The sequence below is a fragment of the Papilio machaon genome, chromosome 1, assembly GCF_912999745.1.
Source record: "Papilio machaon chromosome 1, ilPapMach1.1, whole genome shotgun sequence".
NCBI classification, from domain to species: Eukaryota; Metazoa; Arthropoda; class Insecta; order Lepidoptera; family Papilionidae; genus Papilio; species Papilio machaon.
In genome coordinates, this window is record NC_059986.1 from 5,602,778 (window position 1) to 5,674,866 (window position 72,089).

Below are 72,089 nucleotides of genomic sequence, written 5' to 3' on the forward strand. Positions count from 1 at the left end.
CGGTTTAAAATACCTTCATTATTGTGCCGGTTTAGTAATGTAACGCAACAGTCGATGCGCGTTTGCCGGTTTGCTTCAGTCAATTCGTGAGGTACCCACCTTTCAAGCTTTTTAATCTTCCCAATTTGCTTCAAGTGAATTAAAACAGTTTTATCACTAACATCGCAGCCTGCAGCTAACTCGGACGTGGTTTGCGATGGATCCGTTTCCACAATAGCCTTCAACTCTTCATTATCAACTTGAGTCTCAGGCCGTCCACGGGGCTTGTTCTGCAGATCGAAATTTCCAGAACGAAAACGTTGGAACCAAAAACGAACTGTGTTTTCTTTTGCAACACGACCGCCATACACATCATTCACCCTTCGAGTCGTTTCCGCAGCACTAGTGACACGGCGGAACTCGTACTCGTAAATAATGCGATATTTTAAGTTTTCCATTTTGTAAAATGAGTGACGCAAACAGAAAAAAACAGAAGAAAAAAAACAAATGAATGACGGTCATCGAACCACAAATACATGAGTCTATAGCTGTACAAATTTGAATTTGGAATTCCTTACCAAAGAGGAGAAATTCGTGATTAAAGTGGCCAGTACGAAAAACACCAATTTCATATGTAAGGACCTATTATTTTCACACGATCCTTACTCCACCTGAGTTAAACTTTTTCGTAGGGGACTCGACTAAATTCTAACGTAAATTATTATTTGAAAAGTCATAAACAATATCAGGTATTCGAATTTTCGATTAAACTGTCTTCGATTAAATACGCTTAAAGTTTGTTTGCCGCAACGATAACGTAATTGAAGTTACTAATCTTTAAAATATTCATAAACTTTGTTATGTTTTAATTAACTCGATATTATCCTAATGCTCTAATAGCAGCAATTAATATTTGTTTAGTTGTTATCTTTTCTTTCCAAAACATTATAATGATTAATTGTTATGTATTAAATAATTAATGTATACAATGTACTTACCTATTTATTTCTATTTAATTTATTCCGTTTGATATATTTTTGAAATTAATTTTAAGAAATACTTAGACTCTTATCTTTTTAAGATGATTTTAGAGCAACGTTACGAAGTTGACTAAATCATTTTTATGTTATTTGCTACTTTCGTCCAAAGATAACGCGCATTAAGTCATTTGTCGTCATTGTTATCAATGTGTGTGCATTGATTTGTGTATAAAAAGGTCTCGGCTCAAAATGTTTACTGCCACTTTAATATGATGGTGATAATATTATATATTTAATTTTCTAATTGTTTTTATCGTCTTCTTTATGTATCTTCTATTTTCTTTATAGCTCTGTTTGAAATAGAATACAACATTGTACATTTTATAATTAATTAATTAGATATTCATCGAGCGTCCGTTCAACGAATAAGTAATTGAACCACTAATTGTGTATCAGTTTTGAAATCATTGAAATTCTCTATTCGCTCCGAACAAAACAACGTTCAACTATGATCATTTAACATTGAACACCGTTTAAAGGGCAGCAGTTAGTTACAAGCTTAAAATGGGTAATAGATGCACGTCTTGTCGGGCATTGTCTTAGCGGGGTAATCGCTTCCGTGAGAGTATCGCAGGCCGGCTGTTGGCATCGCCCGATCTGACAGTATCAATTTGTATGCCAACCACCGGCGGCCACCCCATACGTTCTCACGCCACTTTTGACTTTTACTTAATTATTATTTCTTATTTCAAGAAACATATGTTCGGCACTTTTGTTTCGTGAATAATTTTATTGTATCGTGAGTGCGTGCTCTGATGTTTATTAGGTTTTTTGTTTGGGATCGATCCAGCAGAAATTCTTTTGATTGAAGGTGGTCTATAGACGGTCTATGATATTTATTACGTGCTACGTTTGATGTCACGAATCCGTACGAGCGCTGTCTTCAAACAATTGAATAAAAAGGTTTGTTACTGAATCACAGAATTGGTAAATTTCGTATCTCTTATCTAAAACTTTGGCAGCTTATTATTATTGGTGTACTGAGATGATTTTTTTTTTGTATTATGTATATGTAATGTGTCGAATGGTACTCAGCGTCACCGTTAGCCGGACTAGTTAACTTAAATTTAAATTAGATGAAATAATAAGGTGTAGTTTAATTCTATCCATATCAGTAAGTCATTAGCGTGACAGTACGGCGCGGTTAATCATTGCGTACATTAAATTACCGATCTACTTGAAGAAGTAGATTACCACTATTAATTCCCGTCTAAAGACTGGTTGTGTGTCGAACTGATATTTATGCGATATGTAAATGGTTTACTCGTGCGAAGTGCTACAAAATGTGCTATAATTTACTTCTAGATAAATATGCTCCGAATAACTTATCGCATAACATATACTTAATTAAGATTCATTGAAATTTTCACGTGAACCACATCGTACTAATAAGATAGTATCGATTATTTCAATGTAATGTTCACGTATTTTCGTCTGCTCGTTGTTTCAATTGAATTTTTCAAATGATTCAGTTTTAAAATATATATAGTTGATATAAAATTATGAATGTTGTCAATAGCTTTAGATAGTGTTACTTATGACAGTCAGATTTCATGTTTATATGTATAATCTTTCAATGTAATTCACTAGTTAGCTTTCTCTAGGCAAGCAAAAATTATCGAATCGTGTCTCCACTTCTTGTTAACAAAAAAAAAAAAAATTGCCAAATTCTCAGCGTTCGCTGTAATCTGTGAATAAGTCCTCGAAGTTTTAGAGGATGAATGGACAAATGTTCTCGATTGAGAGAGGAAGAGACTCGTATCGAGCACGCTTCGCCACCTACCTATTCAGGATGTGTCGGTTATGGCGCGGCTCTAATGATCGCATCCCCGTTTGGACGTACTTTGAATTGCGACTTTTTGCTGTTTTTCTTGTTTCTGCTGCCGCTGGCTGACCGAGAACGGGATGGTGGATAACGGCGTACACAGGAAACATATCGTTCATACATTGAAAGGAAGCGGAGATGCGAATATGTCATTCATATATAAAACACACAAATTTTAAAGCGTTGTTTTGGGATTACGGACTATGAATTTATATATTATTTTAATTTGTTCTTGTTAACTATGCCCGTTAGAGATACAATACAGATTCCTGCCATTTTAATATGGTTATATTAATGTGAACGTTTATTTAATGTATGTTACTTATATTATAAATTCCTTAAAACTTTGTTTGCGACTTTAATTAAATGGAACTAGAAATCCAAAATAGATATATACGAGACCATTAATATGCGTTCCGTTTTAGGAGCAGTTAAAAAAATGAATATCTCAGCGCGTTAGATTGATGAAATGCAAATATAATTAAAAACTAAGTCCGCATTAGCTATTAAAGCGTTCTGTCCGCTTACTTATGCAAGTATTAACGCAATACATAAATGTATGTATTGCGAGAATCACATTAGTGACATTAAAATCGTCCGTGCATTCGTTAGCCGCGACTCAGTATGGCAAAATATGTGCCCCGACTCGATCTCGCCGCCCGCTCCGTATGATTTTCAGAAATGGCGACGGCATATAGGCAGTAAGGATACAATATTTTTATACGCTACGTTTTTCCTTAGTTGCTGTTTTTACGGCCATTACCGTATCTAAAGTAGGAAAATCGCTCGAGATGCTACATTCTAATGACGGCTCGCAAGCGCGCGCGTGCGCCGCTACTCTGCGCGCGCAGGGCTGTCGCGCATTCGCATCTAAGCTGAGGTATTTTAATTAAATTATAAAAATATAGGGCCGTGCTAATTATCAATATTCAATTTACAACACTGGTAGTTTCCGCAGCAGCATTAGCTGCTACGCAAATGGACTGCTCGAACCGAGCGATACTACGGCCACACAGAAAAGTTAATGGAAATACTTCCACTTCAGGCCTGGTGCTGAAGGCACAATTTTAATCCCCTCCAACCTTCTGTAGTTAGTAAAGAAAAGATATAAATTAAAACGGAATACTGACATCCGGTTGTCGCTTCTTAGTTTTACAGCTTTTACTATAAAATTACACTTAATAATTAAAATAATTGTAATTAATTAAATTCGGTAATAAGACACTAGTTTAAATTAAGGGACAGGGACAACACCATGTGTAAATACAAGAGTCCCAACAGTCGAAACTCATAGTTTACTGTAAAATGACACAGCTGGTGCCAGCCCTAACAAGTTGTGCGACAAGTTATAAGTCATACAAGTTTAAAAGGACTAAAAACGATCTCTATGAAAACTAGTAATTATTATACTTTGTTTATTTTATAAAATTTACTTGTTTTTATTGTTTACTAAATAATTAAATACTAGTCTTAATAAGTCTAGTAAAGGACTATGTCTCATGTGGAAATTAGTTATATTCAGAAAGATAAGAGTAGATCAGATTATTAGCGATGACAAATACAAAAACACGCCACTTGAATTTCTAAAGAATATTTATTTAAGCTGTGCTAAACTAGATAACTATCTAAGTGAATTGAATAGTCTCAGGTGTTGAAGTAACCAATGAGAATTGTCTTAAAATTTCCTGTCTTATAAATAGGTGGTCGTAAGTAAAAGAGAACCAGGCGAAGCGTTTAGCTCGCTAATTTGAAGGAGTCGGTGTCGGAGTACGATTGCATCTTCACGGCTTACAACAGTAAACAAATGTGTTGGGCGACGCAATTACAGCGCGCGGCGGCCGCGGCGCCGTCTCGCGCACATCGCGCTGCGCCGTCTCGCGCACATCGCGCTGCGCCGCCTCGCCCGCTCTTAGCCGGCGACCATCGCGCGCATCACGCTCGCTGCCGGCCACCGGCCCCGGACTTATGCTAATGGTCACTGTACCGCGTAAATTGGAGCTCGCTGCTAAACGAAATGCGTCCGCATCTTTATCTTATTGCTTCGCCTCGTAGTTCGACGCTTATGTACCTCATCTTCATTTCTCAACACGCAAACAACAACCCTACTGCACTCCTTTAAGGTCTATTTCCTGACTAACCATCCCGTCACGGACTCCAGTAAGCGCAGATCGGAAGACCGAATGAAATTCGAATACAAAAACTGGCGCGGGAACGAACGTGAAACCGATTAAAAGGCCACATCACGATTTTGTATGCACTTTGCACTCATTTGATCTTGTGCGAGAAGCACCGGCTACTCTGCCGAGATACTTTGCTATTCTGTTTTCAAAGATTATTTAAAGAGTGCCTTGTAATTAAAGCGAATTCATTCCTTTGTTTATTTTAAAAGTCTTTTCTGTGACTGGATTAGAAAACCGTCGGAGAAACAAAGGCTTGCTGTGTTGTAAATAATTATGTTTAAATAAGACTCTTCAGGATTATTTAGAAATTTTCAAGTGTAATATATTATTATCTTTAATCGTAATTAATGCATTAATAAAACTTTAATTAATAAACTTAATATTACTTACTTCTAGAAAAGATACACAAAACCATTCTACGAATTAAGAAATTTCTTTGGGAAATTCGATGAATTAAATAATAAATTAGAAGGTATTTTTCAGTAACAGTTTAGTCTAAATTTATATTTTGTGACTATAATAAGGTTTTTAAACACACCGACAAACAAATTAAGTCCCTCGTAATGCACGTAATTATTACCATACCTTTACAAAGCTCTATTTAAATGTAAATTATATAAAAAGTCCATTCACACGACTATACAAAGCAGGGATACTTGATATATACAAATGAAACAATTAATACAACTTTATATTAAGCAATTTGTTCCGTGTAACCGTAAATCTATAGATTTAAACATCTAGCAGCGCTGCAAGCGGAGTACTATTGCCAATTTATATTAATTAAAGCGTGTCTCGTGTAGCGAAGATTTGGGAACCGTATTTCTATTTGTCGGATTATTAAACACATTATCCGTGTACATCTATCGATCTGGTGGGCTAACGGTCTCCTAATGGACGAAATTTAATCACGACAAATCGAATGCTACCCGTTTATGAAGGCGAATGACTAAACATCTTTTTTAATACGATTCACACGTTAGCAGTTATAGTTAGTTAAGTTTTTGTGTAGACACATTTCACGGTGCGATGTATTGAAACTCTTATTATATGAAATGTGATGCCACATACCGCCTCTGATGGGATCTATTATTGTTGATCCACGGATGAATATTCAATCATCTCGCTGCTTCTAACTGATGGATTCTGTTTATAAAAAACATATCATTCGTTCCTTTTTTACAGTTCATTTATTTCATCTTATATAGCAAACAGTCGCAACGTGTCGAGACTTGTTATAATTACAATATGTATACGATTGTGTGAGACAGAAAGTTACGCAGAAACCGTTGATACTATTTTAATAAAATGGCCGCCATGAAAAAAGCAATGAATATTTACAAGCCTTGTGTATGTCAAAGTAATAAATTATACAAAAAAATAATAATAACTAAAAATGTCAAATTAAGTGTGTAAATATAAAAAAATCAGTTACGTTAAAGTAAAATGTACAAAACACAAAGTTGCAGTTGTTTTAAAGAAATTTTCCAGCAAATTACAAGTCCGTCACGTCAGTTAATTATGCAAAGAAAAGAGAATAGGTTAGTACGTCGTATCGAAACAACACGTAGTACCGTTAAAGTACGTAATTTTGTTCAATTGTCTTGCGAAGCGGACCGGCCAATAAACAATCGCTCATATTGAATGAAAGGAAATGTCCGTCTGGAAATTAGCTCGGAAACAAGAGAAAACCTTTAAAGGCGAGCCGTTTATTATATTAAAACGTTTTAAATTGTAAAAGGGGGAACGACGAAGCGACAGCTAATGTATTTGACTTGTTAGCAACTTAAAAGTATACCGTTTACGTGGACATGACTGTACGTGATGTTTGTGAAATGCGAAAATGGACTCGTCGTTTTTACTCAACTTTTTGTAACTATTTTTGCTATCTATACTTATATTTTAAAGAAGAGATATGTGCATTTTTGTTTGTAACGAATCAACTCAAAAATTACTGAACCAATTTCACAATGTCTTTTGCCATTATAAAGCTACATTATCACTAAGCAACATTACGCTATTTTTATTACTACATTTTTTTTAATTCCGCGACGAACGAAGGACGAAATCTTGGGCAAAGACTTATTCATATTTTTCCGACTTTTTAACTGGTATTTTTCCGTTGTTTAGATTTCTACGTTAAATCATTTCCAAAGGAAAATTCCAGGTGACGTTGTAATTTGGCCGCGGTGTTCGCGGCAGATGACGGCGTTTTGGATGGATAGATAGCAGATAGCTGATGGCTGCACGCGACCAGAAACCCAATGAGTTCTGAAACGGGCGTAACATTCAAATTGCAAAACGCCCGCGCCTGTTCGTATCAAATGTTGTTTTATAGCTAATTCCCAAATTCGGTTATGGCCTATAAACGATCCGCTGGAATAATTTAAATGCGAACCCGCCTGTATAATGTTCGTACTTTACCCCGAAATTAGGTATTTGTATGTGAAATGCGTTTTGAAATAGGGATTCCCTTTCGACTTTTATTTCTTGCACGGGAGGGATTCCGCGGGACTTGGAAATACGCTTCATTAAGTAGACGTTGCCGGACGATTTTACCTGGAATCATTTCCACTTATCGATCTTTATTTAATGTTTTAATTCGAACCGTAATTAAATGTTTAAAATTTATTACCTAATCGGAGCATGTTTTGTTTGTACCAATACATAGCTAATAGCTAATACCTGTAATTACAACATAAATCTTTTACTCGTATTAATTGGTTAAACAATGTAATGTAATGAAGAATGAAGTAATGAAATTATGCTGTTGTTATTTTCATCTTTACAATCTTTATTTATAAAAGTTATTGTTCATATTAATAAAAACATCATATACATATGTAGTATAACTTAATAGCAAGTACACTTGTCCGTAATGTTGGCTGATAGCCACGAATTTTGTATAAATATAATTAAAAGTCGTGACTTGAGAAGAGTTTAGTATAAAATAGTCAGGAACTGCAAAAGGAAAACTTGCCTTTAAGACAATTTAAATACCTTAACGTATTGAATAAAAGCTAATTTTACATTATTACATCTTTGCTTTGGTTAGAATTTAATAGTATTATCATCTCAATTAGGTATGGATAATGTTGTGTTTTATTAATTTATTTAAATTAAATTTTTCTTGAAATTAAGTAAGAATATTTTTTAGAATAATTTGACTTACTATGAGCGATTTAAAAATCTATTCTAAGCCAAGCTATATCTATATCTAATTCATCAGATTAATGCTGTAATATTGTGTAATCGTTCTTTGCTATAAACAACTAAAGTGTATTGCTGTCAATCAGGCGGAGTAAACAATTACGTGCATTAGACGGTGCGCTCGTCATTCGGAGGAGCGTCGTTAAATACACGCCAATAGCAGGCCGTGTGAATAGTGGACCCAGGCATTAGCGCAAAGCAATTTCGCAAATAAAACAATAATGATAGTGGCCGGTATAACGTTTCCTTTAATTTTATCTATCGGAGTCGTGAAGCGCGCGTCCGACGCCTCATGTTCTCCGATTCTAAAGCTGCGTTAATCTAAAACACGCCACGGTACGTTGTTTATTGTTTTTAGTTGCATTGAAAAATTGCATTGTTATTTAACTGATACTTTATAACCAATTTATACTTTTATCACAAGTCATGTTTTTATCGAGCATCGGTGGCTCAGGGGTTAATCACTTGACCTTTAATTTACATGTCCTGGGTTCAAATCCCGCCATGTACTAATGTGTTTTTAGATTTTCGATTTATATTTAAACGATGTTCTTACGATTTAGGAAAACATTGCGATGCAACCTGCACATATCTGCGAAGAAATTCAAAGATATGTCTGCTCGAGTCCCTCAGTGGGGACGTATAGTGAGCTAATGATGATATTTTTAAAATAATTGAAGAACAAATTACAATTGCATATGATGATATTGCTCTAAAGCGCTTTATTTGCTTTAATTTAATGACGATTCCATATTCTCTATTGTTTGCTGTATCCTGGTGTCTCTGACTATGTTTTCCAACAAAATAAATGTCAGTATCATTAAACTGGGACAATATTATTTTTCTGAGAAATGAAAGAACTACACAGTTTATAGATACAATAGAATTATAGATAAAGTTAAGGCAATATACCACGTATAAAGCATTGTCTAATGGCAATCGAAGGCCGGCGGCGACCATGTCAACCGGACAAGCCGCGTCAAACGTCGCCGTCCCTCACCCATCAGTTCTGCTCATTGCACTCTTGCACAATTCACAATCATTGTGTTTCTTCAATGTAGACGTGCACTGATAGACCCAATCTTCTTGATAGGTAAATTAATGTAAATACACAGTTGGTTTTTACTATTTTACTGCTAAACTGCTTATGCGAGTGGAGGCACCATTTGATTCAACGCATGCTTAGTACAATTTACAAATTCAAATTATTGCAATTAATAACCAAGTTAAAATCAGTAGTTAAGTCGGTTATTAAAGTCATAACTTTTTTTTTAATATTCATATTTTAAATATTTGATACAATAGTATGTTATATGGATTATGGTCAAACGTGTTTCGTATATAGCGAACGCTCCTTGTGACCCACATCGGTATTTCGTTATTTTAAATATGTGATATAAAAGTTGTTGTCAACTACGGAATATATTTGTACTTATAAGGATCTAATCATTATAACGACATGACTTAATGCAGTACTTGCTGTAGAGAATTTATGGAAAACTAGACATTGAAGAAATAATATAGAAAAAGGAAGAAACGAATGAATAGCCTAACCATCATTTTGTTACATCATTTTTTAATGTAGGGAAAGAAAATAGTTCCATATATTTCCGAAATATGGACAGGTTTTTGTATTTCCGGTCAGGCAATGTAATATGTTTATATACTCGTCTCAACCGATAACTTGCTTAAAATCTCATTTATCAAAGCTTCCGGTTTCATATTAAATAATCCAATGCCACAGCGCTATTATACAGTTTATTAAGATTTTATCAAGATTAGATAATGAAAATAACATTTCAAATAACAGAAACGCTTATAGGAACTCAAAATATTGAAACAGAAGTATGTTTCAAATTGAGTGGGTTCGTTTATTTAATTGGAATCGAATTCAGTGAATATTTCTAACAGATTAAGCAAAAAACCATCAATTCTGTACTAAAATAATAATATAACTAAACTGTGATTCACTTAATATTTTATTCTCTTGAAATATATTGGAACTGTTTTTGAATAATTATTTAAAGAAAACTTGTTCACTATTCAAAGACAGTCGTTCTATGATAAGCTTTTAACGATGAATAAGAAGTTATACAGCTTAATAAAGAAAAAGAAAATACTTTTTGAAAAGAAAAAAAAACATACATATTATTGTTCAGTAAGTAAATTATTTATGAGTTATGGCAAATTGTTGATTTAAGATATCAGAATGTAATAATCGAAAACAATAATAAAAACAAATTAATTTGTAGCACGCAATGTAACCACTCCACTTAGGCTTACCGATTACTCTATATTAAATCGGATAACATCAAGTTATTTTCGATGGTATTGTTATCAAAATAATTAATTGCTTTTTTAAAGATTATAATCTAATAGATCCTTTATTGGTTGTTATGTTTCCTCAATAGACATGATATAAAATGATATAAGGCAATATTGACAGAAGAGGGTAATTTTAACGTACCCCGCTGGGATAAGTGAAGGCAGCGGGCGCGGAAGTGGGCACGTCCGGCGCCATGCGTCGCTTCCTCTCGCCGACTGTCGTCACTTCCGTTTCCGTACGATCATGTCGGTGTACATGACGTAGTGTAACGGTCCGCCCCTTTCCTTGCGATGTTTTCCTAAGTATCGAGCTTTGATCTTGCAATTTATTTGCTTGTCAAATTCAGGAAAAGGCCACGCGACGCACCGTGCCACGTCTCAATAGGCGTAATAAATCTTAATCGAACAATGCATCTCTGCTTACTTATTAACTGACTTGCAATAAATATTTAGTTTTATAGTTAATGTTAAGAAAAGTATTATTGTTATTTTGTACTGAAAAACACATAAATTTGTTGTCTTTTTTTACAAGTTTATAAGTACTAACTACATTACATTTCTAAGATAAAAGTGCAAATAGATCGTCAAAATATCGGAATTGAAAACAACATTTAAGTATATTGAGGTTTCAATAAGTTAATTTGTTGATGAGAAGATTCGTAGATTAGTGATAAAATTAAGACGCGTGAAATAGACTGACGTATGAGACGAAATAGTGGAAAGGACAAGTGAGGATTATTAATCTGATGCATCATGTGATAAGGCGATGGCCAGTGCAGCTCTCCCGGCCCGGCGGCGGCGGTACAACATGTGGACAATCTTTCACGCTCATCTGTGAGCTCACCCTTTTATTGATCGAGGGTAAATTGATATATTAATATAGACATACCCACGTTATTATTTCAATAACCATTTAAATAAGTTTTTGTCTTAAAATTGTATACTCGTATATGGTAGATAACAATATTTTAAGTTTCCCAATCTTTATTAAGTTCAATTTAGTGTTTGCAAGATTTTATTTATAACAATTATCATAATAAAATACAATAAAATCTTGACCATAATGAGGTCAAGAGTAAGCTATTGCGGTACTGTCGGTATTTTACCAGTGAAAGTATTTTTAAGATAATAAAAATTTTAATTTGTTTTTTGTCAACTTTAATTGTTAACTTATGAAGTTTGTCGTTTGTATTTTCACGTGTTTACTAAAAAAAGGAATGTAATTTGTTAACCATAAAAGTTAATTCGATGAGAATGATATTTTTATATTTACCTATAATGAATTTAAAAGATGTCCAATATACTAAAAATAGCTTTTTGGGAACGACTTATATGCAAGGAAATAAAGATGCATGTCCTTGTTATGTCTTTCTACCGCTGATTAGAGTCCAGGGCGCGAGGGTGCAGGGAAGAGAGCGTGAAATTGTCTGCTCACTTCTGTAAATATAATTTCGGCGACAAAAGGACTATAAATGATATAGTCAGGGTCGGCAGTGCAAGTGCGTGTCGCACTTCTCGTTACACGAGTTTAAAAAATTATCTCATTCCCTGGCGAGGGGCGATCACGTTTGAATTTGTCAATTCTCTTTAATTTATTCAACGTTTTTATTAAAACAATATTGTTTATGTTTTGGTGTTTCATATCTACTACAAGGTTACACATTTTATAAAAATTAAGAGTACAGTTTTGATAAAAAAAAACATAAGTTGCAAAATGACATACAAGCTTGATTGCAAAAAAGATGTAAAATATTATTCGGGAATAAATATGTCTTGAATTAATGTTATTTCAAAATTAAAAGTATTTTAAAGTTTTAGTTCTATAATTTCTATTACCTTTTTTATTATTAATTAGTTAACCATTGTTACACAAATACACATTGAACTGTTAACTTTTTGTCCGGAGTTGATTAATTAAAGTTTTACATTAACTAAGTACAATTATTAATGGTAATAACAAAATACTTTACGGCTGACTTTATTGTACAAATGCTTCACTTTGTGACTAATGGATTCGCGTAACAAATAAAATTAAAATGTAAATAGAAGATCTGCACAATGCTAATAATAAATTTCTCCATTTTAATAACTGTAACAGTGCGCGAGGGGAACTTCTGGCCTGTTAAGTCAATACAACACTTCCATTACTCCTAATTAAATTCCTTGGGGAGCGAGATGAAGTTTTTGTGCTCCGCAGACAAAGATCTCCAAGTCACTGCTCATGAAACATATTTTTAAGTAAAAGTATTTATTTCTTTTTACCTAAAGTGTTAAAATATAATTTAAGTAGTTGTTTATTATTGTGTTTGTTATATACCAATAAAATTTGGAATCTTATATAAGTAATATACCATAGTCGTCAATCACTTTGATTCATAATAATAAGCTTTTATTGTAATTAATTAACACGTGTATTAAAGCACAAGCAGGGGATGATGTGCACAAATAATTTAAAATTCCAATAAGCTATGTGACAGATTGCAAGTGCACAGCGCGAGCGCGGGCGCGGGCGTGACGCGGTAGCTGTTAATATTTTACGGAATTAATCATTATAATCCTTGCAGCAAACAAGTCGCCCCCGAGACCCGGCGGCGAGAACAATATAATGAAGTTGTCATTTTTTAGCCTGCACAGGGGAGGCTGGAGGAAATCCAAATTGAATCATGCGGCGAGGGAATTGTGCTATTATGTTATTAAACAGAGGAGGGCAGGACCCCGCGTGAGTTATTTTTTGTCCGGAGGGCGAAGAGACAGTTAACAGTTTTCACAATAAAATTATGATATAATTTGACAGGACAAAAGCGTTTCGCTGCATTGGAATTATCAACAGCTGCGTCAATACGATTATAAAGTAAAGAAAGAAGGGTAAAGTATAAAAAGTAGTTCAATCTGTAGTTTTACTTAATACCACTTATCCATTTGACTTCTTATTTAATATGCTAAAGAGACATAGGTCAGAAATTACTCGGCAAATCATATAATGAGACTTGGGTAAAATATATGTTCATAATGTTTTAGATCAAATGTGAATAAAGTTATTCTTTATTCGCAATATTAATTGAAATAAAATTTTATAATTAAATATTATATTCCAAAAAAGTAATTACAAACTTTCTTACATAATTTTAATTAATATAATGTTGATAGACTGTAGTGCATACTCTATATTTACATTTACAATAGTATAATTCTATATAACACTCAAAGAGCTAAGAGTGAAATGAAGGCTTTTATCCATATGTCAGAGAGAGTACTTACAGCGGCTTATTGTCACCCCCGCTGGAGAATTTGATAAAGCGTGTGCGAATATTAACAAAAGGAATATCTTGTTAAATTGATATTGTGACGTTGTACACGCAAATTTCAGTCTAAACAGTATGAGGGAAGAGATCATAAGGCGTATAATTGATTACATTCTTAAGGAAGGTTACGTCATTTCTATAAAATGGGCGTGAAATTGTCTCCGTTGGAAAATGTGTAATTCAAAGGGGAAGATTAAAATATTATCCATGTTAAGTAAATATTCAAATGAATATTTTCCGTGTTAGACAACAATGAGCGTGCAGAGGGAGAGGTGTCGTAATTTGATAGATACCTATATACAAAACGGTCGCTTCGTTAAGGGAGATCATATAAATTATGAGAGCGATTTTTATATCTGATGTAATATTTTTTTGTAGGTTCTTATCGATAATTTATCTACAGATGTATTTTGGTTTAAGACATATGAGTAACAATGGTGTGATGTTTGAATTGATAGTATAAGAAAGGAATTGAACTTTCAATTTAGACCTAAACAGCTGAAAACATGTTTAAGTCGCTTCTAAAGTTCTTTTCTCACTAGACGTTTTTTAATACTGAAGCTTCTTTATCGTACGTGAAAAATAAAAATATTATGGATCTGTCTTACACGTGAAAATAGTTATTGAAGTACGAACAAAAAATTCTAAGTTACGAATATACGTTTCCCTACAATTGCAATCGATTGGCAGATTTTATATCTCGTATTTATCAATCGCTTTATTGTTTGACGACATGAATATTATCTTAGCAAGTGAGAGTAAGTGCATTTGGCAACAATGTGTCATGTAAATTATACACTTGCACCCCCGGTCTGTGCGCTCGCGCTGCCTCCCGGGACCTGCGCCTATTGTTATAATAAAATGCCATCTAAGAGTGCGTAGTGTACACCCACACGAAATGCTTACACTACAGGAAATTATTTTTAGTTTTACCATCTTATGATAAAATATTTATATGAAGAAATGTAGATAACGTTTAAAGCTAAATATAATAGTTGAAAACGAGAATGATTAAGTATACCAATAACATTAGCGGACTTCGACAATCATACCGGTGTAATATAGTGTGAAATATTCTTTGACCTATTTTGCTGCTACTTTTATCCTATTTGATTATTACTTTAGTATATATTTTATCGTATGCAACTACATACCTCTATATTAAATTTAATTAAAAAGGCGACTTAAATTATGATTTTACATGCATTGAAAATTCGACCGTAGAAGTGCAAAGATTGCCTCCGGGTGTACACGTGAGGGCGTTACATGTTTATATGTTTATTTTAATACGCGTGTCGCGCGTATAATACGGAATTTATTACGGCACGACCCTCGTCCGGATTAATGCGATACGGAAGATTTGAATTCAGAGCATTAACTTGGATTGGTACGTTCAGTGAGGAGGGGGACCTGAAGAAACTGATGGATAAATACACCCAGTTAATGTCTAAATGATTAATGTTACATATTATATTTCAGTAGATCATATTAATATAGTAAAGAGGTCTTCACACCTCCATAATACAACTAATGCTGTAATATAACATGAATTAATCAAAGATGGAAGATACCAAAACAAATTTATATTTTTATTTTTTTACTATGTACTTATTAGACGAAACTTTTAAGAAAATGATCTTGAGGTGTATTTCCAATTGGTTCAAAATTTAGTATTTTTACGTAATATCTCGGTCTCATTTTAAACATATTTTTGGAATTAATTAATCTGTTAGGAGTTAGCTAGCTATTTGTTCTGTATAGCTGTGTAATTGTTTTTTACATCAGTGAGCAGCTCTCGTGATCGGTATTTATCGTATTGGTTTCTTTCACTTCTGATCTTGTTTTAAGGATCGAGCACTACGGATGCGCAATGATTTACGACTACTAATAACGGGAAAAACTGGCTATAATCTATTTTCATTCGTATACAAATCGGTTGAACAGAAAACCATAAAACACCCCACACAAAGAATCTTTATGTAAACATAACAAACATAAAAATCGTTATATCTGTTGTTTTAAGTCATTTCGAAAGTCATTAATTACAAAGCATTGCTTGCATTGTGTCCAGCTTGCCTGGATCTATAATATACTATCATATAGCCTACGGATGGAAATAGACATTTCCTGTACATATGTAACTCAGCGCTGGACAGCTGGACACGATACCCGATATGCACTAATTGTTGCATTAACTGATTCGATTTAATAGCATCACATATTCCCCAAATGTAGAGTTCCAACAACAGATATTCAAATGCTTTATTTTATCACTTTAAGAGGTACTAGAGCCAACAAAATGTTATAAGACATTATGAACGTCTAATTTTAATTAAAAAAGGAGAAGGTTCCTAATTCATCTACACGTATTTTAAGCCAAGTAGCTTTGTATCTAGAATCTATATATGTATGTTGTGGATGTTTCTTTAACCAAATTTTAACATATTGCATTGTTACTTTCATAATTTACTATACTACTGAAATGTTAAATAAAATTTTCACGGTTTATTCAACGTATACATAAATTAATATATACATAACGTTCCTCAATATACATAAATTGCCAAAATCGATTAGTCTTCGTAAATATGTACGAAGCCCTGAACAATAAAAAGACAATTAAAAGAAAGTTGGTGACTTCGCTCGGTACAAACAAATTTAATTAACATGGCTTGATCCAAGAGAGACAAATAGTCTAAGTAAAATTTATGTATCGGAATCAAATTCAATTTCGTCTTTGCATTTTTTACTCGATTTTTTACGGGCATGTTATTTTAACGTTTATAGGGTAAGGAAAATGTGGATATGCCGGAATATCATTGCATGGAATTACAGTTCTGTCAGTTTACTTCATAATTATGTTTTTGTATACGAGTACATCTATCTATATATATATATATAAAAGAAAGTCGTGTTACTTACACTATTTATAACTCAAGATCGGTCGAACTGATTTATCTGAAAATTTATGGGGAGGTAGCTTAGAACTAGGAGACGGACATAGGAACTTTTTTTATCTTGTGTGCATTTTTTTTATTCCGCGCGGACGGAGTCGCGGGTAAAAGCTAGTATATCAATATAATTTACCTCTAAGACTGCCATGTAACATAATCGGAAAAGCGTTCTGTTGTAACGATATAAAGGAAAAATAACAATATGTATTTGTGTTCAATACTTTAAGCAAATATCATTATATTTTTGGAATGCTTAATTTAATACACAAATAACAGGTAGGTTACGGTGAAATTTAAATTTATCAATAGCCACGAGCCACACATTATTGGTGTAAGAAACAAATAATGGTCGACCGTACTTCGTCACTTTTATTTCTTTCGATCTGTGAAATTTGTTTTCTTACAGGATTTTTCTAATCTTCTTTAGCATCGTTTATATTGATTATAGCGTTCCTCCCACCTAATTTATATTCAGCTAGTGTTTTTTCATCACGCTTTGTGCTTAATATCGCAATTTGTACCGTAGTTGGCGTAAGCCGAGGGGACCTGTCACCTTACTCGCGGACATTCCGTCTTTCTCTCGTGGACCCGTTTTATTGCTCGCTTACGCATACATAAGTAACGTTAACTTTTATATAAACACATAGATTATGCTAGTCTCTGCTAGTGTATATGAACAAAATGAGTGTACCGTATCTAACGGTGTCACAATAAATGTACGTTCTATTTACATAATTATGTGTTGTGTTTTACATGTTTCATGCGTGGATGTGTTTTGCATTTTTTTTATCATTCATTAGTAATCTAAAAAAAATTAAATAAAAACTAGATAAATAAGTTTCTATGTGATTGTGATTTCCCCTTATTTCATGTAGTATCACTATTATTTTTTGACGTTTACTATAAATTTCACTAATATTTAGATGGACTAATTTTTAGATAGATGGATGTTTGTTAGAAGGTATCTCCAGAACCGTTGCATGGAACTCGATGAAATTTAGTGTAGATGTAGAACACAGTCTGGAAGAACACAGAGGCTACTAATTATTTTTTTATTCCTCATTATAATGATTAAAACTTTTGATTAATTTATTGTCTTTTGTTTAGTTATAAACAAAGAAATCGATTGTTCAGTAAAAGTAATTATGGATCCACGTTTGTTCGATGTTCTGAGTTGGTCATCGTTTGAATAAAATTATGTCGATGTCATAACGTTCTTCATAAGAATGTCAACCATAAAGGTTGCGGTTTTTGCAGACGCCGCCGCTCATGTCTGCCGTTCGGTACGAGCTGCAGACAAACGCGAGACGAATTCATTACGCTTACGGCGGTCCTACTTTTGTATATCATTCAAATATTGTTTATATTCAGAAAAAAACTAGAAGTTTTATTTTCCCGACTTCTCTAATTCTATTTGAATTTGTAGATACGATGAAAGTGGAAAACTAACTACGTCATTGAATGTGTGTCATCTAAAATCAATACATTTTTCTCTAAGTTGTAAAAACATAGGTGGTTAATATCTTGTAAAATAAAGATAATTCTTTTTTTGAAATTGAAAATGAAAACCGCATCAAAAAGATGTTGATGTAAAAGTTTCAAAACTTGTAATCATAAATTGTTAAATAATTATGTTTTTAAAAATAAACAGTTTAACTAATAAAATTATGATTAAATAACAGGCCGAGAGCCCTTGCGAGACTTGCAAGATAGGGCCAGAGATCTCGACGCGATCTGCAAAAATCCCTATTCAGGATTTTGATCGGCTTAAAAACTATGGCGCCGCGGATCAATTAGTTCCAAGTAATAAACAAAGAAAATATTCGAGTTATGAAAAGAATTCGGTCCGCAGAAACTTCTTTCGCTACATCAATCAAAATCATACTGATAATGAAATCATCATTTGGGTGGCCATAGAGAAGTTCGTTCGGAGAATTGTGGGCCGGCTCCGATCTGCACCGTCGTCATTATCACATTCCTGATTTATTAATTAGACGTTAGATGCCGGAGCCCTCGAGACAGACGATGCAAATGTTTTGAATAGAATTAACGTAATGCCATCAGGTAAAGCTCTTATGATGTCCGGCTTTCAAAATGACATGGACTTTTTACGAACCTTTCATTTAAGCCACTGACTCAATAATTAGAAAACAGTTTGTTATAGTATGTATATTATTACCATAGCTTTTATTATTACGATAGTTTACTTCTTTTTCGTAGTTTGTCACACAAGTTCGTGTACATCTAGTCAGTATGAACTAACCATCATATCAAATAGAATCAGTTTGTAAAATAGCTTACAGCTTTCGGTTTGTAAAATACGTATTTTTCTATAATTATATTAATTGTAATCTGTTATTTGCAATTAATATCTCTTTAAAATGTAATTGCGAATGGTCTCAATTGCACTATCACTTGATAAGCGTAAATTTAATTATTATTTCATGAACTGTTAATTAAAAATGTTAATTGGCGTGCATATCGCAGGTAATTATTAATATTTTGTATTGCAATTCGAAATGGACAGGGTTCAGAGTTTAAATTTAAAATGATTTATTTCATGTTGTTCTTCACATGTGCAATTGCGTACTCCAGTGATGGTATGTTTGTATATAACGTTTTTCATTCATAATAGTTGATATTATTTACTTTATTTAATGTTAAATTTTTAATCTTTGTAGATGAATCAATTCGAAAACATTACGGATTGAGTTTCCACAATCATTGCTCGGACTACATAAAGAGTTTCAAATGTATGACGACGTGCAAAATGATGGGCTTCCAGATATTCCGAATGAATTTCAAATGTAAATGCTCGTGTCATGATATGAAGACTACTACTATAGTGCCTTATTTCAAATGGAGGACTAATGGAACTACTAAAACTGTACCAAAGACACAAAGCCCCCGTCTTTATGATATTATAGGCATAGAAACAGTAACGACACAAGGGTACACGGGTAACGTGACGTGCCCGACGTTCTATTACCCAACAACGTCACCTACTGACACAAAAAGTCAAAATTCCACTTCAGATTCAAATAATTCAACGAGTGCTAGTGGAACAGGAGCGGGCACTGGAGGCGAGGGTACAACAATAAATGCCCCCACCACATAGGCCTATCAAAAACTACGAATGTAAAATAATTTGTAAATCATATCTAATCGCATATAATATAGGTATAATATAAAATATTTTAGTTTATTTTTTACATTAGTTCCTTCTTTGGTATTATTAAATATCTTATAATGCCGATTAAAAGAAGATTATTATAACTCTCATTAGAACTTTTTAATATCAATACAGGATTATTCTGAAGTGAAAAAAGTGGCTAGGATTGCACGAAATAGAAATCCACAATGATCAAGGTTACCATCTTTCATCATAACGCCGCAATATTTGTAAACGTTCTTAACCTTAGTGGCCGACAACGCTCTGATGTTGCGGATTTCATTGGGCGTCGATGATCACCTCGGTGTTCCTGCCGCTTGTTTGTCCCCTTATCTTATGAAAAAAACAATGGTCCATAATACCCCTCAGCTAATTAATCTGATGTTGTTTTTGCTAGAATGGTTCTGCTCAACGTACTGTCACTTTTCAGAAGACGGGCTTATATATCGTCCCGTCTAAAAGTATACTTCTATTAACTCCTTTTAAGTATCTGAAATCTATACAAATCATTTTCCCCTTTTCATTCTTTCCTTTTTAAATGTATACCTTCCCTAACCAACATAAATGTAGATAAATCATTTTTATGTTCATAATGCCTAATTGGAGCGGTATTTTAACGGTTGACGAGACACTAATTATATTGTCGTAATAATATTTTCAACCAGACACTCGTGTTCATATAGATATATTCGATGTATACACTGATTACACCCTGTAAAGTGTCGTAGTGCAAACGTACCTTTATGTCCACTGAAATTATCGTAAACTTTTATGCGTTATAGTTTGATAATTAAAGATACTAAATATTACTTGATTAATTACATTCTAGGTTTATAACATCGGTTAATTAAGTGTTAAATGAAAAGATTTATTGCACGTGCATTTTACGTTAAAACTCGGAAATGGGGACATTGTTGATGTTATTTATTTGGACATCAATTAATTGTGTAGCATGTAGTGAACTCAGATCTACAGTAGGTAAGGAATTATTTACTTCTTACTGTTATTATCCGTATAAAGAAACCGTATGAACAAAGCGTATTTAGTAGTTCCGGAGTTGATGTACTAGATACTATAATGGGTCTTTGCCTTGATCTTTCGATATTGATAAAATATTTAATTTAATATATAAACCTGTGATTGGATAAAAGTTTTTGTGTGACCAAAGTTTTATTAGTTTCACAATTTTATTTTCAGTTTTCATACCTACTGAAGCAAATAATTTTTCAATATTTGCAACTGGTAAGTTTTATAATATAAAGCTAGTGAACATAAAAAAAGTATAAAGTGTCGTATAAGTGTACTATTTATTTTAGGAAGAAAGCACGATTTGCGCTATGGCTTTCATAAGGTTGCAGATTGCGAGAGCTTTGAACAATCTTTTTTATGTATACAGAAATGTGTCGACTTAAATTACGATGTCGCTCATGCGGACAAACATTGTAAATGTACATGTTTCATAAAAAAGGATAAGGAAAAATATAAATCCGTTTCTGCTGCGACGAGAACTCGCTGGCGATCAGGTGCTCCGAAGACTTCGATCCCGCCATGGGCTGGAGGACAACCTGTAGTTGAGAAAGACACCGTCCTCGAAATTAATACCCTGAATAGTAGCGATGAAGAAGAACCAAAAAGTAATAGCACTAACAGTTCTAATGGTGAAGAAATCTTGAAAGATCAAGTTACCGGAGGCGATGGTAGTAATTCTACGGTTGCAACAGACAGTAGCACAAGTATAGCAAATGGGGATGTTACTAATGGTGCTAATGAGGTTACAACTGATACTTCATCGTCTACGACAGTGGTAGAAGAAGATGCTACAGAAGCGCCTTAAGAATAATTTCATACTTACCTACTGTAATATTTAAAGTAAAATAATATGTTAATTATAAGAATTCTAAGTAATATAAATAATAATATTTAATAAACAATAGACTCCAACTTCAATGATGGACTCAATGAAAAGACAAATGTTCACACAAATTGTGGACAGATCTTCCACAATTCGTATAGACAAGATACTTTACACAACATTCATTAGTGAAATTGTCACGGGCTTGGGATACATTAAAGATATATTCTGTATGTCTAACTACAAAGTTTTTTCATCTACTTCATAACAGTAAATCAGCAAGATAGCCCTGCTTCGAATATTTACGTAGAATAAGCGAAATAATTATCAATATATTATGCTTAACGGCCATAGTAGGGAAATAACTCCCTCAACCTCATAAAATATTAATCTAAAGCCACGTTAGTAGCATACTGACATCTTCATTTATTTATATTTATATTTATATTACAAAAAAAATTTTTTTCAAATACAAATCACTTAAAATTAAAAATTGTTTAGTTTAGTACTCGTGGCATTATTATTGCGTGATTTAACCTCTTACATGTGTAATAATATTCATAGAATGGGTTCAGATGTTGCAGATTTAGAAATTATCACAGTTCAGTCTTATTAATTAACTTTTTAAGTGTTACCAATTCAAAGACCACAGAGAAATAAAATATTTAAAAATCGTAAATAAACCTATCGTTTACTAGTCCATCGCTTATATTTCACGTGTCCCTTCAAAGTGAATGTTGGGAAAACTTTTTATGCAATCCCCGAGAGGCAGGATGCGAGACTGACGGCTATGACGTATCACTTAGATTTTTTACCAATACTCCAAGAACATATTTTTGCTTTTATATCAATATATCAGTTTCTTTTGTCCCATTCGACAGGTTTGCGCTAAACAGTTTTGCAATTGACGATCTCATGACGTGGAAAGTTATAACATTATTGATTGTTCATTCAGAACTGGACTCGAAAACATTAAAGAATAAATAAGTCGTAATTTCAGTGTTAATACGTTGTTTTGTTTTTAAATATAAGGTATCACATACGCCGTAACACGCTAAGTGTGTTTTTTTGCTCTAAATTAGTCGTGTAGTGATCCTGGCCATCAATTTGTGCAGGTCATGAATTAGTTAAATATTCAAACATAATCTTCGAAGTACCGACTGATCAACTGCCAATTTTTCGTCAATCCTTACACAAAACGGCAACTAAAACTTTGTGTTTCTCTCGAGTCGTATCTGCCATTGGATATGATGATAAATTTGTGTACGCGAGGGCAATTTTAGTAGAAAATAAAAAAGATATCAAAAGAGGAATATTCGGGATTGATCCATCTGTCGCTATCCATAGTTTCGGCTCTTTGTCACCAGGGGGCCAACTTATAAATCTTACGATGACTCTCCCCTGTCCGCTATAGATAATATTGGGTCAACTGATTTAGTGATGGACAACGGTTTATATATCGATTCCTATAACGCAAGAGCTAAGCAAAATTGCATTCCAATTTATTTCAGATACTTTAAATTGATATTTTGCATTGCATTTGCATTTTTATTTTGTTTTTTTTTTTTTATAATTATATTAATCTGCGGTTAAACCTAACTAATGTTTCTTTATATCAGATTATTTTTAACTAGATTTTGACGCCGACTTCTTCCGCAAAGAACTGAAATATACTAGGAAATGTAGCCTTTGTTATTCCGTGATAATGTAGCTTTCTAATGGCAAAATAATTTTTGAAATCGGTTTCTGAGTTTTTTTACATTACATACAAAAATACGAACAATTCCTCTCTATAACGTTAGTATAGAAGATGAGTTAAATAAAAATAAGAATTCAATAAAATGCATTACATTTGTAAGGATATAACGCTTACTTATTTATTTAGACATATCAATAAATATTATATTTAACTATCTCTTGTATTTCAACAATGTAATTTAATACCAGTGTAACCAATGCTGACTGAAGACAAACAGAAATAGTACTGTTGGTACAATAGGTAATCCGAGACGAGTGTATTAATAAAAGATTGATCTGTTTGTAATGAAACGCTTCAGAGCCTTCTTTTATCTGGCTGCACACAACGAAGGGAAAAACAAGAGGACGGCGAACAATAAATCCACCTACATAAAAATTGCAACAACTTTCTTCATAATACCGATGGAGGCATCATCAAAAGTTGGTTCGGTTCGCACCCTCGCGCCAATTCGTGCAGAGATTACCAATAAATCCAATACGGGATAATTGGCCCGCTTAATTCTGTTCTATCTTTCTACTTAGTTCAGTCGTCAGAATGTGCCAGCTCGGGCCCCCTGGGACGGTCCAGTCGAGAGAACAAACAGCCTTGCCTCTCCGAACAAAACCGACCTTTTGTAACTATTATTAAAATCCACTTTTAATTGCTGATATTAAAATAAAGCGAAATGAATGGAAAATAAAGAAAATAGCACGGTTAATGAGATATCATTTAGTTATCCGTGCTTTATACATGCCTGTATAGCAATCAGTAAGTGTAAGCGTGAAAAGTTTTGACGGATCATGTGAATGGCACATGATGGACATAGGTGTCGCTTTCTCGACGCCGCCGTCTAATGGATGAGCGTTATGGAGTCTGGGGGCTGCTGCGATTTGATATTCGCATCAGCCACAGACCCTAGGGAACGTCCTCGTAACGTACTAGCAAACTCTATCCATAGTCATTTTTAAACATTTTCAACGTGGAATATTTATTCCGAGGTGTCGATCATTTCAGAAATAATCGAAGTTAAGAATAAAGAAGAAATATATTAGTAAAGGTATTAATCTTTTACTGAAAAAATTAACTAAATTAACTAAGGATTTGAGGGCTGATTAAATAAATTAATTCAACACCTTTATATATCTTTTTGTAGTGGATGTAGTACTTTCTGTATTATAACCCTAGAAAATGATATCCTTTTAAAAACAATTATAAAAGGAGTACGTCTGCCTTTTATTGAGTCTATACAACATCACCCTAAGACGAGTTGAAATTAAACCGTCAGTCAAAGCGGAAAAATCCTGTTCCGAAAAATTAGCCAACGAAATTCCAACAAATAATTAATCTGGAATAATCATACAAAACGATGCGAGCGGGATGCTCGGCCATTATTACCATTCATTTCAAATCAGGCGTGCGGAGGGCCGGGGAGCGCATGGAGGGCCGCGGAGGGAGGTGAAGGGACGCCTCGCGCGGCCTCGCTCGACCTGAATAAGCATACATTTTCCAATCAGGGCACGTATCATTTAACTTGCTATTAAATTCGACTTCTTCCCTTCGAATTATTATCATGTCAAATGTCGAGACGTTGCCTTGTGAGTCTGTTAATCATCAAATGCTTATAATTTTTTTTTATATTCAAGGATGTTTTACTTGCTCAAAAGTTATTTTGGTTCTGCTTGTTTTAATTATTTACCTGACAATTTTCTCATTTCTCTGTCTATAATATTATCTAAATCTTTTAAGTTTATTGTTGTTTATTTTTTATTCGAAACTCGTTTTCCTTTCCAGATCATATTCATTGCATTTCAGAAGTAATACACTTTGAAGATACAGGGTGTTAAAAACACAGGTTTGAAAGAAATACAAATTATTTAAAACGATATTTTCACCCTTTGAAGATCCCCGTACGGAAACAGACGTAGGGGTTCGTTTGTTTAAGTAAACATTTAACTTTTTTAGAAGAACTACGAGAATCTATTCTAACTTTTGAATATGATCGCAAAGAGAAAGAAAAATGTGGCATAGTAAAGCACGGGAACCTTTGAATTTATAAAAGATGTTTCGTTTTGTTGTGCGGTGAGCATTCAGGCTGAGAAAGGCAGTGCGAACGCGCCGCTATATTTAAACTCAAATACTTTTCATAAACACCGTCATAACATTCATGCTTAAGACCTTTTACAGTAATTACTCGTCGGCTGCGTTCCCGCTGCGGGGTGAATTAGAGAATTAAAATTTTATGAAAGAAGTCTTGGTCGCTTCTTACATCTAAATGTATCTACATCGCTTGTACTTTATTCCAGTGGCGCTTTGCTTGTGTGGTGCTTTATAATTCAAATTGATTTATTAATTAAAATAATGTATACAATATTACTCAAATATTCGCCATCTAGTAAATAATAATTATTTAAAGTTCGACTCTTACTATCGAACTATTGGAACCTAATCTCCAATAACATGCTATAAGTCATTTAAAAGAGCCACAATTATACCATATGTAACCTAGTTATACCACAAATTGATAAATAATTCTAACATGCGGTAAATTAGCAATTATTTCCAATTGAACCAAGCACCATTGATTAAATTGAAGTGGATCAGAACAGAAGTTAATCTTCGATCGAACAGTCAAATAGTCGAATAGTCGATCCAACTTGCGTACCTGTAATTTTAACATATTAAAAATCAAATTGAAAAGGAACACGACAGGAGTGTTAAGTAAATTATGCACGTATGGTTAGCTGAATGATTGAAAAATCTCATAAGATGAACCAAAAAATATTTTACAAATGATTTTTCTAAAGACTCAGTTCACTTTAAAACGTGTACGCATTTTATCATTGCGCTTCCCTAGTGAGGGTAACTAATAGCGTAACTTAGCAGCTGTTTGTTGACCTTAAACCTGTTTGAATTTTTAATATTATGATGAATTTGTGGTAATTAGTCAGTCGTCATGGTCATAACGTCAAAACACGTCGGGCACGCGTCACGTGTTATGCGTCACGCGACACGCTCCACCATAACTGCGCACCTGACGATGTCATCCGACCTCCCCTACTTATTAAATTAATAACTTTGAACCCAACACCTTAATTATCCATCTAATTGGAAGGGCGATGAGCTCTTTTAACACATTACTTAAACGTTTAACATCGGTTTTATGAACTGGATAATTACTTTGAAGATAATCTTTTATCATTTTGATTTTGAACTTCAATATTATAGAAAAAACACACGATCGTATTAGTGTAAGGATTTAGATATCATAGAACTTTATCTTTTAACGTGAAAATTTATTTATAACTTGTACAAAACTAAGTACCTAACTTTCAAAAGAAGCTGGACTGGTAAGTAGGCTCCTTCTAAACTAATTTAGAGTTTTAGATGTTATATAAGGCTACATAACTAAATCATCCTTAACGACAAACTTATATTTATACAAAGATAGAAGAATGATAGAAATTGTTCCAGATTCACATTAAAGGGAAAGTCGTTATGCTGCATTCAGTTTTAAGTTATGTGATATATGTAGAATGTAACATTTGTAGTAATTTTTTTAAATAACTTAAGGTTAGTATTTCCATTTCAGTGCCATAATTTTGTTTAGATTCAAGTTGCTTTTAAAATTTTATAAAGAATTTTATTGTATTTGTATTACTTAAGATTTCATAGTAGTTTTTGTTAATACATAATTTAGCACAGTAGCGTTTTGCTGTAAACTCTGTCCAGTTATATGATAATATCAAATTAACAAATCAGCCCGTTATTACCTTCGCCCCGGCGGATTGTTATTTTAAAGTATAATTAGCGTTTAACGGTAAAATTTTCTGTTGTTTACAAACATATCATTTTGCTGCCTTGCCGGCGCTTAAGGCTACATTTTGCTTAGAAATTCAAGAGATATAATTAAGAATTTTGCTTCACACAATAATTTAGGGCCCTACTAATGAATGATATCAAGTTTCAAGTAATTAGAGCCAGGGGCTGAATATTATTTTTATTAATTAAAAAAGGATCCGTTAGAATCAAAATATTTTTTCAAAAACTAGAACGATATGCGTTTGATTGATACATTGTTAAATGTACATCTATTGTAAATTACATTGGAAATATATCAACTTTCTGTTTCCCGTTTCTGTTTCAATAAAGAACTAATGAATTTAAACGAAATCGCAAGTTTATTATTGTAAGCTTTTAATGGGACGAATATAGAGTAGTTAGGGTGTCAGTATCCCTAGCTGTAGCTACATATATGCTGATGAAGACCTTGACGAGCGGTGTTCGATTCGTTGCCGTACGTCGAGGCCCTACAATTGCGAGCGTGATACAAATATACACATAATTTTAATGCCGGGGGTGAAGCATTAAAAGTCAGGGATCAAATGCCTTTAATACTATCACGAAAATCCATGGAGTAGCGAGCGTGTTGTAATTTTTTTAAATTTAAATTAATTTCTCGTATTACTTCAAAATTATAAATCGTTTGATTATTTAAATAATTCGCGTTAGTCTCGACTTGATCAATGGTGATTCACCTTCAAATTGAATAAACAAATCAAATATCAAATCTAAGGAGACAACGTAATTTGTTGAATTTAATGTTTGGTTTCAGGGTATTGTTTGCTAATAATAAATTTTTCCTGTCTTTAGAAAACACTGATATTTCCATTTTATGTTATCAATTCTTAAGTAAAAATGTACTACACAATCTAAAATAATACACATCAACTTTGTATAGTACATTTTTACAATTTTATCTTCGATAATTATTCATTCTTAAGACTTAAGAAATTTTAGTAATTCCAGATGTGATACTCAGGAAAATAAATTACATTAACTATGGTTGAAGTACAAAACGCTTAGTTACAATGTATTGCTGGCTCCGCGGGTTCCGCAGTGGGCAAGCGGAAGGCACACCGACGCGCACGCGACGCCCCGCCCGGCGCGTCACAACTCCTCCACTTACCTTTAATCTGTACTCATATTTGTTATTAACGCTTGTTTAACCTTACTCGTCTTACACGTTGACTTGGGGCATCGATTGTCTAATGCGACATAAGCGTATCGCATCATGTCGCTCGATTGCTTCCACTTTCTTCATAATTATACACTTTACATGATTTTGTGGGTAAGTTAGTATAATATTTATTGACAGTTATACACTTTTTGAAATGGTTGAATGTAAGTTTTATTTCTTCAACCTCAGTAATTCACCCTTTAGTATACTTCTAAAAATTTCGTAAAAATTATAACTTTAGTGTTTATTGTATTGTACTTTGTCCCGTATTGGTTTGATACAGGGTTATTGATAATAATTCTGATTTCACATATTATAAAATAATGGTAGAAAATGCTCAAAAATTCTTTAACAAAACTTAATATTACATGCAAAAGATGTTGTAAACAAAGCTATGGAATTAAGTGATATTTAAAAAAATAAGCTCGAAAAGTTTAAAAAAATATCGAACCATACTAACCAGATCCAAGTTGGAAATATAAGTATTAGCATAATCATACAGCTAGGTAAGAAATGTACTTGGGCATACAAGTAGCCCGTTTCACTCCGAGTTTACCATAAAACAAGATCCGCTACTCATATCTTGCACGCAAGTTAACAGATATGATCTACATGAGTTCAGTAGGTACGCATGTATAGATCTATATTATCTATCAAGTATTCTGTCTAAATCCGTTCACATATAACGCATTCGTCAATAGGGTTCCATCCGTCACCCTTTTAATTTACGAGTCGACCGAGGGGGGTCATTAAACAATAAAGTGTTGATTAAAAGCCCCTATGCGCGGGCGGCGGGCGGATTGCGAATAACTGCGCTTCCTGCCTCGCCGTCATTATTTTATCACCGATGATTGTCACTAGTCCCATTCGAGTGTCGTTACTGTTACTTGCGATTTAGTCCTTGCTCTATAAACTATTTACAGTTCTAAAAATAGATACGAACGACACAATTGTATTATATTGTCTGAAGCTGTAATTCAAAAGTTGGTACTCGTTTGCTGAAGGAAATCTGTACTGAGCAGTTTGAATTTAACTTAAAGGTATTTTAGGATAAGAAGTCTATTTATTGTTTACATATTAAATCGAGTTTAATTTACAAAATATCTTATTTATGGAATAAAGCCGTACAAGGATTGGAAGGTAGAGCAATAAATCACAACACGATTTAATATAAGTACAGTATTAATCGATATCTTGATGAAGTGCCCCAGCGCAGTGTACGGGCACGAGACTAGGAGATAATTACTCGAGATAATATGGGGAGCAATGAACCGGCAGTTCATTACGGCGGGGATTTCACTTTCATTCTTCCAACCAGGTATTATCCTTCCGTCATTGTGTACGTCTGCACCACACTAGGGATGACTGAGCAAGGGGCAACTTAATAATAAATGTATATTTATGTCCTTTAGTTTCACGTTATTCCATATAAACGTGTAATGCATTTGGAATACTGAGATCATCTGAGGGGGAAACCATTTATGGAAATTGTATACCGATCGTTAAAAAGAGAACCGTCCTGTTAACAGATTTTAAATCATTGCCGTCACTAGAGGCCATTGTAACGTCAGCTTAGTTCAAAAGCGGTCGCTCCAGTCGAACAAAATGATCTTCGTTGGATCGGATCGCGACTTCCACACCTTTAGGATCAATAGATCTCGTTCAAATAATAACAAGGCGTTATAGATCAGCGTTGCACGGCTGTCAGCGGCTGACGCGGTGCGACGCTACTCACTGCTGCTTGAGCCTTAGTATGGAAATGCTTATTTATTTCGCATCCCGGCCGCTGCCAACCGTCCCCGGTGATCGCCGAAGATGATAACGCTTCGATTTATATATTTCGCTCGATGATCGGTAGCTACTACTTTGGTCGTCGTGCAACTTTCAAAGTGCAATACAGGCTGATGTTTTTAACTTTAATATTTGCTTGACACAAAATGCTTTTAGGCAAAAGATATTTTATTAAACTAGTTATAACAACTATATTAAAATATTATGTATTTTATGTGGCTATATATGAACTTTCTTGCCTATTTTCGTTGTTAGACTCTATCTGATGTTAAAATAAATACAGATTTCGATAAAATAAAATTTTTAGGTTAAACATATCGATCTAGCATATTCTCGACTTTCGGCTCATACGTCTTAGTAACTTTACATTGAATTACTAATTATAGCAAGAAAAAAAGAGCATCCTGTAGTAAATAGCTTGGTTGGTGTATGCTAAATGTAAAGTTCGCTGTGAGGTCATGATTCATCGTTTATGGAGGAAAGATGGCACATTCTTTTAATTTTATTGCGTCGGTCACATCATTACCATAAAATATTTATAAGAACGACATCAATAATCATTTTTAATTTTTCTTGCTTACGTCACTAAAATTTGAGAAATACGAGAAACTATAAAACTTTTGTATGGAATATACCACACGAAGCTATGGAAAAACTTACCGAGTTTATTTGAAAAACTTCCGCTACGCAAGGGATTTCCAGATTGGAAGGCCAACAACTAAATCATTTTTCAATTGTGACTCATAAAATCATCATGACTCTATTTGAATTCCAAAAAGTTATACCGTAAACTTTGAAATGTATCACACTTGTTGTTTTAAATTCAATAACTCTTATGTTTCAAATACTATTTCTAAGGTTTAATTACTTAAGAAATTAAAATATTATTTATTTAAAATATTATAAGATCCATAACAAAAATTAAAAGAGAACCCAAAGTCCGATTCTAAATAATTAAAACCATGCACTGACGTCCATGTTTACGAAGTTGGCACCAAAACATTCGAATGCAATAGCCGATGATCGAATGCGTTTTAATATTGCGTTCTAATCGCCGAGCAATATAATAGATATGCGGCGTGCGTCGGCGCAGCGAATCGTGCGTCCCGGTTCACACGATGCCATCATAAAAACTATGTAGCCAACTTAAAGGCCGTCGAATGTCTTCGTACAAGCGTGCTTGTCTTTTGAATTGATATTATTTGGTACAAGCATCATTAGGACATTTCAATGTTTTATATGACAAACAATTTTAAAAAGCGGTACAGACTTATAATAAAACGTGAGTATTATTCAATGCTGCTTTATTATGTATTGCACGTATAGTTAAACAAAATCAGGATAAAGACAGTCTTTAATATGTATATTATTGTTGTGTTATGTAAAATGTTGTTAATGATAAATACGGGGTTTTAGATTTCCAGGAGCGGCTGGCGGTGTACAATGCGGCAGATCCTGCGACCTGAGCGTCTGGCCCGCACATTTACATCTCACTTGCGGCCAGCTAGCCACCGCGCACCGCGCCACCTCACCCAACGTATTGTACGGAAATGTCGTACAGAGCACGAAACAATTCTACCGTTTACCGTAATATCTGCATACAAATGTTTGGGAAGTTCGTTTTGGTATGTGATTGTATATATTAACAATTTATGTGCTCCCAGTAATACGGTTTAAATGTATGTTAATACGGGAACGTTTGCTTAATAGCGTAAATGTACACAATTGTTCACATTAGGTCATTGTAGATTCAATTGCGTAGATAATTTTACAAAAATTATTTGCATTTGTAATCTTCGTTCGGAATTAATTCAAAAGAATCTTAATTAGTAGCCTACATAGGCATAGATGTTCTTCCAGGCTATGTTCTACATCTATGCCAAATTTCATAGAGACCCGTTCAGCTGTTCTGGAGATACATTGTAACAAACATCCACCCAAAAATTCGCATTTAAACATCTGACAAAAAATACAGTAAAGAACTAAATTTTTATCAAAGTTTATTGTAATCCTGCCATATTAAAAATCATTTAGCTAAAAACAAAAGGTATCATTTCAGATACGGAAAAGTCTTGCTAAAATTCGATTTCCAAAAAATATATTATCCGCTGATGGAAACGAACGATACATGTTGATCATACCAAATAATTTGTGGTAGCGTATCTGAGTAATAAGGATTTCACATGTTTCTAAATTCTATGCTTGAATCATTAAGGAAATATTGGACTCTTTTTATTAAAACAATGATGTTGACAAGCGTAGACGAGGCAAAAAAGTGGGAAGTAGACGTGTAATATAATTAGAGGGCGTGCACCGACGGCGTTCGTCACAGTAGGTACATGTAAGTCAATTTCGCTCTGTGACAAAAACAGACTGCCGGCAAAATTTATCATTGAAAAGCACGTAATGTAAATTCTATTATTACGGCCTTTTATTTTTCAATTACGAGCCCCCAGTCCCCGGCGGCCGCCTCGGGTTAACTTCGCGAGGTCGTTGCGATGTTTTCCTTTTTTTTTTATCCCGCGTTATGCGTATTTTCATTTTGCAACGTGTCTCGAAAACATCTTGAGCATGTATGGGAGATAAACGCTTTGTATTGTTCTATCAAAGCTCGTATCGCCCGGGGATTTCGAGCAGCTTAACAATTGTACCTGGTTTAGGTGAACTGCTATTGTTGTTATAATCGGAATTCTTAATAACCACGAGAAGTAGGATTGATCTTTTTATCTGAATGTGATAATAAATAACATTGATTAAAAATAAATGACCTTCCATGATATGTTTTTAAAATAGACCTTTTTATTACTATAGTCGTAGCGATAAAAGACTAAAATAGCGGGTGTCAATTTTTGAAAATGTTGTTTACAGTATCTCGTTAACTGAACGATGACAGATTGTTGACCCCCAAAAAGCCTCTAACGGACAAAATGTTATTAGGTTCTGATAAGAAAATTTACATCAAATCGTAATTTTTTGGAAGAAAAATATTAATATACTCCAAATTTATTCACTACTTTTGTAAAATAACAAATGCGATATCATATTATATTTATCAGCTTAACGGAGCCTACGTAAAAAGTTTTAAAATTATAGATCTGTAGAAAAATTTAAAGTCATTTATCTACAGATCATGAATTACCACTTGTCACAAATCCATATTTATGTTATTACATAGGATAGGCTCGTTTTGGTTATAGACATTTACAAGATGAACTGTGTATGTCGTAAATAATAACTGCTCATTTTAATACTCAGCGCTAAAATATATCCAATGGCGTTAGCTAAACATCGTCTCCCTGATCTTGTCCCATAAGGTAAGGTTTCGGTACTCCAAATCTATCTGCCGTCATCTGAATTGTCACCATCTTCGTGATCATATCACCTTTCACGCAATTCATCCATCTCTTCCTAGGCCTACTTCTACCGGTGTACCCCTCCACACTCATACTTAACATTCTTGCCACATGCATTTCTTCCCTCCTCATAACATGCCCATATCGCGCTAACCTTTTATTTCTCAATTTTTCTACTGCTAGTGCTACTTTCAGACTTCCTGACCCTTTCAGTCTAATATACTCATTGGTCGAACATGTTTTTAATTTATATTCCGCTTGAAATAAAAATACAATAATTAATTTATTGGTAATATATATTACATGTGTTGAAAGTTTATTGAAAAATTATATTACTACGAACAGAAATAAAAAAGAATATTAATTAAAATGAAATGATGAAAAAAAAAGAATGTAATATACGAACTAGTAACTTATGGAACACGGTATGCATTCTACAAATGTATTTTGCCTTATTTTATTATTATACCGCATGTTTCACAAAGTTAAAGTGAAGTATGCATTACTAGATAAAAACTAATAATGTTACTAATCGATTACTAATCAATATTATGAGTAAAAGCTAGTTAAGTTATAACAAGGTATCTGTTGGCGGCACTCCATTAAGTCAACAGTGTCAGAGGTCACGCGATGTTGATGACAGAGTGCCTACAGCGCCGCTCATAACCGCAGTTAGACCGCCCCCCAATATCGCGCGCCACTCGCCACACTTCCCGGAAAATTAAATCATTTCTATTTCACCTGCGAATCCTATTGCATGCGATGAGTTAGAATAATATGGATATGACTTAGGTATGATTGAGTGTACTAATTATTATTTGGAGGATTAGTCTTGCAATTAAATACAAATTTGATTTCGCTATTCTTCTTTCCTCATCCACTCACTAATGATCAACGTAACGTAACGTAAATGAAAACGTAACGTAATGATCTTTGAGAAAGTATGATATAAAAGTGACAAAATTTAATAGTTCCTTTACTTTTTTGAGTTACTATGCTTGTATATTTAGATTTTGTCAAATTTAAAATTTATATAAACAAGCATAGCTAAAATTAATTAACAGCCAGAGAAACTATGGCCATTACTGTTAATGAAAATGCTTTGTAAACTTCAAGTTTAATATTCCTTACTATGTCATGAAACTCAACTAGAAAGTCAATACGTTTTTATAAATATGCCAATCATGCGTTATCATGACTCTTGTATCTAACGCATCGAGGTGCGATGTCGTGCTCCTTCGCAATAAAACTTGTAATCGATTTTTACATTCGGAATAATAATTTGTTGTAACTTGTTGCCGGAACTGTACGTATTAATATTGATGGAACAGAATCTGTAATCACTTTACTCTTATTAATAGACTGAGTATATTCGCAGGGATATTTCTTTATAAGTAAAGTAATACAAATTATAATAATTTCAGATTTAGTATTCCTATTCCGTTATGTGCGTTATCTTTATCTCGTTCATGATTAATAATCGTTTTATCTTGTAGCGGAATGCACTCTAAGCATAAAAGTTATTGTAACCAGGTATATGTTTTTGAGCCTGCGTGATGTGCTTCACGGTATTCTAAAAAAGACAATACGTTGGTATTGGTAAGGTACCACTGAAAAGTTGACAATATCCACGAATAAATTGTGGTTTTAAGAGACTGCTATGTACCTACTAGTGTTTAATGTTGTATGTAGCAGCATCTTGCGAGCTTCTACGTGAGGACACCGCTCTCTTATGGTAACGCAGCTGTCGAAATAGTCGAAGTGATCCATCGCGCATCTGATATAAATCTAAACAAAATGAGAACATAAAGTTTTATTCGAAACGGCCACTTGTTAACGAATGTTATCCGCGTGTTGTGCAATTTCACAACGAGCCGCGCGCCGGATCACGTACTCTGAAATCCACGTCGGGAACATAAACTATTTACCGACCATTCAATATTCAATACGCGATTGCAAAATACGCCAAATTATTGCATTAGTAGCAAACAGGGATTCCCGATATTGTGGTTCAGCGATCGGCGGTCGCACGCCGCGATATGCGGCATAAATAATTTAATAATTCGCAATACGGAATTTACCATACGAAGTGTCGTACCGTTCGTCGGTTTGGTATTCAATATGAGTATTTGTTTCTCATACTACTGTCGCATTGGGCAACAATCAAATAGAGGCTTTTGCTCAACACAATTGCTGGCTTGCGGCCGCCGCGTAAGGTCTAATTCGATAAGGTACCGAGCGCATCGGTGGGATCTTTTCAAATTGCATGCGTTGATAAGTAGGTGAATAAAGCACGTCTGTACATTTCAATATCGGGAACATCCGTGTTATACGCGTGACCTTGCAAATCACAGCCTGCTTTCCAAACGACTTCAGAGAATCGGTAGCCGGCGTCTGTATTGCGCGACCGTTACCGTGTATAAAGAATATTTTATTAGTTGTTACTTCTTGATTTATTTAAGCGATGACCCGGCCGCTGTTCTTATGGCTCACTTTATTTTTATTCAAATGTCGTTTGCACCAAATCTCGAAGAAATGATTGTCTTTCAAGCTTTGATGTGCGCGACAGCTTTTAAGTGTAATTGTTGCATGTTGATGTTCTTTTTATTTAGTGAGTAGATAAGAAACTGTGTTTTCGTTACGCTGCTAGTGCTTCAGTTACTTTTAATGTTACAATCGCTATCATAATTTTATTGTGCCATAAACACAAAATTGTATATTGTACACAATATATATTTGGTAAACATACTTTATGTTTACCAAATATAAAATTGTTATGACAAATTTCCATGATGTGGTAATTGACCTTATCGCAAATATTATGAAGTGTTTGACAGCTACATTGTCTTCTGTAGTTAATGAGGAATATTTTCTCGGTACGCGCAACCTGCTTGGCGTGGCTCTGACATTTTGATGTCATGCGAATGAAATGCCGTATGAAATGAATGCCTGATGTCCACTAGCTCATTACTACTCAGAACTCATTGGGCCGCGTTGGACTTAGGTCAAATATGCTATAAAAAGGAATGTTGCGATGTACGACGTTGCTTAACATTTTCTTGAATAACTTTTTATGCCGTAAAGTTGGAGTCGGAGGGCTTGTATAGAAGTATATATGTATATATTTAAACTAAATCATTGTTATTGATATATTATTATAAAACAAAAATTAATACATCTAACATTTTCTACGTTTCAAACGAATCAACGTTAAAAGGCAGACTATAACTTTCTTATCTTAATTACTGCAATAAAAGTATACCTTCACGAAACCTCATAACTTTTATCCCGGAGAAATATAGGGAGGACAAAAAAATGTTAATAAAGGATAGCAGGAGAGTCAGAGGGTAGACAAATTGACCAAAATGCTTATACACGGGCAGATAGCGGCTGCGACCGACGCGGCCCGCACTCTGATACGCCACGCTTTAATAAATTATGCACTTTAATAGATTTTTAAAAAGTTTTCGTTTAGCGCTCACTATAACGAGCGTACTAAAGATAACAAGACTTTATATCGCAGAAAAATATTTTAATGGGCCTTATATTGGCTGCATGGACTTGGTTTATTTAACGAAATAAACAAATTGTATATTGAAAATCACTCAAATATTTCGGCCTCGTTTACTTCATCGTGGATTATATTGAATAATTTTCATAAATAACTGGTTGGATGAATCTTCGTAAGGACAAATGAGTGACGTAGATTAAGTGATTATTCTGAGTCAACGAAACGATATCGGTGCAATACTGCATATAATACTACGTCTACAACAATACTACGTGTCAGCCACAACAACGCTGAATGCTGTCACGACGACGTTCAATGGGGGCGCCAGCTCCTTATATTTATGTGACAAATGTAAATTGTTGGGTCGCTGTTTGGATTAAATCTTTCACGAATATTTAATGCCAGGACATACAGGTACTCGCAATGAATTCAGAATTAGGCATTTTTCTTAATTTAGACGTATTGATGTGGATACTCAATAAAAATGTCATAGAAGATTGGCGGGCATTAATATATTCCTAAATAATTTAAAATCGTTTTATTTGTGCTTGTTTTTCAAGCGACAAATATATAGGTACCATTATCAATACATTAAACAAAAATATGTACCAGTTTTTTAATTAATTGCGCATACGGATGAACAATGAACTTTGAATAGTTGTAGTTATAGTTGATGTGGAGAAGAACTGCATAAAGCTTTTAATCATTAATAATTAATAATCTTACTAATATCCTAAATGCGAAAGTTTACATGGATGGATGGAAGGATTGATGTTTGTTTGAAAGTGTCTCCAGAACGGTTCAACTGATCTCACTGATATTTGGCATAGATGTAGTATGTAGTCTCGAAGAACACAGGTTACTAATCAAGTCCACACGGACGGAGTCACGGGCGACAGCTAGTAATAAATAAAGCTAAAATTTTAATCATAAATAAAGAAAAAAAATGTAAATGAATTATGTTCGAATTTCGAATAATGGGCGACCATTAGTTTGAAATAAATACATATATACAATTAACGCACCGCTATATAGTTATAGAACTAATGCACCGCTATATAGATATTGAAATACAATTAAGGGATTAGATAATCAATAACGTTACAATAGAAATAATACGCGTAATAGAATATAATGACCGGCTATCTAGTCATATTATGCGCTAGAATTACATAACGAGATGGTTTGTGCTTTGCATGAACGTAACAAGTTTAGAGCATGTACGGTGTAATTTATGCTTTAAAGATTTGTTTGCCACAAATAAGGTTGTCAGCGACTCTTATCTAAGGGATCGCTAATTAATTAGAGAAATTGAGCGGCCGCGGCGGCGTACGGGGACCAATAACTCGCAACCCGCCTCGTATCATAGCTCCACTGGCTTTTATTTATTTTCAACACTCACGTGAGCAAAATTAAGTTCAAATATATCGAGGGTAAAACAACATTGTCGAGGATATAAATTGATATAAAACTGTCAACTCCCGTGTATCTCTACCAAGAGTAAATCAAATTTAATTTGTGTAACAAAAATAATAAGTATACACCTACACATATCCTGTACGGACTATTAACACCTTAGCTGCGGCAAGTAAAATCTTAAACCTTCGTCTGGTGCGGCGGCGGGCCAAAGTGTGCCCCCAATGATTTTTCCGCCAGTGCGTGGCAGGCGTTTCTCGACCCACCAGCATAAGGTTAGATTAAATCGCTATAACTTTGCGAAAACATAATATAGGTGTGTACTTTTTGGACTGTTAGAAAAACCTTGAACCCACCTTCTTTAGAGTTGATTCGCCCCGGGATCTGCCAAACAGGAAATGAGAAATGAACCAGGGAAAGTGGCGGGTCGATATCGACCAGCACCGCACTAGAAAGTATTTTTAGTAGTGATGGAAAGACAAAAATAAGGAGATATCGAAAATAAAATAGAATTGTAGAAAAGAAATGAAAAACAGTTTATTTAATTATTTATTTATGCTTGTCTTTAAAACATTTCGCACAAAGATTTTGTGTGCACATCCTATTTTTTTTTCTTGAAGGAAAATATCTATTTTTTTCTTGAAGGAAAATATCTATTTTTTTTTCTTGAAGGAAAATATTTCCTCACTGCTGTCACTATCACTTTTATCTGCCTCGCGAATTAGTTTATTTTCCAAAATTTGTATTTTTCTTTTGTTTCCTGCCATCGTGCGTCGTTAATTTTACGAAAAGAAAAAACGCGACGTACAGTTCAGTGAGATGGCTCAACACTAACTAGCGAAGCGGGGCGCTCCGTGCGGTATCGGGTCGCCAACCGCCTGTTGGGACGGCGGGCCGCGATAGACCCCTGCCGCACCGAGTTGATATTTTTCACCGTCAGTGCGTGGTAGGCCGATAAAGCCCTGCCGTGATTTTTTATGAGAAAATCGTTCCGCACCAGTGAGAGGGACATAGTTTTCTTCGTCCGCACCAGCTGAAATTCCGCGGCAGGTCGATCTAGGCCTGATCCGCAGTGAACGTGTTAAGTAATTATTTATAGTTAAGTAATTATTTATATTATCATCTACTATTTATAGTAGATGATAATGATGATGATGTAGATGATAAAGACGATAGTGTCCAATTCGAAGGTAAACAAAGAATATAAGTTGTTTCTCTATTTATTTTAAATGTAAAGTTTAGGACCTAGGTAAAAGTTAATTAACCGAAAACAAATGAGCATCAGCTATGGTGATACAAATAGCATTAAACACAGCTCGACCAGATATGCAACAAACCCGGCTTATCACCGCAATGACTTCACAAATCAGTAGGACGTAATATAGCGTAATTATTTTAAATTCGTTGATAGTGCATGCTCATGACCGTTTTGTTCGCCCGAGGGATTTTTTCACAACGAACCGGCGCAAGCTGACAATGTCTGACAACTCCGCTATCAATTTAATCGTGGTGATAACAGTACTAATTGACTGCTCTTTAATTATTAAAAGTAAAACAAGTTACACGTTGCTTTATACATTTTTTTTAATTTGCGCACAACTCGAAGTGCGTGTGGATATTATTGTGATTTTTTTTTATTATGTGACCGAAATATAAACGATTGTACTATGTTTATAGGAATAAATAGCAGTTAAATAAGTAAACATCTAAGTTAGTTGTAGTAGTTAATTGCTAAGTAGTGTAGATATAATTAAATATATCACTTTTGAGTCAGACAAGTTATGACTTAAACGGTTTTTTGACCCCAGGAAAATAATCATGTTTACATGGAATTTATATCTTTATTTAAATGGTTGTTTATATTTCATATTGACATAAGAAAAGATTTATTATTAGAAAGAGAAACATTAATTCATCATTTCTTAAATAGGACAAAATAAACGTATGACGGTTGTAAATTTCATATCGCTTATTCAATTAAGAGTCGGTGAGTTGAATGACATAAAACTTGTGAGCGAATGCCATAAAATACTTGGCAATTACTGGCCCTGGCCGGCGGAGGCTCAGGCGGCGTGTTGTCAGCCAAGGAAGTTAATAAGGTTCAAGGAAAAAATAATTTCCACTAAGCTCAATATGAGGTTATCTGTGTATTGTGTGCGTACAACTTTTTAGAGCGAATGGCGAATGGCTATGAAATCAGTACTTTTTTACTCAAGGATTCATATTTTTGTTTCTTAAATTTAGTCAAATAGGCTTCTTTGTTCTAGATGCTTTGAAACTCCGTTTTTTCACTTTAAATGTATAAACAACGTGAAGACCTTTCTTCACTAATGTGTGTTGACAGATGTGTATGCAGTACCACTTATGGTATCATACAATACTGAGAATAAATTTTTGTTTTTATGTAAATTAACGGGTAAATATTACAGTAAATACGAACAATTTGACATCAAGTTATGATGGTACAGGGTATCCGTAAAGAGCATCGAATGCCGTTCATTATTAACTTTAATTATGACAGTTCACCATATAGGTATGCTTTACTCGATCGTGTCCCCAGATCGAGCAAAAAGCAGCCAACTCCCGTGAAGAGCTTTCCTATACAGAGCAACTTGATATTTGACAAAAAAATTCTTACGGAGGACCATCTTAGATGTTATATGATGTTAACGACTTATGGCTTCGCGAGTTATTAACATTTTTACTATGCAAAAAGGGCCGTGACAAGTCCTGTTGTAATAATACCATAATAATTGTAGTTAAATATCTTTTTGGATTGCTCTAAGACTGGATTCTTAAAGTTTTAAACAACTAGAACTTTGAACAATGTCTTTTTTTAACGGAATCGCAAATCAAATGATTGTAAAAGACGTATTTATTGTTTAAAAAGTGCTACATTTCTAAACCCTCTCTGGTCTTTAATTGTAAATAAGTTGTTACTTCGTTGGACCTAAATTTCATTTGTAGCTTCCGTTTAGTTGAAATATTATAATTGTGGGATGTGCAGGCTACGAGCGGTATACACCTTGTATTGGTATCGATTCTTAAAGCCAAATGTTGAGCAAATAGGGTTTCGGTCCGAGGCTCCGGCGACCATGTTTAATTGTGGCTATTAGAACAGATGGCTTATTCATTTGTAGAGCAGTCGGTCGTTGCGCTCGTGTCGTAAACTGGCGATTCGTTCTCGTTCTGATGTTATTGTAGCATTTTGTCTATGTTTCGCTATTTTATTGAGCCGTTTTGTTGTCTCTACGATAGCGATTGTCTCACAGGTACCTATTACTTCAATTAGAAATGTATAAGTTAGAGTGTGGAATTTTTTCGTTCAAACTTGATATCAGATACCGGGTATATATGCATTTTAAAATACACGACTTGATATTAAATTCAGTACTTTAATATATTCTAGTTACCTCCCAGTACTTCAAAACTTTTGCATTTTATTATAGCTCTAATAAGTCTATAGTGCAATAACTAAATAGATCGTACTTCTCTAAAGCACCTACACAGAATGGCTCTTATACAAATAAAGTTTGAAGACTATAAGTGAGTTTTATAATACTCGGTTTGCATCTAATCTCACGGTGGTTTGTCTTCTAATAAAAGTAAAGAGACAAAGGGAGTCCGAGGTCGAGTCCGGTTCACCCAATTAAAGATGTATCTCCGTCGGATCATGTGACAAGTCCTGGTGAAATATAACAGACGTTTATACGAAGGAGTCCAACCTTCATGATACTTGTAACGTGTCTTGAGATAATCCTAATTTTTATATTCCTGTTCCTTAAATGGAATATGCAGTTATACAATTTAGATCTCAAATAAAAGTAATATACATATAGTAAAATATAAATCCGTAACAAAAATGCAATTGTGCTACGCGTCTAAAATAACGAATGAACTGTGGGACAGCAAACTCCCGCACACTTTTCACCTTTTAAAAATGTTTCACGGTATCATATGTTTTGTACACTAGCAACGTGAATTTCTTACGATGTGTTTCTACTGTCGTAATACCTGTATAACAATAATATTATCTTTGAAATGCACGTCTTAATCAGTTCCTTTATTTATTTGAGAATCGAGAGAACAATCCTTAGTTGCTAGCCTTGACTAACCGCAAATCTTCAACAGGCTTCGTCCTATACTCACAATGGTAGCAAATACTTTGAAAAGGTTATTAATTTAATTAAATTGACAAAAACGCTTCAATCAATATTTATCAGTTGAAGCATACGGTGACACGTTTCTTTCGTGTTTACATTCTTTGTTCTTTTGTCTTGTTAATGTCGTCGATAATTTAATGCTCACTTTTTCATCAATTAATTGCTTTTGTTATTTTTATTACAACATGTTTTATTTTTATTTTGAATTCAAATAATTGTACTTATATTTTTTTCATTATTCGAAGGAATTAATAGTTAGAATTGTTCATTTAATAATGTCATGGTCGAAAATATTTCTGTCATCGTAGTTATGAAAAAAATAATTACGTCAACATATCAAGAACATTAAGTCCCGCCCGGTTGCAGTCCGATGTCTTCCGAATTCGTACTTACAGCTGACTTAGCTATCATTCGTTATCTGTATTTATATCTGAACATGAACTATCGCATTTTTATTATAATGAATGTTAAGAATCGCTTCAGTGTCCTAATAAGGTTGAATATTTGATGCTTCATATTTTACTTTCGTCCCGATCGCCGAAAGCGGACAAATAAATCAAAGAGAAGTCGCGACACCGGCTGCCACTGCGCATGTCTCAGTAATTGCTGCAAAAACACTTGGTGTGCGATTTTTGAGAACGTTGGCAAATTTCAGTATAATTCCGTCGAATCGATGCCTCACATCTGTGAGGAAATCATAATATGATTTTTAACTTATCAAACTTGTTTTCCCTCCTGTGATAAATTAGGAATGATTTAAATTAAATACTTGAATAACTATATCTTGCAAACATTAGTATTATAAATCTAAGCAGAAATAATAAATATAAAAAGTAAGAAAAGAGTAGGCAGGTGGGTCACAGTCCGCTGGTCGGGCACTGATTAGCGAGGCCAAGCAGATCTCTCAATGGCACGGCCCGCTCGCTTCTCGGGTGCGTCATAAATTTCCATTGATTGGATTAATCTGATTTGGATGTCAATTTTGCAAGCAAAGTGCAGGCTCTTTATAAGAAAATACACTCATGTATCGTTTGAGGCTTTATATATTCTCGTCTCGGTGCATAATAACGAATATATTATAACATTAAGGCGGCTGTGTGCTTGTGCGTGCGATGCGAATGTTATTCTTTTTAGCTCCGGACGCAATCGTTAAGGAAACAAAGATTTATGCGTTCATCATTTTGTCTTATTAAAAATGATGGCTTAGTCGTTCATCTTCCTTTGAAAGAGGAATGTAAATTTTCGGTCTGCCTCCGTCGTTTTCGTACCAGTGTAGCCATATCTTGCTGGTATAATGTTTGAATATGGTATAATGAGACGGAATCAAAACACTGAGATTAAATAGTGTAGATTTATATCTACGTTAAGATATTCCAATAATTTCTGATGTAGCGTCTAATGCATGCGACCTCACACAGTTAATAAAAAGTGGAGCTTAAAACAGGAAGGCTGGCCAGCCCATACTGCTTGCATCCCGTTTGCGTACCCGGACTCCCGGTGTTACCTGTTACATAGCCTCGGCTCACTGTCCAGTTATTGGCATTTGTTGATGCCATATTCTTTACGCATTTATTAATTTATACACATTCATTTAATAAGTATTCATCTGTGTGTGTGTTAATACTGATTATACATTTTACTTTTGCATTCGTCTCAATGTCACGCAATATCATCAATTTTTGAAAAATAAAATAATAATATAACTTTCACCGATTTAAGGTAAAGAAAATTTGAACTTGTTAGGTATTTAAATTCTGACATATTAAATCTCAGAGGAAACTTACATTATTATATACTTAATAATGGCAAAGTATGTACATATATTATAGCAAGCGTTTTACAAAGCCAAATGTTTATACAGTTAAATAACTGCCGGCGGAAAGATAACCTCAAGTTTTACACCTAGTTTCATTTGATTCAATGCATTAACTTAATATAGAATGTTTTTAACATTTTGTTTAATCAAGACGGCACATAAACGATTATAAAACGTCACCTAATATAAATTGTTGTTCACGCAGTACAGTTAATATGATTGAATTATGCGATGTCTACGGTTAGGTCGTTCCACAATTCATTGAACAATTTATGGGAACAAGTTACGGTTACAAACGAGCATGTTTCCCACGCCAGTTTTGATTGTAATATCATAGTGGACGATGACATTTGACTACGCACTAATGTAGCATTTACGAAGTGCTCGCGAGACCGCGCTATCTTTGCCGGAGATAAAAGGGTCGCGTACGCATAACCACGAGTTTCTCCTTATATTTGTTAGCAGGAAAGACCATTTTTCAAGTGGTTCCAGCGCAACAGGTAATCATGCAACGCTAGCCGCTAACCATCGAGCTAACAAATCTTCGACATTGTATCTTTTCTCCTTAACTCTCTTTATTCAAAGGAACATTGTCAAGAGAAATGTACGATTATTGTAGTGTTTTCTTATGGATTGTGTTACGATAATATACAAGTCGTTGCGCGTTAAGGAGGTTTCGCTATCTTTGATTTCATGTGGTTTATCAATTTGAACGGGTTCGCAGACATATTGGTTTTCTCGTGGACTATGTTTGTGGTACGTTACATTAGATAAAGTCGATTTCTTACAAGCACTGATTTAGCAATGTAATATAAAATGCCAATTGAAATACAATAGACATTTATTATCCAATAAATTATTGATAAGCAATGAAATAATTAAATCTTACTAATATTATGAATGCGAATGTTTGGATGGAGGGATGTATGGATGGATGTTTGTTTGACGGTATCTCGCGAACGCCTTAACGGATCTCGATTAAATTTGGCATAGATGTAGGTCATAGCCTGGAAGAACACATAGGGTATTATGTTTTTCTTTAATTTCGCGCGGACGGAATCGCGGGCGACAGCTAGTCACATAACACTTTACATAGACAAAAAAACATTTTAAAATGCATAATCACTCCGTAAGATTTATTAGAGTGTGATTTTTACTTTCCTCTGACGTCATGTTGGTATGTTTACCTTAATAAGTATAGGTACAGGTTTTTGGGAAAGAGGAAAGAGACAAGGCAGGTTTTTTATATATTATAAAAAACTTATTCTGCTTCAATTAACCCAATATAAGTTTTACAAAAAAGTGTCAAAGTTAATTATCAGCACATTAAATAAACAAGAACTTACAATATAAAAAAGGAAAGATTTTCTTACACATGCGTTACGTAACATAAGGTAAAGAAACTTTTCCATCTTCTTTGATAATTTTTATGTAGTCACGTATTTAGGTTTTATTTTATATTACAGATATATTTCCTTAAAGTCTATGAAAATATTCAATGAAATTCACACGACAGACGGAGTGCCAAAACAAATAGTTCATTATCAATACGATCAAACAATATAAAGGGGAAATACAAGAATATTCCTTAGCGTTAATTTGTTTGATTTATTGATCAATTAAGTTGGAGCTAAAAACTTGTAGCATTCGAAGGCCTCATAGTTCTCACAGGCCGTGGCCGGCAGCCAGCTTTGGGGGAGCAATAAATTATTGCAATCATAGAGTTGATCATCTTTCTTTGTTATCATATTACTGCGACATTCCGTGGATGTGATTATGCAAAAAGCTGGACCGCGGCCGGCGGCTGCTCTTTGCCGGCCGCATCATTATAGCTGACGTAAACTAAGATTTATGCCATTGATTTATTAGAACGTAAATATGAAATAGGCCTGATGTTTAGACATTACAATGGAAGGGACCAGCGACATTTGTAAGTTATTAAGTAATCGTTTATTTCGTACTAGACATCAATAGGCTACTAGGTTGACGAAAGTAACTCTAGATCCTGATTTTTGTCTATGATAGTATACAAATATGTGAGGAATGTTATAATGATGTATCATTCATGTTCACCTAAAGGTGAACGTTCTCTTCGACTCCTTAATAATTAAAAACATAATAAAGAACAGGTTGAAACTCGATAAAAAAGTCGACAAACGTATTAAAATTGACTATATAATTGCATAAAGTAGGACATAAAAATAAAATAATTTAAGTACGATCAACAAAAACATGACGCTTTAATTCTTTCAAGCAATGTAGTGGCCGTAATAATAAGCACCAAAGAGTTGTTTTGAGAATATAAACACTGATAAAAGTGTCGTTTATTTTAATGCACGAGTCAATAAAACGCCGTTCATTTCGTATAGGAAATTCTAACAAAATAAAAAAGACGCTCTTCTCGTCTATACAAGAGTAAACGAATGCGTAATTCTGTGAACAGTGGTTGAATTAGCACGCCATGCGGGCGTCTTTATAGCCTTTAAATTGGCAAAAAACCGAGACAAGCTTCGACTGACACCGATCGCGGAGGCATCGGCGAAACAGGTGTTATCATAAACATACATTTTGAAATAAAAACAAAATTATTTTCATGAGTGGCGGCAGGCGCGAACTGCCGTTCGTGTCGCCGACACAATGGCGGTTTTATTGTTTTTTTGGTTTTCGCTCGCCGTTAAGGCCGCCGATATTAAATTTAGTAAGCGGCGAGGTGTCCGAAATCTCACGCAGACGTGCGATCCGCCACACATATTTCCGTCCGAACAAAAAGCGGAACTATAGCCATAAATATGTCCAAATAAACATTAGTCGCCACGGGACTCTTTGGAAATTAGAAGGGTTCTGTGCACGGAAACTTAAATGTTGCTTACTTTATGTATGCCAAATATTACCCCAGCAAAATCTTTATTGTTTGTTGTTTAAAACCATCCTCTTTAACCCTTTAGATAAACTTTCTGCTTTTGTATGGTACGTACATATATTTGTAAATACAGTGCTTTGGTACATTCTCCTATTACATATATAAAGAATGAACAATCAATTAATAAGAGAAGGCGCTGTCTCCTGTAACACAGGTTACACCTAGCACAGGTGACAGAGCTCTATTAAATTTGTAAAAATATTTTTTTTTCAATAAAGAATTTTTAATTTTAATTTTTTTAATTTTTTAATTTTAATGCAATCAATCACTAAGCATTAAGCAATCGTTGCTTGTTGATGATTCAAACTGATTAAATAATTTAACTGATTAAAACATAATTATAAACAAGAACAGAAATTAAAAATGAAATTTAAAGAGTATGCTCTTATGAGAATATACTGGAATCGAAAGTAATATTGAAAACGGTAACAAAATACAGCAAGTTTAAGAGTATCTGTTGGTGCATTGTCCTTTAACAACTAGGGCCGGTGCGGGTGTAGGACCACGGCGGAGTGGCGCGCGGCGTGCACCGAGATGACAGTTGCAGCGCAGGCGATAATATGTGTACATATGTAACATTAAACTGCAAAAATAAACGATACTTTCACACTACATGGCTCAAGAACAAGTTTTTCCATAACACAAAAGACGACGCTGAATAGTTATAGCTGCTTCGGTCGCGCCGCATAATCCAATAAAACAATCCACGGAATGTTCGTACAGCCAGAAGAACATGTGTCTATTTCATTGTTGCACTAATTTCATATGCTTACTTCGCCGTATAAGGTTTCTGTGCTAAGGAACCTTTAATAAAATGTATTAAACCATTTTTTAAATAACTTGTTTGACTAAGATACGAGTCGGACACAAGCCAATTGTGAAATAATCATTTATTTATATTTTACAAGATGTAGATTATTCTAGCTTTGTTAGTTTTAGGCATTGGCACAGTTTTCATTAGTATCATGGGATATATTCTAAAACAAGTTGAAAAAGTTAGACAAAAATTGTAAAGTAACTCTTTCAAACTTTTAGCTTATTCATTGGGCATTGAATTCCCAAATTTTTCAAGATTCTTAGTGATATGTATTCAAATTAACAACACGTTCTGTAAGGAATGATTGTACTGACACTTAAACTGACTGACTTTTAAACATGGTTGACACTTATCTGGTAGCGATGCTACGCCAGGAAAGTTAAAATTACACACATTATAGATTATTTTCGCATTTTGCTGACGGTACGAATGAAATTGGCGACTGAATCTCAAAATATATGAATTTGATTCAATGGAAAGGCAAGCGGCTTCTCTTTCTGTTGTCCAAAGGGCTGCCACCGGGGCATTCAATATGATTTTTATTTTATTTTCAATATTACAAATGGTTACATTATGCAAAATTGGGCAGAAACTTTTTTCATATATTAATCTAGAAATATACATATTTTAGAATGGCGGGAAATATTGTTGTAGGAATAGGATGACTTTGGTTTCTCAAATATAATTTTATGTACTTTATCACATAGTTTACTATTACTTAATTCTATTTCGTATTGCCTTTAAGGTTGTACGTATGTTGTAAGTGTGGAGCAAAGCCCTGGCCAGCATTATGCAAGTGTCGGCTAACACGTGTAGTCGGCTGCCGAGATACTCACGACATCTTCGCACCTCCTCTCCATAATTGTCTACATCTTATATTTACTATTTATAGCACGGAAGTTTATTTTATTTATTTCTTGTGAAGAGTATTTTCTAAAACAAACGAAGCATTAAAATTGTTACAAAAAAATCTTTTAAATATTTCATTGTTACATAGTCGAATAGTGGGATTCGAACCCATGACCATGCGATCGGATGTCCGTAGGTTGCTATTTGGTTAAAACTACAACTGAGTTCTTGACATGTGTTAATAAAAAAGTAAGTAAGTAAATACAACTGATATAATGTATATACTAACTGGCGCTATACACTAACTCCTGATCCCATACAGCCCATGCCAGGCCAGTGCTACTGTCCTACTGTACCGACATAATGTAAACCAAAATGTCACTGAGCTTTAGAAGTCACCACACTAGTTAATAAAATTCCTCTAGGACTTTGAGAAAATAAGTTTTTCTTATAGGTTACGTTATTATTACATACATAGTTCAAAAATTTGCACGTGTTTTTATAGATACTAAGCTAGAATGATTAGAAATGAGAACTTGTGTGACACGCGCAAAAGAATTTGAAGCTAGACAGTATTTTAAAATGTATGATTTATGTTGAATTATTAATTGTATTACTTATGGATTCTTTACGGTTTTCTTTAAACGTTTCACCTCATATAACAAGTATCTGGTCTCTGAAGATGCCGATATTTGTTAACTATTGCTTGAAAAGAGTATACGGTGAACTGGACACAATTTTATCTCCAAGACATGTTCATTATATTATATCTTAACGAACGTGCAAAGAAATATGTTTATTAAGTTTAAATGTTTTTTAGAATAACAACTAACTACACTCATACTTAATAGAGTACTAATGTGTTTTGTTTTTAACATAAAATGTATTAAGTTGATCAGAAACAACATGTCAAACATATAGTTACATTTATTTCTTTAATATGATAAATTTTTATTTATTTAGTTATAAAATTGTGAACACTACCGTGTACCTTTTGTTCGGTTCGGTATTTGCGTGCGGTACGCACATTTCGCACGCGAAGCAAAAAAAGGAAATCGCTAGAATTTTTTCGAGCGTCAAATAAACGGCCGTCTCGGAAAGCGCAATTAAAGACTTTAATTCACATTTTGAGCGGACACTACTTCGCGCTCGTTCCCTGAATAAAGTTTTCGTCCTCGGAAACATCCGCTGGGGGCGAAAGATTCCTTCCGAGTGGTGCATCAGGGCAGATGACTGGCTAATTGTCGCGTACGCAGCGCACGTATCGACGTCGACATGTCACAGGACGTCAGCCACCGGCCGCGGCGATCTCTCGGCGAATTCCAATCGGGAAGAGCGAAAAAGACACGAGCCGGGCGCGCACGCGCAAAAAGTAGCGGGGCCGGGAGAGCACCACGGGAGGCTGCGCCGACGCCGCGCGCCCCTACTCGCCGCAGTGCCCTGCTCGCCATCTACTAACAACCGTCAAATTAAAATGTTCATAACGTAACGAGACAGCCGCGCCTTCTACTCAACGAGTCCGAAGTTGTGACCCCACATGACGTGCATTAATTTCGAATATCTGTAGGGCAAAAGAAACGATCGGTAATGTCGATGTAAATATTTCGGAATCAATGCGGAGCAGACGAATCGTTCTAGTTCTCAGTATTGTATCAGTATATTTGAAGAGCCGGCGCGGCGCGGCGGTGAGGGCGAGGCGAGGGCCGGTCGGCGCGGGTCGCGACTCGCAAAAACGGTGCGGTCCGGTGGCGGGCGCGCGCCGCGTCGACCGCGTCGTCACGCTGCCGGTCGCCCGCGCGCGCGCAGCCCGCATGCGGAATAACAGACAGGCGAATAACCATCGACATGGTAATTAATTTAAAATACCCACCCATTTCGCCAAATGTAATGAAGTAATGTAAAATGAATTAACGATGGAGTGAACGGCGCAGTGGGAGCGCGCGGAGAGCATTGCAATGGGCCTTGCGGGCGTGCGCCGCCGCGACCTGCGCCGAGATGTATGCGCGATATATGCAGACGCCGGCATAATGCGAATGACGCGATGTAACGGATCGACCTGATTATTTCTGTCCATTTCACGACTGTTTAATAGCAATGTTAAGCTCGGCGAAAGCAAACACACCCGCCCTGTTTATCGAATATTTTACGATCTTCACCGTATTCATTTTAAAATGCTAAGCTTTGTGGAATCGGCTGAAAGATTGTTTGAATCCAGAATGTGTTGCTAGTTTATCTATTTCTGATATTTATATTACAGTTAGTCATTTAGCATTCTGATTTACCGGCATGTATGTTTATTCAGACCCAGGTGTTTATAATACACCAATTCTTTATTTCAAATAAGATTTAGGTACTGCGTAGGAAATAATTCGGCGTTGAAACATCTGGTCGAGGTCTGCTTATTTCGTAATCTGAATCTTTTTAATAATAACACTGTTTAATGTTACGTACTATGACAGTGATTGTTCATCAAGTTGGATCATACGAGTTCTTTTTGCGGATGAGTTAATAGGCCAAGGTAATTACCAAATTGGTTCAATGAATACAATGAAATCAAAAGAAATGAGTGATTTAACAAAATTAGCTTTTTCCTTCACCACTTCTTTCTCCTTCTCATATAGGAATATTATTATTGAAATAGAAACAGATTGTTAAAAGTGGCAAGTATTTTATATGTATTGAAAAATGCTATCAATATTTATAAACTTTAAACCATCCACCTGAACTATCGCAGTTCATTTACATTTCTAATCAACAATTGAACTTAGTTGTCCTTTCACCCTCATTTAAATAAATATTGTATAAAACGATAATATATTTTCCATTATGTTCCCCATCGTAAAGTTTACCTACACTTGATCGTTATCATGTTTGTTTTTAAATTTGTTAGATTAATAGCGAGTACAATAATTAAAATTATAGGGCTAATGCTGTTTTTGTGTAGCGCGAGTTCTTAACGCTTCCGTTCAGGTGGGCACGGCCGTGATGCTATCGCCCATCAGAGGTCGCCAGTCTACACACTTCGTCACTCACCCGATGTTATATTTTAATACACAATATCTACACCGGCATTCGTTGTGTTGACATACGGTCGTTATGTCATGTTCTTATACCTTCCAAATTAATAGCCCGATAGATAGCGGATGTTATTTTTGTTGAAGCCCGCCCGTCATCAGCTCGGTTTGTGCGCATTAACATAAAAACTAAGACCGTCGCCTCACTCTTCTTGAATAAATGAATTTGTTGCATTTTATCTTATCAAAGGGATACGCGACGTATTATTTGGTTAGAATTATATTAATGCTTAATATAAAACTTTTTTTTATAACAAAAACGGTCTGCATTCGATGCGACATAATGATAAATTGTAAAAAGTTTTTATTATTCCCGGAATTAGGTTTGTTCCTAATTGTTATGTATCTAAATAAGGAGGCATGGAGTCAAGAGGGACATTAAGTCGTTAGAACTTACATTGTTTTTAACAATTTTTTTATACTGGCAGTACAATTCAAAAGTGCCTACACTATTCTATATTTTTTTTGTTATGAGTTTATCAATGTTTGACGACTATTGTAAAGAGTATATATTGTCAAAAACGTAAATAAATTTAAATGTAATTAATAGTGTCCACTACGTATGAATATTAAATATTTTAAAAATCTAATTTCAAAATGTCTAAAATAAATATTGGGAACAGTAAAAGAGACCATATTTTTATTGGATTAACCGTGGGTTTCTAAGACTAAAATCTCTATATAAAACATCGTCATCCGTGTCATGTCATTACCTTTACCAAAACAGGGATCACAATATGTTTTAAACGGAGATCTCCGAAATTTCCAGTTGTTCCAGTCAGCTCTAGTTGAAGTAAAAACATATTCGTGACAGGTATGAACAGCGCTGGTGGGTAATTATCATCTAGCATAGATATGACGATGCGTTGATTTAATTTTATGTATATTTGTACCTTTGCTCCGGAAGCGGTGACAATAGTCCGCGCAATTTATAAACGTCCCTTTTGTTATATTTCCCCGATATTATTAAAAAATATGCAAATCGATCGCGCTGCTACAGGATGTTCATTTTTGTAATAATGTCGATGTATTTGCATGTAAATTAATTGTTACCGCGGATGTAAATTGTAATTCGTGTCTTTATAGTTATAAAATACGGGCCGTTCGGCCTCGGTCGGTCCGATGATATTGCACAGGAAACGCTTGCCGCGTGTTTGATACATTTTTTTTAAAGAATATTGTGGCTTAATTAGCCACGGATAATTTTATTTCTACGGTTAATAATGACGAAGTCACGATTATATTATTTTATGTATTGATTATTAATTAGTCAAACAACATTTATAAAAAAAGTATTTTTTATAATGACTGAAAAATAATTTAAGTAATTAGTATTATGGGGCCTCGAAAATTTTTAATTTACGATTACATTGTTACGAATCTGTTTGATAGTCATAGTTCAGTACAATGTTTGGTACAAGTTTATTTTATAGTTTTGCTATTACTCAATAGATGGCGCTGTAAGACGCTTTATTAGAGCGTTTCTAATAAAAATTCAACAACTATTGTGTTACGTTTTGTGTTTTAAGAAAAATTTTAATTGCGTAGAATAACGCTAATGTTATTTTTAAGAAATGAGTAAATTATAATTTTTATTCGCATAATTATATTTTATTGTGGCAAAGTAAAATAATATAGATATTTTATAGTTAGTATATTAGGTAGTAAGGAATATTGTCGGATAGAGTAATAGGTGTCGGGAGTTATTAGGCGAGAAGGTTGCATCTCGGGGAGTTCGCGAGGCTTCGGCGGAGTGGCGAGTGCAAGGCGGGAGGCTGCACGCTCCGGGCCCGCCCCATGCCACCCGCGCCTCCCGCGCCTTTCGCGTTCCCCCTGCACCACCACCTCGCCTCCTCGCCTGTTTTGATGTAAGGCGTCCACTGGCCACTATGCAAAACTCTCGACTTGTATTACCGTACTGTTCTGGATTTGTCTGCACTTGTCGTTGCCGATACTTCGCTTTCAATGTTTTCTATGTATTGCTTTAGTGCAACAGGCTTAGATCAATTCGAGTTTGTACTGTAGTGTGATACGAAGAAAGATTTTTTATTTTTTTCAAGAACAGTTCTGTAAGAAAGTTCCTTCATAGTTAGAAATAACATTATTTAACTTATCTGTATCATATTATTTGAATGAAAGGAAAATGATGGAACTGAAAATTATTCTTCGTACTTAAATATATATTTATTTTAGTGTGAACATTGCGTCTGAGCATCTTCGCGGTCGACCGGTTGGTCACCCCTGAACTGCTACTTCATTTAGAATTAGATATTGAACTACTAATAAGAATTTGATACAGTAAACGGTAAAATTGTCTTTACTCAAACTGGAGATTAAATTGTTGCTTTTTGTGTGAAGTGACCCGGGACGCCGCACGCGACTACATTACGCTTTTTGTTGAAGCGGTACTGTGACCAAAAAAAAAATTCTGCAGAAAATTGCTCAATTAGTCGATAAGCGTTACTAGTTACTGCTAAGGCATAAAGCAGCAGCAGCATAATTTGAAGACAAAGGTATCTCGTATATTATGTTCTGTCACGTAATTTCGAAGAACTTATAAACATCAGTTATAAAAAGTATTCTACGTATTTCAGTGCATAGTGCGTTGTTATTTCTTAAAACAAATATCGCAAAGTTCACCTTTTAACAACAATGTCGAAGCGGATAATTGGCAAATTGTAAGGACTATTTATGAGAGGTGCGCGGTCAGGATATGGAGAGATTGATAAAAACAGACGAATGGAGGCAGTAGAATTATTATGTTTTTATAGAGCGCGTCGCAGAGCTGAGCGAGGCGACCGCCCGCGGGTGGCGTAATCTCAAAAGCGTACATGCCTCATAATTAGCCTTGTTATGACTTTTATAAATATTTAATATCCAGTACGTGGGTAGCCGACAATTAATAAGGTACGGTTCTAGCATTTATAATATTATACGGAGACTCACTAACAAGCTTAGGGTACAAAAACTAGGAACAAATCTACATCCCATCTTTGTTTATGACTTCGAACATTTTATTTGCAAAAAAAAAAGAAATATTAAAAAGGTCGGGTTATCAAACTTCGCTTTTGATACTAAGCAAAATTTTTATTTCCCTCAATTAATTAATGCTTGGTTATTTTTGACATCTACACAATCGTATACCTACAATGCCCCAATAAACCTTTTAGAAGTTTTTATTATTAGGGAATTTAGTTTTTAACAATCCAATGAAAATGATCATTCTTCGTTATAAAAATATTTAGGACCACCGCCAAGAACTTGTTTTTATATGTTTAAAGCTGCTATTAATATTTATGATTGTTTTACTGTTTCTAACTAGTGATAGAGTTGCCCTTCTCAAGGACATCATTAGTGTTTACAATGACTTTACGATCTCTAATGTGTGCTTACTCTGCACAAAGCAAAATGATTTTTATATTCACTTTACCTATAGCCCTAAATTAACCTACATTTTATACGGACCGGTTTAATTTGTGAATGTATACTTTTTTGTGGTTATTTTGGAAAGAGATGTATTGATTCTGCTATCTATTTTTTTTACAATGTTGATATGTAATTTACTTTATATTTACTGTGATGTGATTGTGCTAGGCTATTAGCTAGGTATTAGCTTGAATCCTACGACTTAAATGAATTCGAAGTTGAAGATCTGAAGTGTATACACATTCTGTATACACAAATAGTAAAGCAAATTATACATATTGCTGTACAAAATATTATCAAGTCGATGTTTCGAAGTCGATAGTCGAAATTAATAAGATATTTGCTAAAAATAAATTTTTACGACCAATCATTGTATATATTTTTTTAGAAAAAGAACAATGGTTAGAACTTAATAACAGATAATTTAGTTATAATTTAAATTTTCACGAGGACAAAACCTCGCCTCTTTCAAAGTATAATGGCACTGGGTTCATTTCCCGCGCGCGCGTCATACTTCCACGCTATTAATGGTGGACATTAATAATAATCAGAGCGGAATATTTCATTAAGAGAGAGACCAATTAGTTTTATAGTTTAATCGGTTTCGCAAACTATAACAGGGTCACTTTTTATTGCATACCCATCGGACGTAGTTTCCGAAGAATCCCGTCAGAGGTCGCTTTATCTTTTTTTATCCCCCGTCATAACTCCTCGCGATGATAAATGGACCGCCCGTTATCGCTAAACTCTCGTTCCTTTTGTGACCGCTTTGTGTTCAACCGACTGCGAATTCTTAGCGGGAATATAATAATGGTACGAATGTTGCCCCTTTTTGAAGAAATAGCGAAATATTTTTGTCGAGCTTCGGAAACATGAGACTATTCCTTGCAGTGGACATCGAAATTGTATTGTGATCTAACGTTGCACTGGTGTAATGGCGCAATACTAAACACAATAGACGAGCTGCGGTGATAAGCTGTGTCCTCTGAGTCTCTCGTCTGCATTTTCGCGGATTACTAATCTTCTAATTGTAAGTCTTGTTTAAGAATCCATATACTATGATTTGAGTTTAAAGCAGTTAATAATTGTAGTTTAAATAAATCGATTGGATGTTTCACAAACATCTGATCTTTTTACATTTCAGTGCAAAGAATATGCATTTATTTTTGGGTTGAATTGTCATCGAATAATTAATGTCACTATAATTTATATATTTTTTATATATTTGTGCTTATGATGACATTTATGAGTAACAAAGATTGTTACTTTATTCAAACAACGGCAGAATAAAAATAACTTGAATTAATTCAGATACGTTATTTCTCTCACATACTCTCCAAGTTAGAATCGATTTAGATTCAGCTAAGGTCGTGTTACTTTAAATAAGAGGGAAATCGCAGTCGAAAACAAAAGGAAAAACAATAAAGCACTCGGTGAAGTTAGCCTTCTACTTAGCAATTAAAAAAGTTTAAAATAAATCTGACAAACATTGGAACTTAACGCGAACGTTTTAAAGTTCAAAGTAGTGCAATACAATTAACACTTTAGGCACTTATCCTTCGAGAAAGATAAGCGTTTTGAAGTTAAGGAAGCTTTCCGACTATTCGCTGAAAAAAAAAAATTATAGAAAACAAACGAATGTTTTAAAGAAAATTAAAAACAAGAAAGTTTCCACGATCGAGTCTGTTAATCTACGCTGTGTAAAGAAGAAATTAAAATAAGTTTCTTGAATATTTATTGCGCTACTTATTTTTACTTCGTAGAATGAATTTAAATAAAAGCCAGTATTTGTTGCGAGAAGTTTCATATTTAAGAGGAACGGCGGTGGAGTGGACAGAATCAATTAGGAATTTGTTGTTTTTATAAAATGTGGTTAATAATTAAAGCGCATTGAATGGTATCTACTTAATAAAAAGGAGTTCACTGTTTATGGACGGGTCCAAAGTTAATTAATTATAATTACGACAACGCTGCATTATGTCGCAACGGAATTGCAAATGGGATGCGAATAACGCGCATTTAAAAATCAACTCCAATATATCATGTTTCATTGTCGTGTGTTAATTCATTAAGCGTGTTTGTAAATGCAAGCGTACGTACAAATTTTATTTATCAATAATTTAATTATTGTTATTTTTGGATATTTTCAATTAATTAAATTGATTAATGGATTTGGATAATATTTTAGGTTTTCGTGTATCGCGTTCATGAAATTAAATCTGTGCTGGAACACGTATGTAGCTGCTGCGGAAAACGTTAAGGTGGGAATAATTAAACTTGAAAACAAAACAAAATATTTTTAACAGTGGTAGACGCCAGCAACAACATCATCTGTTGCACGAATGGTCCAACTCGCCCTGTGCAATACCACGAGCACACAGAAGACAGGCGTGAAGTGGAAGTAATTCCGTATTTCGTCTCATGCGTGAGCGTTCCGGACGCCTTATTTTAGTCCTCTGTTCCTTTCCACTCTTTTTTTATGAGGAAAGGATGGGAAGGGCAAGTGGATTAGACGGTGGAGGGGACACATAGGAAGGGAAAATATTTTTTGTCTGTGCGTCTCCTCCTCCGTCGATTTAAGTTAGGCAACTCATTTTCAATTGCGGATGTCTATGGGCAGTGGTCGCTTGACCATTTCGGCGAATTCAGGTGGCCGTTTGCTAACTTATAATGTAAAGAAACACAACAGTTAATGTTTATACCTTGATTATGTTAGTTTGAATACTTTTAGCAATTATAAAACACCACAATCCAGAGCGTTGTGGAACCAGTTTTGCGTGAATTTTGTTTCACCTTATATCAATATTAATATCCATTTATCAAGACCCAAGAGTCATAAACTTTGAAATTCCTTTTAAAATTTAATAATCAGATCATAAAATAAGTAATAAAAAATATATTTGAAAAGACTGTCCTTAGAATATTGATTTAAATGGCTAAGATTAAAAATCTGGGAATTATTATAACGAGCCGGAGTCGACATCTGCCATGATAAAGCTTACCATAAGTAATGTATGGATGTGATTATTATGAAATTTTGCACAGTCGTAGCAATTGATGTTAGAATCACATTTTTTCCACATGAAATTAATGTTTTGTATTTAATTTAATGTTTCATTTAATGGAACGATATTGCTCCATAGTTTTGATAATTTGATATTTTGAATAATTATGTCCCAAAACTTTTTTTTTAAGATCATTGCGCATTATTAATATTACTGCGCATAAATATGGATCTGCAAAAATATGTGTTTGTTAAAAATATCGTATCTTAATTATGAAATATTCAATGTTCTTTACTATAAAAGTACCTAATCTAAAGACGACCAAAAAATTATATTGATAATTTTTATGACATGGAATATCCATATTAAGCGATACTAATTTTTTTAATAATAATGAGGCAAAGGTTTTTATAACAAAGGTCCTTAGCCGTCTCGATCTTAATGTTATCTCTAATAGGTCAATAAATAAGATGCAACGTGCGAGCCCGGCCATCGGCGACACATACGCTGGGACCTTATTAAAGTTTGTAAATGTGGTAAATGATTATGGCTGTTCATAATATTATCTGACGCTTGTACACATTTTAAAGTTCATAGATCAAAAAATAACGAGATAATTGCGCTGTTAATTTTTTTATACGATGCTTAATTGTTAAATTATAATCAGTAATATAAGACTTTATATTGAACTAGCTTTTACCCGCGACTCCGTCCGCGCGGAATAAAAAAATAGAAAACGGGGTACAATTATCCTATGTCCGTTTCCTGGTTCTAAGCTACCTGCTCTCCAATTTTCAGTCAAATCGATTCAGCCGTTCTTGAGTTATAAATAGTGTAACTAACACGACTTTCTTTTATATATATATAAGATTAATTATATTGACATAAAATATCTATTATCCTAGCTCGATACTAATTATGTATATCCAATAACAATAATTTGATTATAAATATTAAAGATGACTCAAAAGTATTATAGCCTTGAAAAAGTTTTGCAGAATGTTGTACAGTGATATTGAGTTGGAGGTAGAACGTTGAGAATTCAATAAGTAAGGATTGATTGAAAAGCTAAAAATCCATACCTGTTGTGTTAACAATTAAAACACAAATATTTGCGTCAACCCTCTAAGCAGAAAGTTGAGGTCATGTTTATAAGATTAGTTAAGCTACTGACTGATCTAACGGAATAAAATGTTTTAAGTGAATACGCCTGCTTATGAATGAAATGAAAGACGCAATGAAAAGGTATAAATGATAGGCGAGCGCGGTGCGGCAGCAATCAGTTTGCGGCATCTGACGCACTAGGCCCGCTTTATGACTACACTAACTCTTTTTATTTAGATATTTGTCCGGATCCCCTCATTTTTATTCAACCGAAAACATTATTATGCATATATAAGTATCCGTTTATTTTATTTCCATCGTTATTTTAATACGTTAAGTTTCAAATTTGAGATTGTCTCCTCGGGTCGTACCTGCTCGTTCGCCGCTCTCAGATGTAGTGACAATATTTAAAAGATAGAAAGATAAGGACTCTTTAAAGCGGTTTGATGTAACTCGATGCCTTACCAAAATACATTATATTATAGTTTATGACCGATACCTTCGTAAGACAAAACATTTTCATGCTTTTTCTGACTAAAGTAGCTTTAGATGTGAACCGATTCAAAATATTCTTGATAAATTGTTAACAGTATTTTTTTCTTTCATTTTTCATTTTCATAACAAAACGGTCGATAGATCAGATTCAAGCTACCGTATTACGTCACTTATGTTGATGTTAAGTTTAATAGAGAAATGGAACAACTACTTAAATGATAAAGGACGTTGATCTATATTTGCTTAAAGATCTTAAATGTGTATACTAAAACCTCTTTACGATAAATCATACTTCAATTTTAGAGAAGAAAAAAAACTAATGTAAGGAATATAAGACATACAAATAATTCGTTTCAAGTTTTGAATGAAAACATCTTCAAACTTTTGGCAAAAATTAATAAGTATTAACATGTCGTTAAGATACTTACATATAAATTGAGTAGTAAAAAGGTGTAAAATATATTATTTTATCCGTAGTTAAATAAGAGAACAGGCGGGTAACAATTAGCGATCGCGCGCGGGCCGGTAGCGCTTCCCGCTGGGCCCCCCCGCAGCGCGACGCCCCGTCGCCCGTCGCCCTCCGCCCGGTGCCCGGCGCCCGTCGACCGTACACTTACTGTAATATTTAATATCTTAATAACCATTTAGGGCGTGTTAAAGCACCACTTTGAATAATTATCCAATTCTTGTCAAGCAAATAGGGCATTGCTTATCTAATTACGTCGCAGATATACCTTACAAGTAACGGTGAAAAATTGGTATTGCAAGTTAAATTATACGTTAAATTTAGTTAAAGGATCGTCATAACTTTGTAGCTAGGCTCAAAGGACTTCTTCTTCTCTCAATATTCTTTCTACCTTAGCCGGAGGTTAGTTAGAACGTAAATTTTCCACTAAGTATGTATCTTGTAGTTGTACTTGCTTACTTTTGAAATACTTTTGAATTATTTTCTAAATTCTAAATTCAAGATTTGAATAACGTTAGTCGTATAATGACAAATGTCTATTGCAAGGGTCGTTAATGGCTGGAAAGTTCTTTGCAGCGCACGGCACTAGCGGCCCACGGTCATAGAGCGCGGGCCCGCTGCCGCGCTGCCCCGCTGCCGCCGCCGCCGGCACGCATTGGTTATTGAGAGCGATTTGGGCAAACCGTCTCAATGAGAGTACGTGCGATTGATTTACGAGACGAGCGTGTGCCCTTTGTGCTCCGGCTGACTAATGGACAGACGCTCACGGACATTTATGTAGATTGATTGTATAAATTTTATTCACAATGTTAATACACTAACAGATTTAGACGTCATTTAGAAATGGCGGTCTCTAAAGTTGTGCAATTTAGGCCGTGAATAATGGATGACGAATGGTTTTGTGTCTGTGCCGTGTTCGTGCAAGCGAGGCGGGCTGTACGCGGTCACCGGGGCTGGGGCCTACTGAGCCGATGCTTTCATTGTCTTATTTGCTTTAATTCATCAATTCATAAAACAAATAAAAGGAAACAATGCAATAAGAATGGACATCACTAGTAATGTAAGTCGAAATTAAAAAAAAAAAACAGCTGGAATGCTTGACCAGAGAACTTCGTAAGGACTTTGAAAACCTAAGTCAAGGATGCATATAATGGTCGAAGATAAATTACTCTTCCTACAATTAATATAAAGATGCTAACGCAAGTAGTAACATTTTATAATGTTATGTTCTTGGTTGTTATAGTCAAGTCATAACCAACCCATAGATGAAGTGTTACAAACAAGTTTGACGTTAAATCGAGAGTCGATTATCGAAATGTCATTTTATCACATAAATGTGTTATCATTTCTAAGGAATTTTAAACCAACAAAAGGACATTTTTATGCTTCGAATTAGGTATATAGTATCTATGACCGGGAATAAATAATTAGCATTAAAATTGTCACTTAGTATCTGGGCATAGTATTTTGAAACCTTGGACTCAATGGCATTTCAAAAGGCAAGAATTCTAGAACAACTTTACCTATTCGGATCGATATAAATACAAGACTGCTTTAATTTTTTTAAAACTCTTGGTCCTTAACCTCGAAATTTAAAGAATAAAAAACGTAGTTATAAAACATTTCGTAAATCAGCGTAAAATATAAAAAACATCTCAAAGATGATATTTTAATACACAGCGTTAGACTGTACAAAAACTATCCTCCGAAACATTTAGTTATGGCTCGAAGAAAAAGGACAATATCGCAGCTACTTGCCGCGTCATTCTTATCGACACGGATCAAACGTAGTTAATCAAAAATTTTAATGACCATAGTTCAGAAAATAATAACTTTCTTCACCTACCAATAGATATACGAACTTCCCAGTCTTGATACTTTAAACTTGCTACTTCATTAATTTCCAAAAAACATTATCACTATCTTTAAAAAAAAATTGTGACACTCACTTTTTGTTTACTACTAGTACAAAACTAAAAGTGAGACTATACTTATATAATTAATCGTTAAAAACCTATAAACCTTAAAATCCTACCTAAAACTATATTAAGTACATAATTTGAAGTCGTAAATTAATATTGTGTCATGGACTGTGTTGTTTGCCTATGACGTACATACGTTGATACTAGTAATGGGGTGTGAGACTCAAGTGATTTAAAAAAAAGCTATTTACAACTCTTCATTTCTACTCAGTAATTACAATGTTTATCTTCTCATTTAAAAAGTTAAACTTTAATTAAAAAAAATTAAGGTATGTTTCAAATAATGAGACAAAGCTATAAAAATCAATTAAATTATAATAATTATTAATGCGAGTATCAAAATGCAAGTATCCACTGGGCATCAGTCACGGTGCGTTGCGGCGCGTCGCAAGCCAGTTTGGCATTTAAGTTTATTGTAACGATGTTATTGACTGCTTTCGATCCGTCCATCAAGCGTCCTTCATTCCAGCGACGTGCCTCCGTTTGACACACTTATATAAGAAAGACTCGTTTTGATATTCATGATGATAATCATTGTTGTAGTCATGATAAAAGCTTAAACTATGGGGAACGTTATCTGTGAAACTGAACAGACATTATGACTCTCTCTACAAGTCTTGTAAGCAAAAATAGTATAGTTAATTACCTTTTTACCGGTAGTTGTTCAAAAAATCTGATTTTGTAATTCTATTCCTGTCCTTTTCAACTTTATTCTGTAACTTCTACATTGGTAGAATTAGTAGTCTAGGAAATTGTAATTTTTTGCAACAGATTTTTTATTGATAGTTGAAACAACGACAAAGAGGCATCCATAGCAACATTGGCTTGGCTAGCTTTGTGTTAGACTTTGATTGAAACGGAAAAAGAAAGAATGGAGAGTCAATTAAAAAATTCTTGAACTTGCTACGTTTTATTTATTACCTACAATATCGTAGTATTTTTAGCAATTAGGAAACTTTAGTCTTACGCTGGAGTTTCCAGTCTGAGCAAAGCAAGCACAGCAAAAATGTATAGTATTTTAAGGATACATTTGTTTTGGGATATAGTTATTTTGTAATGTAAGAAGCGTAGTATGGACTTATATAATATAACATCCTATTTGGGATCGTATGAAACAAGTACAACGAAGAAATTAAGATAGAAGATATCGTGTTTTTTCAAAGATTAAGGTCCGAATGTCTGAAGGCACGGTAGCGCTGCCCAATCAATTAGGCACGGCCACCGCCGCGCGGAGCCGCGATTCAGACTCTTGTGATCGACCGAATACCTTTTTAAACAATATGAATAGTTTAATATGCATTACATATTGTGTACCAAGCCAATTTTGAATGTTATTCAACACATTTTTCGGACTATCTGATTTTATAGTAGCGATATTTTCATTTGAAAAAGTCGTGTCTTCTTCATCGTAAAGTAAAGGTGACGATTGTTTGATTATAAATTAGATTTCCTAAATGTGCTGCAACAGCATTGTTTTCTATAGAAAATTAATGTAACAACTATTGCGGATTACTTAAAAAAAAATTATAAAGGTGTTCGCGCATTTGTTTGTTCGAAGACTCATCATGGCGCCGGATCACTGCACTCGAATTTTACACTGAGTTTTAAACAAAAAAATGATGGTCACGTAGCCCACGAATTATATGGACGGACTTAACGAAAACTAGGTATAAAATTTAAAAAATGACCAGTCTTCGTTAAAAACGAATATTTGAGCGCGAACGTGAGATGACTCTTTAGTTTCGACACGTTTATCATTCGATACCTAAATTACTCGTATTTTGTGCTGCGACGGACAATTTTAAAGACACAAAAACTTACGAGTGCTGAGGTTTTTCTCTTCAGCTTGAATTAGGAAAGTCATTTACTATATTAAATTATAGATTACTTCGTATTGAAATCGATAAATCATTTGTGATGCGTACGTGAATAATAGTGGGAGCGTCCGAGGCGGTCCGCTGCCCGCCGCATTGTGCCCGCTATAAATAAATGGCAACAACAGGTGAATTACTAATTTCACTCATAAAATTAGCTCTTCATGGGTGGAGTGCAATATTTAACTGTCGACAACATCCGCCTATTTATATCGAATATTAGTGTGACGGATTGCTTCACTTTACAATGAATCGAATACGGCTTACCGATTCAATCGCATCGCTATTCCATTCCGAACATAATCGGATCACTTGTATTATGTTTTGTAAGCGGTAAATACATTTTCTATTCTATACGTTACATTTGTCGCAAAAAAATCTATAGCGCTTAAATAAAAACTCGTAGTGAACGAGAAACATTGTTTTTGTTAAACTAAAATATGCAGAATACCGAATGAAATATTCGATGTGGTCGAAAGCATTATATAAATGGAATTATTCATGTTGACTGACGCCGGAAAAAGGTAGTGAAATTCGACATTTCATTTGTTTACACGTCTGTTGCGGCTTCAATGGCGTTTGATTGCGAACGCGCCGTTAATATTTCAAATGATTTTCAGTTTTGATAATTGGTGTAGCGGCGGAGCGACGGCCGCTAATTGTTTCGTTTTCAATTCGCATTCGAAAGGCTGAATCGACCCGTCGCTGAATACATTATTAAAACGAGCAAAGCCATACTTATAACTTTGGTAATTTAGAACGACACTTCCTCGTATGTAAAATAGGTAAGGCCACCACCTAACCGAGAGCACGCCCTCCCCACGAGTGCTCAAAGCGGGCGAAACGACTAGTCAACCCTTTGCCGCTCACTCGCTCGTGAAATCACTCAAATACTGAATATTTTAATCTGAGCAGATAACGAGCTCGCAATTCTATTAGATGAAACATAGCTGTGTGAGGTTAAACACGGCGGCTGAGCGCTGCGCCCCCGACGCCCGCGCCCGCGCCCTTTCCTACCCCGCGCAGCCCGGCCCCGCTGCAGCGCCCACTATCACTGCCACTTTATACTCATACGCACATCTGTTTATATTTGATCACCTTATTCATTCCGCGTTTACACTTTATTAATTCAAGGAATTTAAAAGAACGTATCAATTTACTCATGTAATTGTATTTACAATTAACATAACATACAAAGAAATAATAAATGAAGTAGTAATTTCTTTATTCGTGTAAACAATGCACGAAAACATTGTAACAATTAAAAAAAATTGTTATATTTTAATCTGTACAACTTCATCAAAACGTAAAAAATAACTCTGAATTTAGTTTCTTTTATTTTGAACATTGTCAATTAATAACCTTACGTGTTCTTAGTTTTTAAACAATTAGACTAGAAAAGTGGGTGTGGTGTTACTTTTAAAAAATAAGTATAAAAATAATATAACAGACAAAAAGTTAAAATATACAAAGTTCAAGTTTTTTTTTCATCGATACAATTATATTAAACGGCTAAGTTTATTTACGTTCTATTAATAGTTTAAAGTGCATTAAAATAATCATCATCTCTGAATCATACTGTTCTCATATGATAATGGCAAGCGTGTCGAAGTTGGGTTCATTTTAAACGCCTATATAAATATATCAGGACTGCTATAAAGCTATCAAATATTTACTAATCTAAGCGGCGAGAGCGCGGCGCGAACCCCTTCTGGTCCCGGACTCATAAAATAAATTGAAATAGTCGCGCCGCCCCCCAAATTAAAATATTCAAATGGGACGCACGCGCAAGAAAATTGAAAATTGTCGTCTATCGCCCGCAAATGAAACCTATAACTCCCTGCGTACACTGCGGGACACGATTAGTGGACTACGCTTTAAATGTTTTTTTCAATTATATAATATTGATTATCAATAAACATATTAACGTTTTGTTTTTGTTTAAAGATTATGTGTTGTAAAATGTTAAATGGAGAAAATTCTTATGAAGTTATTTCTAAATAATTTTTTTTCATTTAGGCAAGCGTCTTTTGCCACATAAAATAGGGTAAAAAATATTAAAAATATTACATATGAAGATTTCATTTAGAAATATCTTAACAAGATTACTCCTCTGTGCACGTTTTTATTGCACGAAGTGTAATTCTGCACAGAAAAGAGCGGATCCGATATGCTCCCGAATAATGTCATAAATGATCGTCAATTTTATGACTGCAATTTGGCTACGAAACAGAATTAAGTGCTTGTTTTATGCAAGAACGGATTTAATACGAATGCAAGGAATAAATATTTATAATGACTCATACTTTGTTTACTTACATATTCTATGTAATTTGATTTGAAATGTACTACATTAAGATAATATTACAATACTAGAACACAAACTACAAATACACTAGTAAAATCCTGCAGAAATCGGTAATTACTTGATTGAAAACAATTACAGAGAAGAATCATTAATAATGTTTTGACCCTTGATTTTTTAATGCAGGGGTATAAAGTATAAATATTTAAAGTGTCGGGAAGTGAATAAGTCACAGAATATTGTATCGCATACGAGAGCGAGTGATGGCGACGGGAGGTAGTGGCTTCCGCTGTTCTGCGGCTGGCGCTGATTTTGTGGTTACGTTTTGCGTAACCTGATAGACGCACGGTACTCGCGCATCCTTTCGTTGCATACAATAACATTTTGTTAGAGTAAAACTCTGGTTATTATTTTACTAACTATTTAACAAGGAAATACTTTTTTTCAATATTTGACTTACGCACTGAGTTTTATTGGATCAAGTAAGCAATGCTAAGAAGCCGGTGCATAGTTTTACCATATATATCTTGGTATGGTAACTATAATTAAAACTTTAATTAGTATGGCCAATAAGCCAATTTAGATAACTAATAAAAACCGTGAATTATCTAAGAACTATATGTCAATAATTTATAAATAAAAATATGAGTCACTATGCGGATGGCACAAGAGGTGGCGACGTCCGGTGCGAGTGCAAGCGATACACTGGGAACAGGTCGTCTTCCGCCACCGCCACTCGCTCGCGGCCGCTCGCCGCCGCACAAGCCGGCATCGGCACTACGCATCAAGAGCACCCACAATAAGCCCGCGTCTTATTACATTAACACCTTGCAATAACGCAACGACCTCGCTTGCCCTCTCCCAGCGCACAATTTATAACATTTCATCGTATATTAAGGGTCCAAGCCTTTGCTTCCATTCATAAAATTATTAATGCGATCGTAAAATTGGGCAAATTTTATTGTCTCGAAGACATAATGGGAAACTAATGTAGCGTGTTATTATTCAGATCGCTCGTAGCCGTAAAATACGAGTGTTTGTGTCCGAGAGAGTGCGTCGGCGTCGGCGATGCGCGCGAGGCAACGGGCGCAGCGTTCCCAGCGGAAGACCCCTCTGCTATTTGAATATCAAACATATTTCGGTTATAATTCATTGAAACAGTTATGATATTCTTCCTCTACATTTTTATTATAGGTACGTGCATTTAATGCTAACAAAATATGTAGATTTTTCGAGATAATGATCTTAGCATCGAGCTGTTTTGGTGCATAAACAAAGCTTTATATAAATAACAATATTACAAAAAATCAGTGTAACAAATAAAGGACTTGATGAGGTCTAGGAAGATTACAATATTGTGCAAACAACGATTTCAAGACAAAGTTCGGCAGATAAATGTTGGGTCTGGGGTTGCAAATATTTTTTTACTTATGACTGAAATAATACAATGAATTGAAACATCTCGTTGTTTGGGAGATAGTATCGCAACGTTCACAGAACCACACAGAGAGCGATTTGTCTGAAGCAGTACGGTGACTGCGCTCCGCTGATATGAAATTATTATTAGAAACACATGGGTTTGCCGACTCAGGCTGCTTGTGTATTTATTTCAATAAATTGCGTTTGTTTTAATCTATCATCAGTAAAACAACATCAAGATTCAGTGGCCAGCGACGACATGTTAAAATATGACTTTGTTTTTTGATGTCTTTTGCTCTTTCTACAAGTAGGTTGGCCAAATATAAATAAAAACTTCTTTATTTGTCACCAATTTTTGCTTTACCGTGACCGCGACCAGTTGAACTTTTGCTATGGAAATATAATTAAAATTAACCAAATAAACGTGGTTGTCGAGAACAGGTATTCCGGTGGTTGGTTTTAAAGGCAAATAATTTGTGGCAAGTGGCTCCGCGCGTGTGTCACGGATAACCCGTTAGTAATTGGAACCTGAATAAGCGCGGCCGCTGAAGTATTTTGGACACGAGGAATAAATATTAATAAAACAGCGCGATTGTCTTTCTTTTTCGTGAGAAAATACTGGCCGGGGTGGAGTGACAATATACTTTTGTTTTTCTTTATTGTTATTGCCGTAAAACATTTAGCGGGCAGTGCTGAGCAATAAAACACGTTATTTTGTGTGACAAAACGTCTCGCTTCATGAGAAAATATTGACCCGCAGATAGAGGAATAAGCGAGTTATTGGTGACGTTCGCAACCAAACAGAACAAGTTAGCTTTTGATAATTATCACATAATAACGAACAATAAAATCCTTACTAATATTATAAATGCGAAAGTAACTCTGTCTGTCTGTCTGTCTGTCTGTCTGTCTGTCTGTCTCGCTTTCACGCAAAAACCACTGAACCGATTTAAATGAAATTTTGTACACAGATAGTCTAGAGCCTGAGGATGGACATAGGCTACATTTTAACGCGAAAAAGGGGTTGTAAGGGGTTGAAAGTGGGGGTGAAAGTTTGTATGGAATTATCGTCAGTTTTACAGGTAGAAGGTTGAAACTTATTTTCAAGGCTAATTTGATAAAGATAAATATGAAATTAAATTTTTGGAAAAATTTTACCCCCAAAGGGTGCTAAATAACAATAGGGGATGAAATTTTGTTTTGCAATATATTCGGTTTTGGTGAATGTTTTGTTTAATACGCTTTGCTGTAACCCTTACCAATATTTAGTCTAGAGCCTGAGGAAAGACGTCGGCTACATTTTAACGCGAAAAAGGGGTTGTAAGGGGTTGAAAGTGGGGGTGAAAGTTTGTATGGAATTATCGTCATTTTTACAGGTAGAAGGTTGAAACTTATTTTCAAGGCTAATCCTTACTTCCTTACTAATATTATAAATGCGAAAGTAACTCTGTCTGTCTGTCTGTCTGTCTGTCTCGCTGTCACGCAAAAACTACTGAACCGATTTAAATGAAATTTTGTACACAGATAGTCTAGAGCCTGAGGATGGACATAGGCTACATTTTAACGCGAAAAAGGGGTTGTAAGGGGTTGAAAGTGGGGGGTGAAAGTTTGTATGGAATTATCGTCATTTTTACAGGTAGAAGATTGAAACTTATTTTCAAGGCAAATTTGATAAAGATAAATATGAAATTAAATTTTTGGAAAAATTTTACCCCCAAGGGTGCTAAATAACAATAGGGGATGAAATTTTGTTTTGCAATATATTCGGTTTTGGTGAATGTTTTGTTTAATACGCTTTGCTGTAACCCTTACCAATATTTAGTCTAGAGCCTGAGGAAAGACGTAGGCTACATTTTAACGCGAAAAAGGGGTTATAAGGGGTTGAAAGTGGGGGTGAAAGTTTGTATGGAATTATCGTCATTTTTACAGGTAGAAGGTTGAAACTTATTTTCAAGGCTAATCCTTACTTCCTTACTAATATTATAAATGCGAAAGTAACTCTGTCTGTCTGTCTGTCTCGCTGTCACGCAAAAACTACTGAACCGATTTAAATGAAATTTTGTACACAGATAGTCTAGAGCCTGAGGATGGACATAGGCTACATTTTAACGCGAAAAAGGGGTTGTAAGGGGTTGAAAGTTGGGGGTGAAAGTTTGTATGGAATTATCGTCATTTTTACAGGTAGAAGGTTGAAACTTATTTTCAAGGCAAATTTGATAAAGATAAATATGAAATTAAATTTTTGGAAAAATTTTACCCCCAAGGGTGCTAAATAACAATAGGGGATGAAATTTTGTTTTGCAATATATTCGGTTTTGGTGAATGTTTTGTTTAATACGCTTTGCTGTAACCCTTACCAATATTTAGTCTAGAGCCTGAGGAAAGACGTAGGCTACATTTTAACGCGAAAAAGGGGTTATAAGGGGTTGAAAGTGGGGGTGAAAGTTTGTATGGAATTATCGTCATTTTTACAGGTAGAAGGTTGAAACTTATTTTCAAGGCTGCTAATTTGATAAAGATAAATATGAAATTAAATTTTTGTAAAATGTTACCCCCAAGGGTGCTAAATAACAATAGGGGATGAAATTTTGTTTGGCAATATGTGAGGTTTTGTTGAATGTTTTCTTTAATATGTTTTGCTATTACCCTTACCAATATTTAGTCTAGAGCCTGAGGCCTTCCTCATAGGCCATATTTTAACGCGAAAAAGGGTTTGCAAGGGGTTGAACGTGGGGGTGTAAGTTTGTAGGGAATTATCGTCATTTTTCCAATTGGAAGCTTGAAACTTATTTTTGAGGTTGCTAATTCTATATAAATAAATATGAAATTAAATTTTTGTAAAAAATGTACGCCCAAGGGCGCTAAATAACAATAGGGGATGAAATTTTGTTTGGCAATATGTGAGGTTTTGTTGAATGTTTTCTTTAATATGTTTTGCTATTACCCTTACCAATATTTAGTCTAGAGCCTGAGGCCTTCCTCATAGGCCATATTTTAACGCGAAAAAGGGTTTGCAAGGGGTTGAACGTGGGGGTGTAAGTTTGTAGGGAATTATCGTCATTTTTCCAATTGGAAGCTTGAAACTTATTTTTGAGGTTGCTAATTCTATATAAATAAATATGAAATTAAATTTTTGTAAAAAATGTACGCCCAAGGGCGCTAAATAACAATAGGGGATGAAATTTTGATTGGCAATATGCTCGGTTTTGGTGAATGTTTTGTTTAATATGTTTTGCTGTTACCCTTACCAATATTTAGTTTAGAGCCCGAGAAAGGATAAAGACTACTTTACAACGCGAAAAAGGGTTTATAAGGGGTTGAAAGTGAGGGTGGAAATTTGTATGGAAGTATCGTCATTTTTACAGTTAGAAGCTTTAAACTTATTTTTTAGGCTGCTGATTTGATATAAATAAATATGACATTTTAAATTTGTAAAACTTTTACCCTCAAGGTTGCAATGTAACAAAACGGAATAGGGGATGAATGTTTGTATGGGAAGATGTTTATGTGAATATTTTGTTGTAAGTTTTATATTTTTTGGCATTTTTTATAAGTTTAAGTAAAAACCACAACAACAACATAATTCACGACCCGTAACCCAGAGGGGTAGGCAGAGACCCAGGACCTACATTTAGCGCGGTCCGGGCACACCTCTTTCTATGTTCTTCTACATACATCAAAGCATAGCACGTTGGTTAAATAAAATAAT

General features: G+C 34.6%; 2 protein-coding genes across 2 annotated transcripts; both read left to right on the top strand.

The window, feature by feature from the left end:
* Positions 1 to 19,330: 19,330 nt before the first annotated feature.
* Positions 19,331 to 19,978, top strand: LOC106712153. The gene is made up of 2 exons (XM_014504604.2): positions 19,331 to 19,415; positions 19,497 to 19,978. The coding sequence occupies exons 1-2, from the start codon at positions 19,364 to 19,366 to the stop codon at positions 19,931 to 19,933; spliced, it is 489 nt and encodes a 162-aa protein (XP_014360090.1). The 5' UTR covers positions 19,331 to 19,363; the 3' UTR covers positions 19,934 to 19,978.
* A 1,321-nt stretch (positions 19,979 to 21,299) lies between these two features.
* Positions 21,300 to 21,838, top strand: LOC123721400 (the record flags this gene model as incomplete). The annotated part of the gene is made up of 1 exon (XM_045680061.1): positions 21,300 to 21,838. A coding segment is annotated over one exon (522 nt), but the record flags the coding sequence as incomplete, so codon positions are not given.
* Positions 21,839 to 72,089: the final 50,251 nt, after the last annotated feature.

What these genes read in the sequence shown, in the direction of transcription:
- LOC106712153 (XM_014504604.2), top strand. Translation starts at nt 19,364, where the DNA reads ATGATTTATTTCATGTTGTTCTTCACATGTGCAATTGCGTACTCCAGT. An exon ending in AATTGCGTACTCCAGTGATG is followed by an intron (nt 19,416 to 19,496) that starts GTATGTTTGTAT and finishes TAATCTTTGTAG; the next exon opens with ATGAATCAATTCGAAAACAT.